Source organism: Gymnodraco acuticeps, unplaced genomic scaffold (assembly GCF_902827175.1).
Source record: "Gymnodraco acuticeps unplaced genomic scaffold, fGymAcu1.1, whole genome shotgun sequence".
NCBI classification, from domain to species: domain Eukaryota; kingdom Metazoa; phylum Chordata; class Actinopteri; order Perciformes; family Bathydraconidae; genus Gymnodraco; species Gymnodraco acuticeps.
Window position 1 is genome coordinate 1,228,862 of NW_022992149.1, and position 72,089 is coordinate 1,300,950.

General features: G+C 41.6%; 2 protein-coding genes across 4 annotated transcripts; one reads left to right on the forward strand and one right to left on the reverse strand.

Moving 5' to 3' along the window:
* The first annotated feature begins 668 nt into the window (after positions 1 to 668).
* Positions 669 to 36,593, forward strand: bard1 (BRCA1 associated RING domain 1). The gene is given in 12 exon segments (XM_034204012.1): positions 669 to 845; positions 9,724 to 9,780; positions 10,599 to 10,747; positions 11,221 to 12,248; positions 13,304 to 13,384; positions 14,552 to 14,724; positions 24,511 to 24,634; positions 25,238 to 25,370; positions 26,472 to 26,564; positions 32,824 to 32,921; positions 35,393 to 35,479; positions 35,481 to 36,593. Coding segments are annotated over 12 exon segments (2,370 nt in total). The 5' UTR covers positions 669 to 759; the 3' UTR covers positions 35,742 to 36,593.
* A 667-nt stretch (positions 36,594 to 37,260) lies between these two features.
* Positions 37,261 to 59,532, reverse strand: vwc2l (von Willebrand factor C domain containing 2 like). Of its 3 annotated transcripts, none has more exons than XM_034204014.1 (5): positions 59,167 to 59,532; positions 57,601 to 58,091; positions 53,402 to 53,482; positions 47,660 to 47,789; positions 37,261 to 40,835 (listed from the first exon to the last, which is right to left on the reverse strand). In XM_034204014.1, exons 2-5 carry the CDS (start codon positions 58,012 to 58,014, stop codon positions 40,684 to 40,686), a joined length of 777 nt encoding a protein of 258 aa, XP_034059905.1. In that variant the 5' UTR covers positions 58,015 to 58,091; positions 59,167 to 59,532; the 3' UTR covers positions 37,261 to 40,683. The 3 variants fall into 3 exon arrangements, with proteins under 3 accessions (XP_034059905.1, XP_034059904.1, XP_034059906.1); XM_034204013.1 differs by having other exon boundaries at positions 58,880 to 59,532; XM_034204015.1 differs by lacking the exon at positions 53,402 to 53,482 and having other exon boundaries at positions 58,880 to 59,532.
* Positions 59,533 to 72,089: the final 12,557 nt, after the last annotated feature.

Genomic DNA, 72,089 nt, shown 5'->3' on the forward strand with positions numbered 1-72,089 from the left:
AGCTAAGCAGCCAATATAAGACTTAGCAGTACAGGTAAATGTGGGCTCACTATTTGGCAAGCCAGTTCTTCAACCACAGTTGCCCTGTTTATCTCATGTCTTAAAAGCTTATTAATGATTTATTTCCAGCCGGCTCTTTCGGCTCCCAAACGGCTCTTCAGTTTACCACATATTATACCTTTTATAATTAAATTAAATGTAGCCCTGTTTTGACTAATGATTTATAGGCTATCTGTACACATCATGGTACACATATCACTTAAATTATTCAATACATCCTTTGTACTGAAGTATTATAACTGGAATCACAGGAAAACTGCCAATCAAACTGGTTGTAAGTTGATATTCCAAAAATATTTGACCTTACCTGTTCATAAACACATATAGCTTATTTCGTCAAACATTTGTGCTAACTAACACGTAGTCTTATTGTAAAGTGGTAGGCTACCCATACATCTGGTTTCACAATTGTACATTCAAGCTAATTCAAAAAGGCTACAAGAAAAAAATAAAACTGGTTAATACATTTTAAAAAATCCGACACTTGATACAAACGAACAAGGATTGTTTGATGTCATTAATATATATTTGCATTTTATATATTTTTATTGCAAACCGCACCGGAACTTGCGTCATCTGACTTCCGTAAATCTTTGGCGGGAGATGCAAGTATACAGGAAGCATACTCGGCTTGTTGTGCAAGCTTGAGTAGGTAGGTAGCAGAATAAAAACAAAGCAGACACATACAATCCTTTGATAATGGATAATGTCGTTCCTACACAGGATTGGAAGAACACTAAGGAGGCGGTTGCGAACTTTCGACAGCTTCTGCTTTGCTCCAAATGGTAAGTTTACGTTAAAGTTACTGTAACGTAGAAGTGATGTAACGCTACCTTCGGGAGGTAATGTAGCATCATTGTGTTGCCTAAAGGTAAACAAAGAATAAACACACGTTACAACTAGTCGATTAACCTACTGTAAAACCATAGAAGACGATGCCTACTCTATGCTCAGCACACGTTTAAGTTGTCAACGTCCTCACCTCATTGTAATAACTTTAATTGAAGCGTTTTCTATGGGCAGAGCACGGTGAATAACGTGCGCGTTTGTGTCTGCTAAATTAAAAACAAATTATAATGTATTATTCAGAGTAGGGTTGTACAAGCAAATTGCAGGTTAGATTTAAGTTATATGTTTGACATTACTCAATTCCCCCCTCTCAGTTTCATATTATAAAAAATGATAAACATGTTCATGTTATTAGGATATTTATGCTGCTGTTTATTGAAAAGGAAATATCTTATTTTTGGGAAATAGATGCATGATATTGTTACAACACTGGAAAGAAAAGTCACGCCTCTTTTTTTATTGGAATTTTAGTGCTACTTTTATTTAATCTGAATATTTAAATGAAAAATATCTCATTGTTTTCAAAGCCTACGGATATCTTTTTATGTAAAACAATGCTTTAAGTTATTAAAAAGTCGTGTTTTTTCCGAAAGGTTTCATGTTATGTGACCGAGTGACTACAAATGAATGCAGAACTAACATACATACACATGACAGCACTACACATAGCCTACTCATCGGTTTGGCCTGAGGAGTGAAAAGATGGCTTTTTGTGCAAACGAAACTGCACTTAAAATAAAATTGTGGATATTAGAATTGAATAGTTAGACTACAGTAAATACATGCAGAAAGGTCACAGTGTAAACAGTAAGGATTTGTGTGATTTGGAAATGGTGGGTTTATTTGGTTTGAGTGGTAAGATATAGCACCATGTTAATATGTCTGTGGAGGAAATGGACATGTAACAGTCGGGATGCTAGGATGCTTTATTACCTCCAGCCTGATGGAAAGAGTTTGAAAAGTCAGAATATCTGATGCAAGGTTAAGATCAGACTGTGGTGCCGCTCCTCAGGATGATCTCTTTAGAATAGGGGTGCCCACACTTTTTTGGCTGGTGAGCTACTTTTGAAATGACCAGCTCACCGAGGTCTACCAACCAAAAATAAAATCCCAAATTGCAAGGGTTGCTGAATAACACGTTTTATTTATACATGGGATAATAGGGCTGCAACAAACGACTAATTTGATAATCGATTAATCTATCGATTAATGAAACGATTAATCGACTATTCGGACTATTACTGTATGCCTTGCACAATTTCTCAAACGCTCTTATTTAGCCATCAACTTTTAGATTTAGCTTGAGGTTGTTTTAGGCTTGTGGAAACTAACAATGAAGACAATAAAGATGAATACTTGATTCAAAAATACATATATTATTAAATTAACAAATTGTTTACAAAATTAACATTGCTTTTTATTTAAATTAAATAAATAATATTTCACATCAAAAGAAACAACAATGTTTTAACAAATCGTATTAAATAATCTGATGACAGAACTGTGAACAGAATAGCTGAAACTTTAACAAAATAAATAACTCAGTTTCCTATAATCATTAACCCATGTTTGTATCATGGAGTTAACTCCGTGTGTTGCTGCTAGCATACATAACAACTGACGTGGAAACGTTACTCGTGGATGGGGCTACAGAGCTGCTAGAAAGACAGTGGAACCCGGTGCATTCCTCCGTCTGGATGTGGAGCACTTTTGCTAAATGTTTAGACAAATTGCTCCGCCCTTACATGCTGAACACTCTTGGCAACGAGCATTGTCCACCTCAAGACGGGTAACATTTAACCACACCATCCCCGCAGTGTGTTGCTGCATGTAGCAGCTGCGTGTGTGTAAACTTCCCCGCCCCCTCGCACACAGACGGGGGGGAGAGATCTCATCTCGATTGGAAAGATCAAAAATACACCGACCATAGACGCATTTTTTTGTCTTTTTGCATATTAGAGATGAGTTGGCGACACTAAGACTGTGAGATAATATTTGTGTAGCAATAATAATACATGACCTTTCTCTTTCTCAACTCGCTACTCGGAGGGAAGTCGCTGTCATATGCCTTGTGAACACTCCGATAATGCCTCTCCACGTTACCTTTCTTTGGCAGAGCGACGCTTGCTTTACAAATAAGGCAAATAACCTTTGAATGTGACATCACAAACAAATATTCTTCCTCCCATTCTGGGTGGAAGTGGTTTGTCTTTAGCTTCTTGCACAACTCATTTTGTTGTTTGTCTCTTGTTTGTCTCTTTAACTTAATTTGAGTTTTCCCGGCACTTGACTGATTTTGTATCGCTTTGCATTCTGGGTTAACAGACTGGAAAGCGATAGGTCGCTTTTTCTGTCAATCAAGTAAACTCCTGAATTAAGTGGCAGGGAGGCCAAGGGAGGAGGGATCAAAACCTGTTTTGTCTATTTTAACGGAGCTGGATTTTTTTTTTTGTATGAATGACTCGCAATCTACCAGCACTGCCCCCGGTCGACCGCGGTCGACGTACTGGGCACCTCTGCTTTAGAAGGATTGGTAGACAACCACCCTCCTTTGGAGTTGAGAATCTTCTTGGCTTTTTGTTTTTACAACATAGACTACACATTTCACAGTGGAGCTTTGTATTTCCAAAGTGAAGTGGTTACTAGGGTTGGGAACCGAAACTCGGTTCCAGATGAAAACCGATAACAAAATGCCGGGTACCGGGTACCCATACAAAATACACAATTTCGGTTCTGCTTAACGGTTCTGCTTAACGGTTCCTAAACGCGGTAGATCCTGTATTCCACCGTGTCCGTCTGCGCCGCGGTGACCCGGTGGAATACAGGGTGTTTGACGTTCTCATAAACGAGTCATGTTTGTTATAGAACTTGGTTTAATAACCTTGATAGTAACGGAGCAACATTACATACACCTGGTAGTTATCACCACACTACTCGCATGCCGGATGTAGATCCCTACATCCGGTACGGTGTCTGCAGAAGGACCAAAGAGACCAAATGCGAATACTCTACATCCCCTTTCTTTAGCTCTTTCTACAGTAGTGAACAAAACTGTTCATACAGAATGCTGCAAATGTACACATTATCAAACTATGTGTGCATTTAGTAACTGATGAACACAGAGGCTATCTCAAAGAAGGAGTGCAGCATTTAACTCAGTAATTACTACAGTAACAAGTAGATTACTAAAATAGAATACATTTGCACTGTGAAACAAAACTTTAGGCCTCAATATGGCATAACTGTGTGAACTAACAGTTTAGAGTCATTGTTCTCAGAGTGGTATGCTTATGCATACATGACGAAGCTTCAGTCTCTGTATTTGGGATTAGGCTTGATAGCACAGCCTGAGCGTGTCCTGTAGACACTCTCAGGAGTGTCTGACAGCAGTTTAGCTGTGGGAACATCAGCCCTCATGTGTTCACTGTTCAGTGATTCCTGTGTGTTACAATCTGTAAACTCAAGTCCTGTGTCCTGATGATCAGTGTCACTTGTGGAGGTATGTGACGGGACAGGCTCTGCTACAGGCAGAATGTGCCTACGATTCCTTCTGTACAGCTTCCCGTCTGAGTGGACGACGTATGACCGGGGTTCCTTGCAAATCTGTTGAATCATTCCAGTCCTGTTGTAACCTTGTGGGGTCTGCATCCTAACAACCTGTCCTTCCATCAAAGGTTGTAGTGGTCGGCTTAACTTATCATAGCACTGTTTTTTGATACAGCCTCTTGTTTAGAAGCTGGGCTTTTACCTCTTGTGGATGGCGCATGTCTGGCTCAAGCAGCTTCACCGAGACTGGGAGTGTTGTACGTGTTTGTCTCGACATCAGTCTCTGTGCAGGAGATCCTAATTTTGCGTCACGTGGTACATTCCTGATGTTTAATAGGTTGAGAAAAACATCAGTTCCATCTCTATGAGATTTCTCCATGAGCTGCTTAGCACTGCGCACAGCCCGTTCAGCTAGTCCGTTGGACTGGGGATACTCAGGGCTGCTGGTAATATGAGTGAAGTCCCACTGTGAAGCAAAGTCTTTAAAGCGCTGGCTAGTAAACTGCCTCCCATTGTCTGACATGAGGGTGTGAGGTGCTCCATGATCTGAGAAATGTCTTTTCAGTTTTGCAATGACTGTTGCTGCAGTGATATCACTAGGGATGCTCCGATCGATCGGTCACCGATCGAGATCGGCCGATACTCACTCTCTACCGATCGATCGGTGCTCTCTAAACATGCCGATCGCATGACGTAAAATACATGACACTTTTCTCTGTGTCCGGCAAAACAAGCTCGCCAAAATTGCTTCACCGGTCTGGCATTATTTTAAGGTGTCCGAAAAAGACAGTAAAATAGCGGTATGCAACGTGTGTGAAGCAGAAATCCTGCAACTCCGCCCGCCGGACCGGTAAGCGCAGCGAAACACACACACAGGGAGAACCAGACCGCAGTTCATTTCCTCATATTCCAAACGAGAAATTACGGTAGCAAATCACCCGGTTCTTTACGACCAGAACTATTAACGGGATACAAACCGGAGGAACCAGGCATGGAGGGAGGTGGCAGAGACAGTGGGTGAAACTGGTAGGTTTTCGCCTGTTTGGGGAGTTTATATATATATATATATATATATATATATATATATATTGCTCGCATAAAATCCCCGTTTTTTTTTGCTTTGTTTGTCGGGGGCGGGAGATTCATGTGATTGGTTGTTGGTCGCAAAAAATCCCCAAGCTTTCAGACACGCCCAGCTCCAAGATTTTCAAGATTTTTGAAAAGCTGCTGTGTGGACGTACCGTAAGAGTTAGACCTAACACAACTTAGCTATTTTATCTACCTCTGGAACAAGCTAAACTAGTTATTATAAATATATGTATTCTTCATTGTCGGGTCACTCATTACTGGATCAGTGAGCTGCATGAGATACTGACAGGCTGTCAGGAGAGAGAGAGAGAGGGAGAGAGGAAAAGAGAGTGCTTCCGCTCATTTCTCCCGTGTTATTATCCAAAGTGAATGTAAACTTGAATAATGTACATCATTTGAATGTAATAATTAAGTTGATTGTTGTTTGTGGAAGCTCCAGTGAATGAGCCCCATTAACTGAGTTTTAAACATCATTTTAAATGGAAGATTTAAAGTGATGTTTAAATCTTCCATTTAGGCCCCGCCCACTCGATCGGATCGGCGATCGGTATCGGCCGATACTGATTCCGGCGATCGGCCCCGAAATTGGCGATCGGAGCATCCCTAGATATCACGAAGCATGTCTATCTCATACCAGCCTGAATATGAGTCCACTAGCACTAAGTATTGCTGATTGTGCCACTCAAAGATGTCAGTTGCTACAGTTGACCACGGCAGGTCTGGAACTGGATGCAGATGGAGTGGTTCTTTCTGCTGGTGTAATTTTGTGCTGTTACACACTGAGCATGACTGTATTTCTGTGTGAATGTTGTCTGTCATAGTTGGCCAGAAAACAATGCCACGTGCTCTCCGCTTTGTAGCTTCTTCACCAGGATGTCCTCTGTGCATGATGCTGATGTATTCTTTCTGTAGTGACAGAGGAATAACTGCTTTGTGACCCTTCATTATGACTCCATTTTCAACAATCAGTTCGTCTCTGAAAGGGAAATACGGTCTAATGGCATGTGGAAGATTATGCTGTTTAGCGGGCCACCCGTGTCTGATAGTGGCGCTGAGTGTTTGCAGAGTCATGTCTTCAGCGGTGTGCCTCTCTAACTCTTCTAAGCGAGAAGAAGATATGTAGTTAACAGTCATCACGTCGAAGTTGTCCTCTTCTTCAGCTTGATGAACTGTGGAGCTGCGGGGAGCTCGCGACAAAGTGTCAGCCAGGAACATTTGCTTTCCACATTTGTACACAAGAGTGATGTCGTACTTTTGTAGTCGTAGCATCATTCTTTGTAGTCTTGCAGGTACTGTGTGTATGGGCTTTTTTAGTATGGTGACGAGGGGCTGGTGGTCTGTTTCAAAAGTGACTGGTTTACCATAGATATAGTCATTGAATTTTGAACATGCAAAGACCACTGCCAACAACTCTTTTTCGATTTGAGCATATCTGGTTTCTGTTTCAGTTAGTGTACGCGAAGCATACGCTACAGGTTTTCCTTCCTGCAAACACGCTGCACCGAGTCTGTACTGTGAAGCGTCACAGGTAAGTGTCACTGGCTTGTCAACGCCGTAGTATAGCAACACCGGTGGGCAAGACATGCGTTTCTTTAAATCTTCAAAAGCTTTCTGCTGCTGTTCATGCCATGTCCATTCCGTGTCTTTATGTGTGAGCAGCCGTAGTGGAGCTGACAGCTGGCTGAAGCTGGGTATGAACTTTCCAAGGTAGTTGACCATCCCCAGAAATCTGTGAAAGGCTGGGACGTCTGCTGGCACTGGCATCTCACTAATCTTCTGCTTTGAGTCCTTCACTGGTGAAAACATGGTCATAGCCGACTTGGCTTAGCCTGAACTTGCACTTGAGGGGGTTAAGCCTTAAGTTTACCTCCCTGACCCTGTTAAGCACTTTTCTCAGGTTGGCGTCGTGCTCTGCAACATCTTTACCTGCAATAATGATATCATCAACGATGATTTCACAGGGGTATCCGTCGAAAATCTGTTCCATGGAGCGCTGGAACACCTCGCTGGCAGAATTGATTCCAAATGGCATTCTTAGAAATCTGTAACGACCAAAAGGGGAGCTGAAAGTGGTTAACATGGAAGACTTATGGTCGAGTGGAATCTGCCAAAAAGATCTCTTTGCATCTAATACAGAAAACATAGTTGCTTTTGACATGTGTGTGGCGACTTCTTCCACAGTACGCATAGGATGGTGTGATCTTTTCAGAGCAGTGTTCAAGTCTCTTGGATTAATATCCTGATTTCTTGTTTGTCCTTTTTGCTAGTGGCTACCATAGAGGACACCCAATCAGTGGGCTCTGAGACAGGAATGATGACGCCCAGTTCCTGCATCTTGTCGAGTTCAGCTTTGACTTGTCTTTCATAGCCACAGGTATGCGATGTGCAGTACGAACGACTGGTTTTACATCTGGTTCGAGAGTCATGGAGTACGTCACAGGTAGCTTTCCAAGCTCATCAGAGAAGAGATCGCTGTATTCTGTTTGGATCTCAACTCACTCGTCAGTGGGGCTTAATTGATGAACTGCTTCACTGAATGAAACTAGTCCCATCCGTCTGCACGCTCGTAGCCCAAGCAGTGGCAGGACATCCTCTTCTACAATGTAGAATGGCAGTGTGTGGACTTTTCCCACTAGGTGGCACTGCAGTCTGACTACGCCCGCAGTTTTGATTTTGCTACCACCATATGCAACAAGATTAGTGGATTTAAAACACGTCTGTATTTTTTCATCTCCTTTTATCACATTGAATGACATTTTTGACATAACATTGCACTTCGCACCAGTGTCTACTTTCATCTCGACTACATTGTCATTGATGTGCACAGTGACAAAAGCCTCATCATTTGTATCTATCTGTGCATCAGTTGCGTCAACACTTACTTGCAGTGTTACGCCGTCAACATAGAATGTTTCATCTGTAGTTGTATCAGCTTGATCAGGTTCTAGTTGATGAACTATCCTCCTGGGCCCTTGCTTGTTATATGCTTGTTGTATGGAATTGCAACACTTCTTGAAATGATTCCACTTTTTGCAGGTATGACACTGTTGACCATTTGCTGGACAGTTGTCCCTCTTTGCTGCATGACTACCTCCACAGTTGTAGCAGTTGGAAATAGAGCTAACTCCATTTGCCTGAGGTTTCCTTTTGTTGTCGTATTTTCGTGTTCCTCTCTGGTAAGTCTGAACTGAATCCACATTTGTGGCAGAGTGCCGCATAGACGAAAGACCTCTCGTGCTCGATGGCCTCTGGTCCCGCTATATTGAGGAGAATGTATACTCGTGTGCGTGCTGGCTTGTCATAGTGTGCCGCCGCGATGAAAATGTCATATTCCTGTTCGAATACTCGCCAGTTCTCTGCGATGTTACCGTCAAAGACGAGTGGGTCGGGTCTCCGGAATCCTTCCGCCATGTTAGCTTAGCTGCATGCGTCGTGGTGGAGCAGGCTTAGTTGTCCTCGCAAACGTCACCCAGACGTGAAAAATCCGCAGAGAAAAAAAACTCCGGAGACTTGACTTCTGACACCATGTTTGACGTTCTCATAAACGAGTCATGTTTGTTATAGAACTTGGTTTAATAACCTTGATAGTAACGGAGCAACATTACATACACCTGGTAGTTATCACCACACTACTCGCATGCCGGATGTAGATCCCTACATCCGTTACGGTGTCTGCAGAAGGACCAAAGAGACCAAATGCGAATACTCTACACAGGGTAAGGGCAGACTGGCCATCTAATCTGTGTGTTCTGGAGAATCACAGAGCGGCCGGTCGTCAGCGGGCCGTTAATAGTGTAATGCCTGTTAATAGCTTGCCACAGGCATAGCTCAGTTAAAATAAAGCACAGCTATTGCGTTTGACCTCTTTCTTTTACAATTTTGGAATCGAAACGGGGAATCGATAAGAACCGGAATCGATAAGCAGAATCGGAATCGATACATTTCAAACGATACCCATCCCTAGTAGTTATGGAACAAAACATCTCTATAACTCTTTTGACATTCATAGTCCGCAGTGGATGAATTCTAACAACTTGACCTCTTACCTAGCACTATTATCCAGTCAAAGTACAACCTCTCTGCTACAAGTATAGACCATTCATCTTTTTACAGACCAAAATATTGGTATTGCCTACTCTGACTGTACTGACCACTTTAAAATGTTTTCTCCTCTTCCAGCTCAAATGTAATGACGGAGCCTGTGTGTCTAGGAATGTGCGAGCATATGCTGTGCAGGTAATGCAACCTCAACTAAATATATTTTACCGTAACATGCTCACTGATATTAGATGTGTCTTATGGTGGACAGTTTTCAGACACGGGTTTAACTAAAAGCGTATATTATGGCTCCAGCCTAAGGCACACCTGTGCAATAAGCATGCTGTCTAATCAGCATCTTGATATGCCACACCTGTGAGGTGGGATGGATTATCTCGGCAAAGGAGAAGTGCTCACTATCACAGATTTTTTTCAGATTTGTGAACAATATTTGAGAGAAATGGTTATTTTTATGTATATAGAAAATGTTTTAGATCTTTGAGTTCATCTCATGAAAAATGGGAGCAAAAACAAAAGTGTTGCATTTATATTTTTGTTCAGTGTATTACCTATCAACACAGATATCGGCAAAGCTACAGACAGGCAGGGCCCTGGCATGTCCTTGAAAGAGTTGAGAGTGCCATACGCCCTTGAGCCTGGACCCAGCAAATATCAGTTTGCAGCGTTTTGTACACATACATCCCTATCAGGCTTTGAAGGGGAGGGAGGACCGACCACCCTTAACATTTGTTTTGTTATGAGGCTCATTCATTTTGCAGATGAAGTGCTGGATTTCCATGGCATTAGCGTGGTTTGTTGGCAATGCATGCATGGTTGGCAGTGTTGAAAGTCTTAAGGGAATTAATGTCCCTATTAGGCACAAACTTTAGCCTCAATTTATTCCTTCTCTTCATGACTGAATAGTCTTAAAAGGTGAATCAATAAGCTCATTGTGTTTCTTCTTACTGAACCGGGTAGTGATTGAACTCCTAATCCAAACTTTGTTTATTGCTCAGGTCCTGTGCGGGCCCCGGGGCCGGAGATGGCTGCGTAGTGTGTCAGAGTCCTGCGTGGGTGAAGGACATTCAAACCAACAAGGAGCTCAGCAGAATCATACATCTCTTCAGCGGGTTGGAGTCCCTGCTCAATCCCACAGAACAACCAGGTAGACGGAAGCCATTACACAGCAGCTTCATTCGATGACTGAAACATTTAACATTTTCCTCCGCCAATCTAATCTCTGAATGAAAGTATTAGCGGCTTTTTCCTGTGCTTTATTATCTTCTTATCGCCCATCCAGCACCCTGGTAATGACAGTAATTATATGATTCAATTAACTATTGCAGTGTCTAGTTTTGCAAGTAGGTCTCAGTTTTGAGAAGATAACTACAAGGCAACTTTATAAGCCGTGTAATAGAAATGTTAAGAAATAGCTATGGGATTAACCACTACTTATGTCAAATGTCTTTATTATTAGTTTGCATCATTTTCAGGTTTGATATTATTCCCTTGTCATCTCAACAGATTCTAGGTTATTAAAAATACAAGGAGCCTTTTTGAAATATATTTTTTTCTATAGTTGCTGCAGTAAAGGAACTTTTGTTGAACCCGTTTTTCTTTTTCCTCCCACCTCTCGAGCAGAGACGTCTCTAGCTGAGATCCAAACTCCACCTCATAGTCCTGTCCTCAAACACAAGAAAAACATCAAGATCTGGTTCAGCCCCCGAAGCCGCAAGGTCCGCTGCTCCATGGAGAAGCCTTCAGAGGTCACCGTAGCGGAGAGCACGTCTTCTGGAGAAACAGTCGCAGCACAGCCAGACGCCCTTACTGCTCCACCTCAGGACTTGTCAGTTTTCAATTTCACCTCGTCCTCCCAAGACTCAGGCTCTTCCTCTCCTGAACGAAGCAAAAATGAAGAAGGGAAGAAGAGAACTAAGCGAAATTCTTCGAACTGGGAGGTGATGGCGCGTGTGCCCATGAGGGCCCCACGGATACTAAGCAGGCATCAGATAAAGAAGAACAGGCTGGAGGCTATAAACCATAAATGGGGGATTACAGAGGAGATGGATGCTTTTGAGGAAAATGAGCTGTCCCGCGATGAAGGGCCAAGAAAGTCCAGCAAAAGAGTTACCTTCCTAAGCCCCGTTGTCATGTCTGACGAGACTCTGACTGAAGTGCCACAGGGGAGCACTGATGAACTCGGCACCACGAGGGAGAGTCTCTCAGGAGGCAGCAGCCCTGTACTGAATGACCAAACACCGCCTGGTCAGGAAATGACAGACAGTGTCGACAAGCCTGACACTCAGATTCCTGAAAAACGTCCTGACGAATCTCCCCTAAAGCATTCACCAAAGAGATCCAGACTGGAGGAGGAGGGTGCCACTTTGGAGACCACACCAAAACGGCCAAGGGCTTCCCCAGGCAGGCGGGGGAGATCCCAGATGTCTCCAGCTGTCCTGAGCCCTGTTTCGACTAGCCCCAAAGGTGATAAAAGTGTCAAAAACTCAAGAAAAGTGAAAGGCGCCAGCCCGATTGTCTCATCCCCAGCTGGAAGAAGGTCTCCCCGTTCTCCCAGTGCGTCTGTTGGACGGCCCCCCTCGGGGATTCCTGCGGTCATGAAGAGGAACCACAAGGGAGAATCTCCGCTCCATCTAGCTGCTATAAAGGTGGGGAGGTTTCAAGATCCTTTCCTTAAAGGTCTCCTATTATGCTATTTTTAGGCATATGTTATGGATCACAGATATATGAAAGCATGTCTATGATGTGTTCTGCTCAAAATACCAAACAGATCATGCATTTTAGACATCCCGCATATCCCTCTATTTCAGGCCTCTTAGAGAACTGCAGGTTCAGGGTCCTTAGCTTGAAAAAAAGAGGGGGAGCGTGTCAGAATTATACCCCGATTAAATGCCATATCATGTTCCAAACCACATCAAAGATTATTTCTGAAACAGTATGGAGCTCAAATGCTTTTTCTCTTGCCGGTTTTCCACAAGGTGAGTTCCTTTTTTTATTTCCTGCTTCTTGTACATACTCTCTCCAGTCGAGGTTAGCTCTGAGTGTTAGCGATGCTTGCTAATGTAAACAAAGACCATATTACTTCCAAAACAGTCGAGCATTGTTTCTGATAGCAACGTCTCTGATAGGGCCGTGGGTCCACTTTTCCGATATTACATTATATCGGACACAAATCTGGATCAGCTCCGTTGTAGCCCCGTTTTTAGAGATTTGGGTACGGAGGAAAAGAGGGTTTTGTTTTCTGACACTTTGTGAGTTCCCTTACACACCGGGCGGGGACACATGTTTATGTATACAAGACATCTGAAAGTGCATTTTGCATGATAGGTCCCCTTTTTAAATCAATTTCAACGTTTATGCAGCTAAGTGACAGCAATAAAACAAAAGTACATGTATATGATTGATCTGATGGTTAAAGTGTGTCCTCCTCCTGTAGGGTTTGTTCCGCTTAGTTGAACATATTAGTCTTCAGATGATCAGACAGCCGTGTTCCGGTCTGTGGAGAATTAACTGTCTTGCAGTAATCCTTGTAAACATAGCCGTAATCCCCCTCTGGATCCCAGACAAGATAATCAATGGCCCACTGTGGAGTGTGATAAACCGCGGAGCTTTGGTACACCGGGATCAGCCGCCATGTTTGAAAGGTTGCGTTTACGGGTCTGCAATTCTCACCTGAGGTTTGTGTCCTCTCTGGGTTCTGCAGGGCGACATGGAGGCTGTCAAGGAATTCCTGGAGCAGGGCGCTGACCCCAACCTGAAGGATAATGCTGGGTGGACCCCTCTGGTAAGTCCTATAAACCTAGTGATGCATCCGGAAGCTTTATTTGTTTTTTTCTTTTTGTCGCTGCTTTTAATTGAACTATTCATATCTTAGACTGCACTGTAACTTTTATCCATGTACTTTTTTCTTTTAATGTTTAATTGACAGCACTGTAACTTTTATCCATGTATTTTTTCTTTTAATGTTTATTTTATTAGCTTTTCTTTTTAATGACTGATTTTAAATGCCATTTTCTTAATCTCTTTCATTTTTTGTAAAGCACTTTGAATTTTCTTGTGTTGAAAAGTTCTATATAAATAAACTTGCCTTGCCTTGCCTTGTTGTCTGGAAAACCTCAGTCACATAAATAGTGATATTTGTAATTAACATTTCGACCCTGGTGGGTTCTTATTTTTCCTTTTTGAAAAGAGATTCATGGCGTTTATTGAGAATAACACTTAACAACGCTTTTTACATGCAGGTACCTCATGGATTGTTAGACTCTAATAGCGAAATTTCCCACACAAAGGCCCATTTAGTGCAGCTTTTCATTCTGCCTTACATTTACATTTGTTATTTATCTTCTCCAGTAAACCAACATGCTAAGTTGTAATGCAAAATGTTGTTGCTAAATACCTCTATTTATTAATGATTATTTTCCCTTTTAGACCTTTCTAATTAACATTTTCTTCCACCCCTGCACTTCCATAATACTTTTTCGTGATGTGGTTTACGGCTCAGCTAATGTTAGGATTTCAAAGTTTAAAAAACTTCCGAGACTTGAATACAGTACAGTTGCTTAAATGGCTTCAATGTTATTACTGGAAAAAAAAAAAACCTCTTTTAGTTTGCTACTTCCTTCAAGTTCATGTAGCAAACATAACCTTTTAAAACATTCACTTTTACTAAGCGGCTTCTCTCTTTCATGTTAATTTTAGAACTGCAGGTCAGGATATTATTGAAGTTTGCTTCTTAGAAAGTTTTCTCTTTATGAGTTGAATTCTACAAAACGATTGAAGTGTGATTGAGCTGTAACATCTGATATATTTTCAAAATACCCCATGAAAGAACTGCAAACCCCGTCTAAAATATTCCCATAAAAAGATTCAAGCTCATGTCTGTATTTAAACGATTCAAACTCTTTGAAAGCACAGCAGGATGACTTCTGAGCATTTCTACTCTTTGTTCCAGCATGAGGCGTGTAACCTGGGTCACCTGCCGGTTGTGGAGGTGTTGGTCTCAGGGGGGGCCTTGTTGAATACTCCCGGCTACAAAAATGACTCTCCACTCCACGATGCTGTGAGGAACCGACACCCAGCCATCGTCAAACTGCTGCTGCAGCAAGGCGCCTCGCAGAACGTACTGTGAGTCACCTCAAGGGTTGTTTTCTTATACCAGGAGTTTAGTGGGTCCTCATGTAAAACGATTCACACAGATGGCGTGTTTTGCTTTGCACCGGCCTTTGAGTTGTCCCTATCAATGATCCCAGACAGTCATTTGTAAGAACGTTTGAGTGTTTCAGGTCAGATGAGAGTCAGACCTAAAAACAAGATTTTCGATTTGATATTTTACAAATGGAGCCTTTAAACTAATACTTGCCTCGAAGTGTGTGGCCTCGAAGTGTGTGGCCTCGAAGTGTGTGGCCTCGATTAGACTCCTTTGTTTACTTATGTAACATAACATGGCTATATCACAATCAACCTTCTATTAGCTGGCAGTCCAACACATTGCACGTTATAGGCTAAGATGTGGGACAACTCTAAGCAGTTGACCAATCACAACAGAGCCTGCCAGCTAACCAATCAGAGCAGACTGGGCTCTGGTTTCAGACAGAGGGTGAAAAGAGGTGCTTCAGCACTGGCAGTATGAGAAAAAACAAAGTATATATTTTTAACATTTAAAGCATGTAAATATACAAATATGAACCTGAAAATTAGCATTTGAGGTTATTCATTTTGTATCAAAACTTATTTCATGAAAATACCATTTTATTATATTTGAAGAGGCTATTGCAACAGACAAACAAACAACCCTGAATCCAGTACAACAATATTGCATGAAATACTTCCTTTAAGAGAATTGGTAAAAGTTTAAATTATTGTTGGGTGATGTGAAGCTGACAATTGAGCGGCCCGACCAAGCAAGGAGGCAGTGGCAGAAAGTCCAAAAATACAACCCGGTGTGGGAATTTATTAACTCATACACAAATGATATGACACAGCCTCAATCTGCTGCTCCTGTGCGCACACTCACCAGCCACCACACTACCAGCCCCCAAACAGACAGGGCAACAGAGCCTAAATACACACCCACACTAATCAAACCAACAGGACACAGGTGAGGGGGGAGGAGACAACTCAGGGCACCAGGTGCACACTATCAGCAACAGACATGGGGATAGGGGAACACTTTTCAACATAAAACCAGGAAACAGAGACAGACCAATTAAAACACAGACAGATGCACAAACTACATACACTTTGCCTCCAATGAAGCTACAGAGGCCGAGATCTATGGCCCCAGAGATCACCTCCGTTACAGGTGAAAACGTTTGTTTGATGTATTGGATGCCAATCATTTGTCACATATAAATAAATGAGGTGGACAGAATATAAAACCTTTAAACTGAGTTTGACGACTTGAGCAGAAATCCCAACAAAGACTAAACACTTGATGTAGTTTCATATCTATTGCACCCCTATTGTATTACCTTGCATCACATCGTAAAGGCTCTTTTGTTATTCCGGACCAGTGCGTATTCTCCCCGTCTTAAATAAATCTTCAAGTGCCTGTTTTCCCGTCAGTGTACCAAGCATTCAGCTCTTTATTATCAAGGACAGGCATGTGCTAGGGCAGTGCGTAGGTGGATGGAGCTAAGGAAATCGAATGACGCGGATAAGTCGTTGGTCAATCAGTTAATGCTGTATCAGCGTTTCCTGCCTGCGGAGGTGGGGTAGCACAATATCGATAATGAGGGAGAGGATGCTGGTTAATAAATGCGATCAATAGATTAGATGATCAGGGCGGCCATGTTGGTCAGTAAGTGCTCTTTTTGCATCTATTGCGTACCAATCATCCTCTGTCTTGTCCCTTCTTCGTTTCTTTGTGTTTTACTTCGACGGTTCACCAGGTCTTAGATTTCTTAACTCTCTAACTTGTTACTCGTTTGCCTTTATTTTGCATTGCAGTGTTAGGGCATTGCAATACATATGCAATCCTTGCCTCAAGCCTCACACACACACACACACACACACACACACACACACACACACACACACACACACACACACACACACACACACACACACACACACACAATAGACATCTGCCAATGCAATCCCAAATGGAATGATTGGCACGCAGCTCAGAGTTTTTGGAAATACAGGTTTTGCAGATTTTCATTGTTGCTCTTCGATATTTGTGTATGCACATTTTAGATTTGAATTGTTGGACTGCATATATTTATTGTCCTCAAACATGCGCACCTCCGCCAAAAAAAGAGCACCGGGTCATTTGAAAAAAGGCGTATTTGCGCACCAACATTGAAAGAGAGAAAGATATTTGCGAGTTGCATATGAACTCAGGGCCGGCCCGTAGCACTGGCGCTATAGATGTTCGCCTCAGGCGCCAGATCTGTGGAGGCGCTGCGCTGGCAGTTCTGGGAGGGAAAAAAACTTTTTTGACTGTTGGGGCTCATCCTAATTTTCGGCTTTGATGTAACAACATTCATAATTAAGTAAATGTAACACCCTTTTCACCCCGGTTCCACCTTTCATTTGCCCTGTACGATGGGCGCTGTAAGTGATGAAAATGGGGGATGTTGGCTTATCTGGCGCCCGCAGCTCACAGCCAAAGTGCGAGTGAGTGTGGGAGCGAGGGAGGGTGCAGCGGTTCCGGCGCTGTTGTTATTAGAATCTGGTGCCGTGCTAGCTGCTCTAACGGATATAAGAAGAAGATGTTTCTACAATAATGTGGAGGGAGAGTCCTCTCCAGTCAGACTGAGAGGCTGATACTACAGCTCAGTGAGGTAAGGAGTGTTTAGATAGTTCACTTTAGTCTAAGTTCAAACGTTTTGATCACAATTTATGTAAACACATATTTCCAAGGCACTCCTTTATAATTATTGGGATAAACAGGTGTGAAATCATTCCAATGTATACTATAGGACAGTAACCAAAAATATCCTTTAAAACTGGAGAGATAAAAAAAAAGCATAAATAAATGTTAAGGTAAAATAAGATATGTATGAACAACACAAATAAAATAAGTTACATTCATTTGTTATTGGCTATGGTAGGTTATTGGTTATGTTCACATACTTATTTGATTACATCCACTTGTCTAAGATGACAACAGAGACTTTCGACCCAAAACCAGCTGTTGACTTGTGGATGCAAGCAGCTAATCACAGACTCAACCAGAGAGAAAGTAGTAGGCCTACATCATCAGCTACCATGTCTGACAGAGAGGAAGACAGTGAGGAGAACAGTCAGGAGAACAGAGAGGAAGACAGAGAGGAAGACAGTGAGGAGAACAGTCAGGAGAACAGAGAGGAAGACAGAGAGGAAGACAGTGAGGAGAACAGTCAGGAGGGTAGTGATGACAGCTTGTAGTCGTGCTAATGTTGTCTTGTGTTCACCTCTGCATGTGTGTTCTGTGTTCACCTCTGCATGTGTGTTCAGTACCGTGTGTCTGGCAAATAAAGTCAAGACCCCCTCAAAAGTTACGGTTTATTTCATTTTAAGGATGAGCACCAAGCAACATCTCCAGGTGCTCCTTTGAGAACCAGGGCAAAAAAGTTATGTGCACCCCTGGTTATAAAGTTCAGACGGAAGTCTTAAAGAGCCTGTGACAGCATCCCAACAACTGTTGTGCAATGAAATATTGGGCTACTAGTCATCTCGAACCGTTAGTTTAAAAAAGAAGTTGCGATACTGTTCCGTTAAATATCAATAACTTCGAACATCGCGGGGAAATTCCTTCGACTCATTTTGAAGTTTTGGGGGAAGCCGGAAGTGACGTCAATGCGGGAACGCTTCACTGTGCGGCGAGAGAGCCAAACACGGACAAAGTGTGTTGTCATGCGTAGAAATGGTGAATTACTGAGTTTAGGCACGTTAATAACGTTTTAATGAAGTTGACTACAGTATATTCATATTTGTCAGTGCTTTCATGTCAATTCGGCGAACATAAACATAAATGATCGTGGTGAAGATGATGATTACATTAGGATTAAAAATCGGTAGTGAGAGCTACTGAATTTCCTCCCGTAGGATGTGATATAAAAACAAATCGATTACTTTTGTAGTTGTAAACTCAAGTGGATGAAACTACATGTATTAGTGCTTTCATGTCAATTCGGCGAACATATGATACATTAAATGATCGTGAGGATGATGATTTAAAAAATCGTTTGTTTGTGCCGGTCTGCATTTCCTGATGAGAAAACAAACCGATGCTTTTTGTAGTTGTAGTACACCAACATGGATTAAATGTGTGTTTTTTTTACCACAATGTTGGGGAAATTAATGGATAAAATGCACGGATTATTATTATTATTATTATTATTATTATTATTATTATTATTATTCCCACTCCGATCGGGACACTAGGTCCACCGTTTCCCCGCAGCGAGGCTCCCCCCGTTGACAGTTTACGTGGGCTGGGCTGGGTGCAGTAGCGGACTGGCCATCGGGACGAATCCTGATGGGCCGGTACCGAAGTGGGCCGGTCGGATAAGTCACTAGCACATCCCCTACTCCCCCTGTTGACAATTTACTAGCGGTACCGAAGTGGGCCGGTCGAGAGTCTCGGGATGATTTTTTAGTCCCATTCCACCATTGGCTACATGACCGTATTATCGCCCATATTGACGCACCTAATTCCTAAACTTCTAACAGATACAACATAAACCGATCCTTCAGCCTCATATGAGCTCTCACACGTTCAAAATTAAACGGTCATCGCTGTCTGAGCTTGCTGCTGTGTGCGCCATCGTGCGTTTACATGCAGATGCTGGGGATCCGGAACGGTGCAGCTGGAGCGCTGTGCCCGTAATGACGTCACACATAATTTGGCGGGACTTGAAGAATCCCCGAGAAGATCCAGAAAATTGTCAACATTGAAGGGCAGATTAATGGTTATCAAAGTACAAATATCCAAAATCAGTTCAGTAACGGGTTTCAAGCGGACAATATTTACTCAAATTGATGGGTTTGGATGATGGGGGAAACCCGTGTCACAGGCTCTTTAAGTGAATCCTAATGTGTTTTTAACAGTCCACGATTACCTGCTATCTCCAAAACAACAGGTGTAAGCATTTTCTAAGAAGCTGCTCAGCATGCACAGCAGGGCTCCGGACCATGAGTCTCAGTCCTTTAAGCATTAACATCAACATCAATGCAGCACATTAGGACAGCCAGGGAGAGGTCTGCAAGATGTTAGCTGGTAGCATTTGTTCACAAACTCAAAGGACAATGCTGAAATTAGTATTGTTTTTCATTTATTACTGTTTTTGTTTTGTTTGCCCCACACACTATAGGTTTTAAGATTGTCACCATTTGGTTATTCTAAGTGCAGTACGACATGAAAATGAACTAACAAGCCATATTTCAATTGGTTCGGTACTAATGACCATTCAAAGCCTGAAGCACTGAATCCATACAGACGTTAATTAACATCACCTGTGTGCCTCGCACTGGCACGCCAATACACTGGATCGGTTTAATTATACTGCACACAGTCAAACGATAAACAAGCAATGACAGTCTCCAAAAGTTAGCAATGAATGTTTACTGCGATTGGCAATTAGCTAACGGATTTCCATCACTACATACAATACTGATTACAGTATGTGTGACAGGCTTCTAACATCTAAATAGACAGTCTACTTTGATCCAGACATTATGTTATGGATGGCTATTTCCTGCTCGAATGACAATGTGTGTGGGTATTTCTAGAAAGCATGAACCAAAGCCTACTCTTGATTATTTGTGATTTTTCATTTGGCCATCATAGAAAGGCCTGTGCATAACAATTACAATACACAGTGCTGTTACAGGGTTAAATGGAGGCGTTGGGTGAGTCATCCTCTGCATCACAGGATATAAACTGTAACACCCAGCTGATCCAACCGTCAGGACACATTCAGAGTGGATTGTTTAAGAAGGAAATGTAACTAATGAACCTTTTGATTAAAAATGCATTCAGGCCTCGCCCTCTGCCTCATCAGTTGCTCCCGACGCCTTTCCGTCATTAGATATATGACTTCTTTCAAGACACACTGCTGAGCGGACACAGTGCAAAAGCTTTGTCGGCTGTTGGGTGTGCATGAGCTCATAAAAGTCATACAATCTTAATAATAGCTAATAGCTTCTCTTTAACGACCGGTGCATTTGAAACAGAAATGTAGATTTTAATATAATAAAATCCATATAGATAAAGGGAAATATGTTCAAAGCCTTAGCCTATAGATCACATACAGTAGCAGGTATGGAAGAATAATCAGTATTGGCGTTCAGATGTTTCTGCTATTGTTTCACTGAACTGTGTATTTGTGTTCAGCCTGAAATTAATATTTAAATGTCCTCCTCCCGTTTAGTATAAGAGTCATGCTTTGAGTGGGTATCCTCTACCTCCACCGCCTTCCTCCCACTTGTGTACTTAATGCCGAGGCTTGTGGGAGAGTGTTTATGATTTTACCTCCAGCACAATTTTCCACGCTTTATTATTTTTCTCCAGATATTCTTCTCGCGTGCGGCTGCACGAACCAGCTTGCGAGTGTGCATATGTATAAGTGTCGGGGACATTTTATGTTTGTTTGTGTGTGTATCGGGTTAGGGGTATGAATCCAAATGAAATATGTTATGGACCAGTGGACCTATTAATTGTCCCCCAGGTGTTATCTTTGCTGACGCCTAATCTTTTAGAGAAGACCTGCTGGGCTTGGATCTCCTCTCAGTCTCCTCTCTTCCTCTGTCGGCTTTTCTTCATTCTTTTCTCCTCCTCTCCCTCTTAGCTCAAGGTGACCTCAGTCTTGTCTCATGCCGCTCTTTTAAACTTAAAGACACATTCTTTAAAGTTTCTTTATTGTATCTTTTGTAACCTGGGGATAGTTGCAGTTTCCTCTCTTTGAGTCTCTTGCATAATGCTGCTTTCATGATAATGCTTATGAGCCTCCATTACACACACTTTATACTGAGGGGATATTGTGCATCACAGTTAAATGGCTATACTAAATCAATAAAGGAAATGTGCTTCTCACCAGATACATGTATTTAATTGAGAAGGCTTTAAAAAGTCAGCACTCGTCAGTAGTGTTACGCCCAGTTTCCACCGGGTCCGTCTGCGCCACGGTTTTGGTCCGACCTCCTCTAGCGCCATAACCCACCGGGCGCGTTTCAGAAGCATTTCAGAAGCGGAGCGTCTTGCCTGCCGGCTCGCAGTTTTTGTTGTTTTGGGCATATTTCCTGGACAGGCTACTTTGTACAGACAAAGATAATAATAATAATAATATTCCAGTTATAAACGACATGAATCAAAGATGTGTTGCTGTATTTTAGTGGGAAAAAAATGCATTCATCATCATAATTATTCTATATATAATTTACACGGTGCCTGTAAACCATGCCCGGTGCTCCCCCAATAAACACGTTTTTTATTATTTATATATAAAAAAAAAATTAAATATTTTTTTTATTATAAATAAACTGAACTTTTATTCCATGATGTCAGATAGTAAAAAAAAAAAAAAAATCGCAGTCTACGTCAAATGTGTCTGTTGTGATTCGTCCACATTTAGACCAATCACAGCGTCACACTCTGCTGCCTATTCTGGATTTGTTTATTGTGCATTCTGTAGACTCCCATTTCTGTTTGAATGACAAAATGGACATCAGAAATTGGCTCAAAAGGTCTAAGGATTTATTAAAACGAAATAGCGATGAAAGAACTGCAGCCGATGGTGCTGCTGGCGACCCTGCACCTGCCGTTGCAGCAGCACGCCTTAATGTCACAAGCTTGACCTCGGCAAACCCCGGGGCTGAGTTAGCGAGCCCAATCCTTGACTCATCAAGGTGGCCGCCACCAACGCTGTCCTCCGAGGCACAACTCCTTGTGCCCTACCACACCCTGTACCACACCCGCCAGCATCCTCCTCCTCCTCCGTGCCGGTGCCTCCACTACAGACGCTACCTTGCAGCACATCAACAGGTACAATAGAGACAGATACGTGAGGAAACAAATAAGGAAATTAGTACTTTGGTGCAGATCAGCTGGCACGGAACCGTTATTACGTGTCAGCTGTCGTTGATATTATAGCTTTTTTAGCTGTGAACCAACTCCCTCTCAGAGGTGACCACGATTCACTCCACAGCATGTCCGAGTCAGGCAGTGGGCTCTTCCTATCGCTGAGTATACGCTGCACAAAGATGCAGAGTTGGCCAAAATAATGTGAAAATCATATGCCCTCCCTTTAGATTTGTTCTGGCGCCGGGTCTGCTGTAAACCGGAGGAGAACGCTGGCATTTCTCCTCCTACTTGAAAGACTACGGAGGGATAGGGTCTGCAAAATTAGTTTGTGTGTGTATATAAATGTGCTCTGTACGTTCCACTTCCTGCCTGCCCGACATTACCTTACGGCTGCGTCGCGTAAAAAAATAGGAGTCATCCTAATTTTAGAGTTGCCCTGCGCCGAGACGCTTCTGGGACGCCTCTGAGCCGTAACGCGCCGCGTGTGGTGGAATAGCACCCATTGACTAGAGTGGCCGCGATCTTTGCGAACGGCGCGGCCGTAACGCGACGCAGACAGACCAGGTGGAAATTAGGGGTTATGCAGTCATGAGTTGTTTTTTTGCATGCTATGGGTCTGTATTGGTTGGTCACATGACATAGGAGTGAAGAAGAACACAGATTTCAGGTCGCCCTCATATCAAACAATTACGCTCAAACAAGTGAATACCACACATGGGTGCACAGTTTCATAGAACAAGCGGAGTGTGACATCACCAAAGTGCTTTCCTTAGAGCTCTGGAATGGCAAATATTGATTTTATTTTTTGTGTCCTGCTTGGCCAGTGATTTATAAAAAAAGAACCTAAATGTTCCAATGGTTGAAGTGATGAAATGATACGAGGAAATGTTTAGCTTGTTGGACAAGACTATGCTTTAAAAGCTATCGCAAGATAACATTGATGCTGTGTTAGTGTCTCTGAAAGATTTGTAAAATTGTGAATCACTCAGGACAGCAATATCATTTTGGTTCTAATAATAACTATAGTTAGTTAATTGATTTAGCAGCAAAGCATGTAAGTATATTTGTTGTTACCAAGAGACAGGAACATGTGGATGGCATTTGAAAATGAACATGCTCAGAGAAGTGTGCTGTGGCAGATTATTATGTGGTTAAAGGCATTGTATTTTCAATATTTTGTGTAAAAACAATGTTTGAGATTTTTTCGCAGAGACTATTTTGTTGCTTCTAGAATCCAAAGTTGTTAACATATGAGGGTTTGCTGTCAGTGCCCCAAGACTCTGAAACAACCTCCCCAAGAAATAAGGCCTGAGTCGATAAAACCTAAAAAAAGAACCCTCCTATTATATTTTATTTTAATCTGGTCCAGTTGACATTTTTTCTATACCATCATTCAATATAGCTTGTGGTATAATTTCACATTGTACATTCATACATTTCTAATTGTTTGAACTGTAATGTTGTCCATCAGTTCAAACAGTTCATGTTAATTAACGGATATTTTCTGTGTTTAAGGAAATGGCATTACGTTTTATCAACAGTATCATATCCTTATGTTATGCAGATTCACTGGACCTACAGTATCTTTTGATATTAGATAAAGTACCCACACATTTGAAAACCACTAACAATTTGAAGAGGAAAACTACCGTGGCTTATCACAGCTGCCATGAGTAATTACCATACAACATATGTGCAGCTACACTACAAAACCCACATGCTCTAAGTGTGTGCTGATGTAAATTGTGGTTAACAAATCAAGTAAATTAAATATTTCTGCAATGTAATGCTACAATGTATTGTTCACCAGATGGTATGTGTTGCCGCAAATGCATAAATCAACAAGTGTATGCGTCCTGCGAGACACTGACGTAATAACTTTGTAATGTTCTTCTTCACAGTAATCAGTGTGGAAAGCGGCCCGCAGATTACGCAGCGAGTCCAGAGATGCTGGAGATTTTCCAGGAAGCCTCAGAAGGGAACCAATGTGCAAAGACATCTCTCAGCCCCTCTGCTCTCTCTATGGTGAGTCCACCTGGAGATGTGGTTATGTTTATCTTAATTCCATTTCAACTCTTAAATAAGGTTGTCACAATCTTATTTCTAAATTGAATATCGAACAAAATGAGCTTTTGATTTTCATCATTAGAATCCAAAGCAGGGTTTGCAATTCCCTTTTTGGTCTTTTTTTTCTCTCCTAACCTTTCGCTCCTCACAAAATAAACAACAATTTACCGGTAGCTCGCAATTAAAGTCAACGGTGGGGAATAAGTTACATTTTAAATAAATAACTTAAAGTTGACTATTTGGCCTTAGTGTTGTACATTCCCAAAAGTATTTAGTGGATATATTAGCTTGCAATCTATATTTTTAAAACAAAACAACAGTTGTCAGGGCATAAAAACACAAAATCCGTTGATCACAACATGCAGAATCGAACGATGGATGTGGCATCAGTGCTGGAAAATAAATGTTAAAATCGAAGAAGTGAATCAAATTGTGACCTTAAAATCTAAAGTAAAATCAAGTTGCCGATTTGGAGAATGATGTCACTTACTTTTAACCCTAGAGTTCTATTACACAAGCATTATAGGTCAAGATTGTTTAACTAACCGTGTCCTCTCTCAGGTGAGCGATTCTGTGAGGAGGAATGAAATGGCCGTGTTTCTGACCTCTAAGCTGTCACAGGCAGAACAGCTCCAAGTGGCCAAACTGGGAGAGTTACTGGAAGGGAGGATGGCCAACACCTTCTCTGGCTCAGGTAATGTTTGTTCGGTACAGAAACCCCTCCTTAAACGTCCTCAATGCTCCTGGGGGACACCTTTTTAAAATAACATCACACACGATTGCTTTTTGATATGTTTTTGAGACACATGGGCTCCCCGCAACACTGCCATTCACTCGGGATGCCCTGTTCAACTGAAGGATGTATTATGGGTAAATTGCAGTCTCGAGTACCAAAGGAGTTTGTATTCATGGGGTAATGTCTTCCCCTGGTCATGATGTTTGTTGTGAAGATGATATGCCGAACTTGAACCACCAAAGAGATGGGATTTTTATCTGACTGATTCTCTTGCTACAAGGCAAGCTTTACAGGCCTCACTTTACACACAGCTCTTGTATTGTAACCTCTAGAATTATCGCTCATGAAGGTTCAACAGTAACTAACAAGTGCTTTTAGAGCTGAATACATCATTGTGATGCAGCAGCTCCTTCACTGTTGCATTGTAATGGCTGGCAGAACACCACAGAGCAAAAGTAATTGAAATCATCCCTCATAAAATGTTTGGAGGTACCGCCAGAGTGATGAATAAGCACTAATGAAAAACAGAAGTGTGTCTCACAACTCTCCCTCCTCTGACCGTAGGGGGGAACGTTTGTGCTTCCAGAAAATGTGTCTTTATCCACATTTTGAACTTGAGGATACAAATCCTCGGTCAATGAGCAATGCAATATGGATTTGCCCTGGAGAAATAATTATGCTCATGTTGTACTTGTCAACCCTACTCACTTGTTGAATAAGAGCCAATGAGCTTGTGCTTACATTTTAATTAAGCTATAATTATCGTCTAAAGCATCTTTTGAAAGAAGCCGTGGCATGGCCTTTTGTCGCCTTGAATTGCTTTCCACTCAATGTCTAAAATATAGACGGAATTTCAAATTAAGGCACTTAGTAATGTTATAAATGTTTAATCTTGGCGCACTTGATCTATCTAGCTCATGTAATGTGCACTAATAACATGCATACACACTCTGTTTAGCCTCAAATCTTGGAGGACAGCAGCAGGAACCATCCTGTGTAGCACAACTTATTTGCACCTTTTTATAGATTTGGCTGTTGTGTGTTTGTGTCTTCCTCCAGTGAGCCATGTCGTGGTGCCAGAAGGACACATGCCCACCACCAGCTCCAGCCTCATGGGTCTTCTTGCTGGCTGCTGGGTTGTCAAATGCAGCTGTGAGTATAGAGAGAGATGGAGAGGCTATTTTTGGATGTCATGTGTAACAACGTTCCAGTTGGCACCTGTGTGACTTCCTACCGCAGTGACACAGCAGCTGATTTCATCCAACATATCCTTAATGTGGACTCAGATTGGCCTGTCGCTCTCCTTTAAACTCTGATGAAAGAGTTGAGCCCAGACTTTGGATTATTGTATTCATGTACTGATCTTCATATTCGTCAAAACAGAAATGTAACTCTAAATAATGTTCAGTAACTCATTCTCTCCTACATTAACGGAGAGATTCGAATTCACCATGTCCATGACTGACAATTATGTTTGGATATCAGCTCCTGATTCATTAAGAGCACATGGTTTTAACATTCTCTTCACTCACTGCAGCCCACGATCACACGCCATGAGTCAATGACATCGTGACTTTGGGTAAACGTCTGGCTCAATTCAACCTTTTTGAGCTTTTATTCAAGCATTTTTCACTGTTGGTAACAGTTTGAAGTGTTTTTGAAGTGCCTTGGTTATTTATAATGTATTTTATCATTAGACAAAGGAGCACAAATGTCAGTTGTTAATTTATTTTCCATACTCACTGTAGACTACTTAACAAACCTACTTATGTATTGCCTTCTGGGAATAGTTTGGCATTTTAGGAAATATGCTTATTTGACTCATTGTCTGAGAAGATTGATCCCCCTCTCATGCTAGTTGTGAGACTTCTGCAGAGCTGTTGGTTAGCGTAGCTTAGCATAAAGAATGAGCTCAGCGACACGGCAAGCCTGGCAGTGACCGGCATTAAAAGGGTAATTGCTACCAATACATACACATACAACTCGCTTGTTCATATAAAAGCAAAATTGTTAAAACAACTACACAACATTTTACGTGGGTTTGTGTGGTAAACTATATATGTTTTGGGGGGGGGGCAGCTGACTAGTATGTGATTTATTGTCTGGCATAAAACGGTAAATGCAGCATTTGATTCGTCTATGAATCAAAACATCATCCTCCTGTGAGAACACATTTATAATAGGTGGAAGAGTTGAAAAGATTAAGATGTATTTATGGTACCTAACACTAGTGTATCATCTTAGACATGGAATTATTCTGCAGATTCTATTGTTTAAAATGAGACTTTTCTCTTTCAGATTTTAAATTAGCTCAAAGACCAAAATGTGTTCCTCAACAGACATGGCAACGTTTGTTTTTAGCAAAGTTAATTGCTGGAAAAACATTTGGTCTCTCCCTTGAGAGGTCCTTGAAAGAACGGTCATAAATACGAACAAAAAACCTTAGAACACACACACACACACACACACACACACACACACACTATCAATCACATGCCTGAGATAATTAGGTTGGACAACTCCGCAAAGTGAGCTACTTGATAACCAGCTTACATTTTCAACAGTTGTATTATTTATCTCTTTTTATGCTAATCTTGTTTTGTGTGCTACCTACAAGGTCACATTTGTATTTCAAAGAGGGCGCTTGCCTAAGGATTTCCATCTCTATTTGATATGTTTGTTATTTTTGTTGCAATAAGATAAATGAAGGTCGCATTCACACCTAATAGTCCGCTCTCTGGCACCAGACCACAGTTTGTTACATCGTTTCATTTTTCAGAAGGTTCGGTTTGCGTTGGGCAAAACTCAAACGGACTATAAACTTTAAACACAAGTCATGTGCTCGGAAATGCTGTTCAACCATTGGTCAGACATTAAGGGGGTAAAAATGCAAATCCCGGCAATTTCTACCGGAGCCTCCGCCATGGAGCATCGGCAGGTTATTTGCATGCTGTTGTCAATCTGGAGAGCATATCAACAGATTCTAGCAACGTGCGATAAAAAACATTGTAACACATATGAGACGTTCTGCAGTCAGGAGGGGGTTTCACCGACGGCAGGTGGCTCTGACTTTTATCTATAGTTTTTTGTTTGATTTTTACTTTACACGACACTGTTCAACACATCATTCTGCTTGACTCTTTCGCTAATGATTTTGAAGACACCCGCGTTCTTGTGACACGTAAATACTACGCTTCCTATGTTTTGGTGCCGACTGCGTTCACACCAGCAATGAACCGCTCCAGAGTTCACAAGCAAGCGCTCCGAGACCACCTATTTTAGCGGACCAGAGTCCGGTTGTTCAGTTCACTTCAGAGGTCTCGGATTGTGTTCACACCGACCCAAACGAACCGCACCAAGCGGCTAAACGCAACCGGACTATACAAGGCAGGTGTGAATGCAACCTGAACATCTATGAGGTTATATTGGGAGCACAGCACAGGACTATTGGATGTGCTGCACAACAGTATGGATACACTTTATGTGTTTGTGCTCTTTCTGAATCCCAAACAACATTTTACCTGCATGTCTGTCTCTGGAAGGAGTTTGGTGCAATTGTGTTGGATAATATGCAGTTTGGCACCAACATTTCAGCGGAAACATAATACTATTTTATAATATGGTTTAGATCTATATATGCTGCTGTCTTAATTCCTCCTTTACACCAAACTAGTGGGACACGTGTGCATTTGACCTTTGACCAACCTCTTCTCTGAAACCTTTCATGTGAAATCAGGCTGTTTTTGGAATAAGAACCCTAATGCAATAGTATTTTCTGCAACACCTGGAATGTCCTGAAAAAACCTCTTGCAATTTTCATGTAAATTGGTGTGTGCCTTCTGTTGGCGTGAGCACACCTGCTTACATGTCTGACAGCCACACTGAGTGGGAGGGTGACTGGAGGAAGCAATCTCAGAATCAATGGGCCTGAAGGCTTTAATATTACCTGCGACAGGAAGATTGGTAACTCTTTTTTTTCCCTTCGTTGGATTTATACCAAGATGAATACTTGGAAATAATGTTTGCTATTCCCAGCCCGTCTCCCTGGCATACTTGAACCAAGTCAACAAGCACGCATTCAGAAGAAGTCGGCTTTAGTGGAAGCGAAAAGAGACTTGCTGTCAAAGAGTTTTCTGGCACCTTGGTGTGCCCTTCACGTGTGTGTGTGTGTGTGTGTGTGTGTGTGTGTGTGTGTGTGTGTGTGTGTGTGTGTGTGTGTGTGTGTGTGTGTGTGTGTGTGTGTGTGTGTGTGTGTGTGTGTGTGTGTGTGTGTGTGTGTGTGTGTGTGTGTGTGTGTGTCCTTGTCTCTTTCAGTACGCGATTTAAACGTTTTAACATGTGTTTAGGTGTGTGGTTGTGTCACTGTATAGGATGTTGTGTGTTTAGACCATATTCAGCCCCCCCCCCTTCTATTTTCCACACGCAGGCCGAGCTCCTGACACAGCCTGTCTCCCTCATGACAATCACTGTGGCATCTTATCTGTGTCTGTCCTTGTTTTCTATGCATGCAGTGGAGTTCTCACTGTCACCTACTTTACAGAATGTGCCTCTGCTGTCAATTAGGCCGAGCCCAAGCCTTCCCCTGTTTGGGTTTATGTTTCCTTGAAACACTTTTTCTTTTGTTAAGCATCTTATCTTCAGTGTTGCATCAAGAAAAACAACTTAATCTGCCTAACAATGATCCAGTCCAACTTAGTCTTTACTCTGGGGATGAACAAATGGTTTAGATCCTTTAGTCCATCATGCACCTGTCACTAAAATAAATGCTTCAACATTTTGGGAAATACACTTACTTAAGATGAAATAAGGATTTTAATCTCAATGCCCAACTGTCTAGACTTCATACCACTCGAAGGGTTTTCACTCTACATGCCAACATTTACCCATTCACACACACATACACTGGTCGTATGGCCAAAACACACACACACACACACACACACACACACACACACACACACACACACACACACACACGGCTTTGCCTCCGGGAGCAATTTGCGGTTCCGTAACATGCCAAAGGGCACTCCGATATGTGGACTGGAGAAGCTGGAAATCGAAAGCTGATCTTTCGATTAGTGGACAACCTGCTCCTGAGCCACAGCTGCCCTAAAGCTAACTTATTAATATGTTGTCTGCCTAGCCCTATTTAAATTATTTCTTGTTTACAGCCTATGCAAATATACAGCTCTAGAAAAAACGAGGAGACCACTTCAGATTTCTTAAATCTCTACATGTTACTTTCCAGTGTATGTTGAATTCCAGCACAGAGAAATGTTGTCAGTAGTTTATAGAATAAAATAATAATGTTACTCAACACATACCTATAAATAGTAAAACCAGATAAACTGATAATGCTGCAGTGGTCTGCAATGTTTTTCCAGAGCTGTATATACAATTAATGGCTTCAGGGGGAGCTAGGTAGTTACAGCTATTATTTTGAAATCTATTTTAAAACGTTTCCCTGTCGTTGAGTTCTTGCCACCCTGAGCTATAGATGGAAATGCGGCAAAACAGCAGCCATGGATTGACATTGTTTACATTTCTCTTTTGTTATGGGTGAAACAACACCATTGTGTTTATACGGATACTTAGGGGATGTTGTCAGGAATATGTAGTTTATTTTTCATACTGCCAAACCAACTGTTTTCCCCTTCCTCAGACTGCAGATCCACACACTAAATATGCAGGAAGTTCATCTCACTCTCAATAAACACTTAAAGCCCATATCCCAAAATGTTAATCTTTACCTCTTCTTATCTTTATTTCACTATTTTGACTAATTTCCCTAAACCTCTGTTCCTGCCACTGCTACTTTCAACCATTGCCAGGACGACATGAGCAACCATGTGCTATCTCTCTGTCCTCACCAGTTATTTTCTAGCAGGAGGCTGCTCTTGGGCACCTGTCCAATTACATACTTGCTTATTAATGGAGGCATTAATACTAGGCATTGAACCAAGGCCTCTACTGTGGGGTGATGTTTTGCTGCTATGCCGCATTTGCACACCTGCACACAGCAGTTGGTAATTAAGAGACTGATTATCGATAAAGAACGAGCTGTTGTACCCCACATGGAGTCGGTAGTGTCAGAATTGACCTTCAGAATTTCATAAAAGTCCAACTCTGGTATCCAGTTGGTTTCATGTATAACCAATGAAGTACGTTCATCTGGCTGTTCACTCATTCATTGACTCAGGAAGGAAGGGGTGTGAAATATTTTCTGCTCCAAGTCTTTGTGAACATAATTAGCAAATATGCTAATGGCTCCTCGGCTCTAAACGCCAGCGTCCGGAGCGATTAACCGCAGTATCTCCCCTCGTCTCTGCCCAAGTCTCTGGCACGTTCCCTGTGAAGGAAGGCTGTACAATTAAGGGGGATGAATAAATGTAATTACACTCGACCACAGGACTGCAGACTGTGTGTGTGTATTATATGTGTGTTATGTGCTGGTTCATGACACGGTGCTGTATCGTGACAAGATATAGACACACACACTTTACCCTCACCTGTTCATGCCACCACATCTTGCAGCTGGAAGCATTGTGTGAATCATAGACTGCAACAGTTGGAAGTGTTATTCATTACATTGCATTTAGCTGACGCTTTTATCCAAAGCGACTTACAATAAGTACATTCGACCAGGAAGACACAACCTTGAAGAAAAGAGAATCATATAAGTACATCAGGTTTCATAGAGCCAAACATTTCAAGTGCTACTCAACTGGCTTTAGGTAAGCCAGTCCTTTATTAGTATAAAAGTGCTTTGTTAGCAGTTCTTTGTTAGTAATTCTATCGCTCGAAGTGGAGGCTTAGCTTAATGCTCATATCTTTCACACCCTTTATACTCTTTTACAACAAGTGTAGTTTGTTTTAATATACAACTTTTTCTTATACCCCACCATGGTATTCAATAACAGAACATTTACAGAGATCTGCAGCACAGGGATCGGTGTTGTGTTAAAAAGCATTTCTTATCTGTGACAGTGGGGGGCTCATTCAAATATGTAACTTTTTTCCCTCCGATGCCTACACTCTTTTCAAATAAAATGTTTCTGTCTTTTAAGATGCTTTTTTTAAGGATTTAGAAATAAAGATGATTCTCTAACTGAAAAGATGCTGGGATGCTGGCTGTCACACGGCACTAGTTTGACTTTGTAAAACCTCCAGAGATGAAGAGAGCGAGAGATGATGCTCGAATTCTGCTTAAGCTGGAGATGCTTAAAACGAGGCTTGCATCATTAACTCCATCACGCTGTGGGCATCTCTCTCTGTCAACAACTGCAGCTCTGCCAATACTACAATCTTCCAACTCAACATGAGCTTTGTCTTTCTCCCCTCACAATTGCCTTGTCACACTCTTTTAAGTCAATATAATTAGCTGTAACTTTCTCTTTTTCTTTGATGCCAGGGGTGGAGGCATGTCTGCAGGCAGGCGAGTGGATCCCCGAAAATGAGCACGAAGCGGGAGAAGGCCCACAGCGAAGTCGCATCAACAGATGCAGCTTGGTAATTGAGACGCACACAAACAAACTCCTCTAATAGATGATTATAGATTGTCTAGACCAGGGGTGTCAAACTCAATTTCATTGCGGGCCACATCAGAATTATGGTTGCACTCAAAGGGCCGGTTGTTACGTTAAGACTATATAAATCTACATATATAAATATATCATATATTAAATAATGTATTACATTACATTATTGGCTCTGCATTGGATTATTATCAGTTCTGGTAATAACTTCATCAATAATTACGTCTGAAAGCAGAAGTCTAGGGCAAATAGTTTAAAGCAAATATTCAACAATTACACCAATTGTTATACTATATATTATTTGCAAGCTCTTGTGGGCCACATCAAAGGAGGTCACGGGCCGGATTTGGCCCGCGGGCCTTGAGTTTGACACCCCTGGTCTAGACTCTGTCTTGCCTTTCCAGACGGTGACGCATTGTTCTTCCTCATCAGCATGGAGTAGCATGACAAGTACTTCCTTTAATTCTTTCCTTGGATTTTTGAAACTCCAATTTGTAATTTTGTTTTTTTCTTTTAATTGCACCAAAAGAAAAAACTTCAAATGTTTCAGATCTGATCATATTAGGTTAACTATAGACATAACTTGTAATAATAGTAGATAGAAACATTGATAACATCAGCATTCAACCCTTTGCGATAACACAAATATACCTCTGATCAGCGTTTTTCAGAACAATGGACACAAACTCGTGCAGGATGACGAGTGAGTCATCAATTAGGGAGGGCAGGGTTAGACGATATCAAAGGCTGTTTTTGGTGTTAAATAAATACCATACACCAGCAGGAACACACTAACCCCACCTCAAAGCCCCGTGTTAAAGGATGATGCAGTGGGGAAGCTTCTTTGCAAGAGGCCTTGTAAGGTTTATAAGGGTGGAGAGTAAACTTAATGCAGCAAAATACTAGCACAGTCCTGGAGGAAGCCTTGTTGCTGTGAGAGAGAGAGCTGTAATTTGGGAGAGGATTTATTTCCCATAGCAGCAACTACTCCAAACAAAGTCAAGGCTGTACTGGAGAGCCTACCAAATATCAACAACATTAATGTCCCGCTGTGGGCGAGTCAGAGTCCTGACCTCAGTGCAAACGAGGACTGCAGCTTCCATTCCGAGCCCTATGAAAGTTGACAGAGCTTTTGTCATTTTAGAAAGAACAGGGACACCCTGCCTCTTCTAGATGGCAACGCGTATACAGACACCCTCAAGGCTGAAATAAGTAAAATAATGAAATATGAAAAAGTCAGATGGTAGTAACTTCTAATAAACATTGTCTGTATTAAATTGTAAGAGATATATATTTTTAAGGATCGGCACTTGTGTAGTCTATACAGGGCTTGTTATATTGATGCTTGTGCAGTCAGGCATGGTTATAAACACATGCTCTCGTAGATCTAGGCTATCCGTATTGTCAGATTCTCTTTCTGTCTGTCTTGCAAATTTAACATTTCCATTTCCAAGTGAAAGTGAAACCCAACCAAAATAGTCAAATATTGTTCTCACTAGAAACTCTTGAGGGAACCGGTTTACTCCCCAAAAACAGTCGAGTTCATTGGTGCAGAGAACAGAAGAGTCTCCAGTGGCCTAATTCACTGCTGCTTTGAACACCAATGCTAAATGGTTCTGAGGTCTGCATGGAGAACGGTGCTGATAAATGCTCTCCTGGCTCTACTGCAAAGAAGTAAATACAAAGCCTCCACACAGACACTTAGAAATATGAGAGCCCTAGATTTATTGGCAAAGAAATGATTCAGAGTTTAACTCCGTCATGGACAAAAGGAGAGACTTTAATCCTTGTGCCACTGTTCTTCCAAGAACTGAGGTTTTTATTCTGGTGTTGGCTGGAGTGTCTAACATGTTTTTTTATAAAGAAGATAATGTTGTGTTTTAGATTTTAAAGGTCACCTATTATGCAAAATCCACATTTTCAAGTCTTTTATACATCAACATGTGTCCCCTCTGTTTAAAGAGATTCTGGAAGTTTCAGGGAAAAAAAGATTAGCTCTCTTTTTGTCCTGATCCATTTATATAAAAACCCGTCTGAAAATGAGCTGATCAGATTTTGGCCATTTTATGTCATAATGATTTTTTGGGTTGTGTAACCATTAGCCAATCAGCAACCAAGGTAACCCCCCCCCCCCCCCTCCTTAGCACCTGAATCTCCTCTTAGAGCACCTTTGTGTTCTTTCTAACCAAATATCTCTGAGGGGCGTGGGGAGGGGCTCCTTATTTTCATCTAAAGTAACAGACCCAGAATCAGCACTTTTGAAACATGGCTGAAACAGAGGGGATTATGGGTAATGCTGCAATGATCTGTTTGGTGTTTGGAGCCAAACACTTCAGAGACATGTTTTGTATATATCTGAGACCTATAATATATTGATGAAAAACAGTATAATAGGGGACCTTTAATAAAAGCCCCCCCACTAATGCTTGAATTAATATGTTGTAGCTCCCACCGCTCTTCGATGGCTGTTTCTTCTTCCTCCTTGGCTCCTTCAAAGCGCCGTCCAAAGACGAGCTCACCAAGCTGCTCAGGGGGGGGGGGGGGTCAGCTCCTGATCCGGCAGCCCAAGCCCGACAGCGACGTGACGCAGACCCTGAGAGCTGCGGCCTACCACGCTCTGCCGGGCTCCGACCAGGCCCTCTGCACCCAGTACATCATCTTTGACCGCCAGGGCCCCCACAAGCCACCAGCGGTGAGGAGGGGTAAGGTGTGGTCCGCTCCCTCCAACTGGATCATCGACTGCATCGCTGCCTTCCGACTCCTCCCCGTGTCTCACCCTCAAACATCGGTTTAAACAGGTTTTCATATATTCAATAACAATTTTGCTCTTTTATAACGTGTCCTTAAGCATGGTCATCATGTTCTCTCTTTGTCTTTTTGATATGCAATGATTAAGTTGACAGTTATCACCAAAACATTTTAATGTTGCTTAAAATAATAAAGTGCCAATGTGCCCAATTTGCTGGTTGTTCATTTTTCGCGGGTGAAATATGTCTCACTATGATGCACACTATAAACAAGTGCTTATACTGTTGTGATGAACACGCCTGGAACAAACCCTTCACCTGGAAGCTTGCAGTACCCTGTCAGATGCCCTGAGGCACCTTAACTGACTTCCTGCATCGTGAAGAAGCAGAAACATTACTTGGGATCAATCCAGATGTTCAGACTCCTCGCTCTTTCTAAAGGTGAGCACATCCACACTGTGAAGGAAACCCACTCCAGCTGCTTGTGTCCTCACTCTGATTCCTCAGGTTATTACCCCGAGCTCTTGGCCATAGATGAAGTAGATCTACTGGTAAATTGCTCCCTCTTCACCACACCAACAATTCCTGCATCGCTGTTGGTCCTTCTCCACTATCACTAGCACATGTATGCAGTTGTATCTGTTGTGTTTGTGTCGCACTCAAATCAATGTCTAGCCTGCCGCTGTATTTACTGTGGTTTTAGAGTGCGATTGCATTCCATAATCTGCACTAGTTTACCACACAATGATACATATCTAATTGATAATGCGTGTTTGATACAAATGCAGTGAGTAGGTCCCTGAAAAGATCAACAAAGATTCAACAAAAAGTGTATAGTAGGAAAAACAAAGCAATTAAAGTTCCGTCACAGCATTGGCACTTGCTGTGTCCACCTAAAATGTGTGCGTGTGTGTGTGTGTTCCCCACTGCCAACACTGGCCTGAAGGTATGTGTGCTTTAAGAGGTCGCCTACTGGCCATCTCCCAAGATGCCATTTTCAATGGGATTAGTCTGGGATGCGCCTAATTGCTATTGATTTCGATGTGCTGCATAAAATTGCTTTCCTTTTCTTGTCCACGGCGGGAGGCGCTGGAAAGCAATTAGTAGTGCGGACGAGATAGAAGCCCAGTCGGACTTGTAATGAAATGGAAGCAGGAATGAACCTGTGAGTAATGCCCTTGAACGCACTGAGCATTTCACAAGCATTAAGCACTGGTATTTTATATTTAGTCTTTCTCACATAGCCCCAGGAAAATACTGCACCTTTTTATTTATCCTGCAATGTTTAGCGTCGGAAAAATGGCCCGGAGTTTGGCTGTGTCGTGGGTAAACACATTGTTTCTTGTTTTTTGCATCTTGTGTTTGTGCCGAGAAAATCTGTTCTTTTGGCCGACTTATATTACACATGTTCCCTTAGTTGTTCATCTTGAATTGTGTCCAGAAGCATCAGCATGTTTACAAAAAAGAAATCCACACTCACTTTTGCTGAATAACACTTCTTTTCATGTCTATTTAATAAAATAGTTTTTGCCTCCATGAATAATACACATTTTTCACATTTCTTACGTCTTTTTTTTTTTTTTACTCCACCTCAGAATTCAGAATACACATTATATACGTTTTAAAGATATTTACATATGAACAACATGGGGACACCAAGGGTTCTTTAACTTTTTTAAATGTGGTTTTGTTGTTTCTTGTACAGCGTGAACCTGCAAGCATGTGGTCATTTACAATCAAAGATGCTGTTCATTTTAAACATGAATCTTAATGTCCTTATAGAAATGATACTATCCCACCTTTGAATGAACAGACCCTTGGTGCCCCCAAATCTACAATTGATTGTATAATAACAGTGTTTCTCTCCGTTTTCCACATAGTACTGTGTTGGTTTTCAGGCACACTTTATGTAACAGTTTTGTTGCTAAAAAAACAAACAAAAACGACCAGAAAAAAAATCATTCATGGTTTCCAGCTACAGTTAGTCGGTGTCTCATGGAAAGAGCGGATGGTGTACCGATTACAAAATGCACATGTACAAGCCTGCAGTGTGAACAATGAGACGATGGGGGGGAGGTTGGAATAGACATTTATAGACGGACATACAGACTCACAATCTCCTGGCAGAAAACAAATGACAGACTGCTGTCCTTGAAACTGCAGCTTCACATATCTGCAATGAGAAATGTAATGTCCCTCGGTTTGCCCGGGCAGAGCCTCTGAAATGCCTTTTTTCTTATTGTGTTCTTAAATGCAGCCCATTTCAAACGACACACAAAGGAATCTACTGCATGTTAATCTACACGGATCCTAAACGCTCCTCTTTAGTTGTAAATGACAGCTTTAAAAGTCATTTCCATGACAACTGTTTATGCTCAACCATTTTGCAGTGCAGAGCGACATATGCACCAGTCTGCTGGGGTGAACACATATTCCACCGTTTTCCTCATCTGTCTGTTTTGAATATATGAATTGCTTTTTGATTGGATTTTTATTATTTTTTGCTTTCCACAAGCAGACTAAATCACAACTCTTGGAGGAACAATTCCATTATCTTTTTCTTGATGCTTTGACCTTCACCCTCTACGCTCATACCTTGTTGACAGCTTGCAAATGAATGAGAAGAGCAGTAATGGAATCCCAAGTCAGAAGGAAATTAAATCACAACAATAAAACTCACATTGACATTTGAATCTATCTTTGCGATACTTGTTTCGGCCATTTTGTCTTCTTCCACACTTACTTAAACCAAAAACAGTGTATTTCCCAATCTATCTGTTAATTATGATCGGATTTTCCACCCGTTATTGAATAAATGTCCTAGCACTTGTAGCCCCAATACTCCCGCTAATTCACCCCTTCTGGCAGTTACAGGAATTGCTCGTTTTGGGCATTACATAACTTTACACCGCAAACAAAGCCGTGCTTAAATCAGCCTGAGCTGTTCACACTGTATAAAGCCAAAGGCCATGCTAAGTAAATCTAATCTGGAATAGTAATAAGGCATCGGTGGTGGCAGCCATGCCTCTGAGCCCTGGAACACTCACTCTGCTCTTTGCTACCCAGTAAAGGTATTCAATATATTTGCTGAATAATGATTTGGCATCTAAAGTAATTAAGAATAATGACGCTCTTTTATTCATTTGAAAATGTCTGGATCACTGACGCTGTGATTGATAAACTGTAGATGTCAGTTTTGTTTTATGAGTCTGCGGACCTCAATCCAGATAGATGAGGAATGTCTTTTCATATTAAGAGACACTAAATCACTGTAGCTTAATGATCAAATGCCCCTAGCCTTGTTGTTGCACCTTATATTGAAATGCACCCACGCTTCTTTCCTTTCTTTCCTCCAACAACCATGTGCTGCAGCCTTATGCTGCATACTTTTAAAATGAGTTTTAGTGCCTTTTAGGTAATGTACCTCTTTAGTCATTGGGCTGTATCCTATGTTCATGTCTGGCTCATTACAGAGTGCTGTGAGCTGCTATTAAGCAACCCATCCATCACCACCCTGGAATAGTGTCTAAAAGGTTAAAAGGAACGGATTTTCTGGAAATGGAAAAATATTCTGTTGATGAATGGCATGAGTTTACTGGAATTCACCTTTGAATTAATGACTATTATTTATCATTTCCTCAAAAAATGGTGTTTGGGGCTTTAATTGGGTGTTTTTCTTCAGACTTGACCACTTAAGGACCACTCTGGTCTGGAAAATATCAAGGCAATACATTAGCTTGTCTCTTATCGTATTGCCACATCGGGAGAGCTATTCTAACATATGGGGAACGGGTGGAACTGAAAATATATTACATTATGTTAGAGATTTGTATTTGACCAAGCCTTATGGTCTTCACTGGGTGCAGATCAACACACTGTGGCTTTGAGATTGCCGATGAATGGTGTGATTGTGAATGCTCTCATGGACAATGTGCATGTGAATGCTGCCTAAAAAGCATTTAGACAAATGCAGATGCCCTCCTTTTGTCTGCTGGTTCTGGAGCGGGCTCAGCATGCAGGCTGCGGCAGCGCCAAGCACCCAGCTGGATGATCTATCACAGAATACTCCTTGATTAAAGGAAATTAAAGCAGGCTGCTTTTGGCTCACTAATTGCTTTAATAACAAGTTCAAGCAGTTAGTTAGCGGGAATATTTTCGAGAATATGGACCACTGAGAGAAAACAATAACGACAATTAAGCCAGCAGAGGCTGCCCAGACTTGTTGTTGTGATGCAGAGTTCTCATAGTTGCTCTCTACCAACTTTCCTTTCTTTCCATCTTCCCCTGGCTGTGCTGCTTCTATACAGAGACATGATTCAAAACCATAGTATGCACACAAATCAGTGTTCTGGGGTTTTACAGCAGTTTATAAAATGGACAGTAGCATCATCTAAGTGTTAGAGGTGAGTTCCTGCCATAGTGATACAAAGTCTTATGAAGACACAAACAGTAATGTGTGATGTGCATCTTGTAAACAAGCTCTTAGAGTGAAGTTGTGAAACACCTACGTATGCAGTGCTTTTACCGGTGTTGATCCTGTTATGACAAAAACAGAAAAAGCGCTGTTAAGTGTGCTTACGGTTTGTTTTGCCTGCTGTTGGAATAATACAACACCTGCGTGATTGTGACAGACACGTACAACAAGCAGATGGCATACATACAGAAATCCACATGAGCAATTCAACATTGCCAATGGTTAGGAAAAAGTTCAAAGAGCTTAGAAACTTTTTTGTGTGAGAGCAGCAAGTCAACATCTGAAAATATATATATAGGACGATTCAAACCGGAGGGTGGAAACGGCCTTGAGACAAGTTCCGTCTTCTTCTCGGTGGCAACATTTGTGTTTGTGTGAAGCTTGTGAGCGCATCTCTTCGATGCTATGCTGTCTCAGGTTGCTTAGGAATTGTGCTCCTGCCCTGTCAATCATACAAAATGGTGCAGTAGGCAGGGCCTTGCCTGAGCTTTTCCACCATCCCCGGTGGAGTCTCTCTATGACAACGTCTGGCCGTTGAGGCACTCCCTCCGCAGGCATTGAGCCGGCTTCCACCAATCTCCGTTGTGGCAGCGGCAGATGGTGCAGTCGTCCACCTTCACTTCAATTCCGGCTGGGATGATCGTCGTTCCAGCAAAGCAATTTGGACCTGCCGCATGGGAAGGGAGGAAAGGGGGGGGGAGAGAGAGACAAGAGTGAGAACGACAAGAAATGGATGTGGTTCTCCTGAGGGCTTCTCCTTTTCTGAGGTGTGGTGGAGTGATGCGGAGAGCTGCGGGGAGTTAAAGGAGTCAGAGCAGACGTACAGATCTTTTCACGGGCATGCACTGATGGGCTTGTTTTTGCAACACTAAAGCGCTTTTGTTAGTCTCCCCTTCTCCCTCAACATGGAGCGCTTTGCATCCTAATGCGCTGCAAGAGGAGAAGCCTGCCAGGAGCTGGCTTGGCAGTACAGAGAGGCTGGAGTACAGGGAGTGAGAGACGGAGCCAAAGAGGGAGAGAGAGAGAGCGCTGCTTTGAGAGGCAGGATGGTGTTAATCACTTCAGTCTGTATGAAAAGGCCACAGAACTCCTTAGCAATTCCTTACATGCTTTCTCCCCACACTACTTCTGTGCTGACTTCTAAAACAATAAAGAACTCAGATTAATTTTGACATCTGATTGATTTCATTTCAAACCTTTATTTACCCAGGTGTATCCCATTGAGATCATTGATCTCTTTTTCAAGGGAGACCTGCTGATCCCTAACACACTGTAGGATTTGCTTGTGCGGATCCTTTCTGTTGATATCTTTAATTCTAAAAGGTGTTTGACTATATACCACTGGAACACCTCATACCCATATCTGATCATTTCGGTCTATTGAGACAGATTTTGCCTGGGTACATTTTAAGATCTGTACTCGAGGAAGCCATAAACACTGTAGCATTTGTGGAAATGCATTTATTATTGGTAAATACCACATTAAATTATTAAATCTAAGTCGTCTCACTCCTTTACTTTTTGAGACAGCACGGCAGAGGGAGAATGTGCTATGCATTTTTCCTGGTTTTAATCATTTAGATGAAGCAATCAACAGCTCAATTGGTGTGACGGGGACTTTGGAATGCTCTCAGCATTCGGCACTAGAAAATCTGCTAGACCCCAGACTCCACGAGTCTTAAAAGTCATAAAAAAGTCATACGTCTCATAACTCTTGAAGACAAAGTAGCTTTCACGGCAAACTTTTATGGACATCTTTGTGAACTAGCTAATTTGATATAGTACAGGCAAATGAAATGGTGGCATTGTAAGTGTGTAACTGTATGGTACATCTGAAGAGCCGAGTTACACAGGGTACATTTGGGGACACGGCCAGATGTGTGCAAATCTGCACAATTACTCAACTTGAGCACAACATAGGATCGTTTCATGGAGGACATTATGACATGTCCCATGTATAACTATCGAAATTTATAATGGTTGTATTCCATTCATCTGCTTTGATTTCAGGGTCCTGGTATTGTGTTAGCTCACTGTCACACCTTCACAGATAACTGAGCCATTGTCGATGTTATAGTAACTATGATTGTCAAACTATACACTGTAAAATAGGCCTATTACTGTTTTCTGTGGTGATAATGAGGCAACTCAAAGCACACATTCAGGTAATGTAAAGACCATGGTCTTCGATAAAAATTGAAAGTCACACGGACAAGTCAAATGGGTCAGATTGACTTCTTCAATATATAAGCAGCGGCATGACATTGAATGTACTAATTTCCTAAAACAGAGGGGAAATAATCCTTCAGATTCTTTAAAAATAAAAGTAGCAGTACCAAACTGTGAACATACTCCACTAAATGTGAAAGTACTTCAACATGTTAAGTAAAAATAGGTCAAACCTAGCTGCATGGCTGTTATTGTGTACTGTATGTTACTAGTTTCATTACTTAAAGGTGGGGTAGGTAAGAATGGAGAAACCAGCTCGAGTGCGCTAGAATTTGAAAGTACGCAACCGAAAAAAATCTGCCCCTTCCTTCAGACTTCCTTACAGAGCCCCTCCTCCAACACACACGCAAGCGCACATGACCAAGGAGGGCACGAGATAAGTTTGTGCACGAGATAAGTTTGTGCACGAGATGGAAGGCTGACAGGCAGGTAGGCCATCCAGTTATTTTAGCCGGGCCGGCTCAAATAATTGATCTTGCTTTTTACAGTGCCACGTCTTCCACAGATGACATTTTTTAATGTATTTATTGTCAAAGTATTTAATGTATTCATTTCATTTTGAAGTTAATTACCTACCCTACCTTTTAAATTGTTCAAGGTTCTTTATTTGTCATACGAACATAGCTATGAGTAGTTATGTCGATGCAAATCTTAGGTCACAGGCTTCTCCAACAGTGCAACACAATAATACAGAAAAACAGAAAAATATAGTACAAGTAAATATTAAAAAGTAAATACAAAAAGAAAAATAGTTTAAAAAAAGTTAAATAAGAGTCTATATGCAAGCTATTGGAATGATATATTAGATAAATAGATAAATAATTACTAAGTAGCAGATGAATGTTATGGATGTTGTTTCAACAGTTCAGGTGTTTAACAGTCTTATTGCCTGTGGGATGAAACTGTCTCTGAATCTGGTGGTTTTGGTCCGGATGCTGCGGTAACGCCCGCCAGACTGTATATGGTTGTTTAACTAAAGAGGTAGGAGAACTTTCCAAACTGACAAAGGAACACTTTATGCTTTATGTTGTCAAATTTAGCCTAACGTTAGTCAACTAGGGTTGGCCAGTAACTCGCAATGTTTCACAAGCTTTTGGTTCAGATGTTTGTCGGCCTAGTTTTAATCTTCTGCAGTGTTTATGAGCGAAAACAAGCTTCAGAGGGGCAAAAACATCCATGTGACACCTGCAAAAGGAGGTGTTGGCTACTTAGTACCCCCAACCTTTGCCTTAGCACAGATGAGTCCCTTTATCTATCCGGATCTGATAAAAGCTCTTTGATCTGAGCTTAGAGGAGACATTGTGAACGCTTGCCAAGTCTTAACTCTCATTGATCCACCTCTGGACAGCTGGCACAGGTTACAGGACAAACTCAGTGGAGGTTGATGAGGGAAGAGGGTCACTGGTTCTGGCTGCCAAGTGTGATTGTTTATAGCCGGATAGACTTGGAGCCACAAGGACAGAGTTTCCGCTACCTGTCACTGTCCGAAGGACACACTGTCACACTGTCACCCGTCCGAGCCTGTGATCGATTCATGGCAAATCAAATGTAGTGAAGTCAGAAAATGTTTGTCCTGTGTCAAACTGTCACTGCATATTACACTTTCCCTGACTGCAGCTTAAGGAGTGAATACGCATTAAGGCTCATTACAGTCGATTTGGCTCAAATATAATCATAGCTATTGCCTAGAGGTGGGAAATGATTCCATTCAAAACCACCTGCCAAAAACTTCTAATTCACAACAAAATTGCTGCGTGTCCATATAAATGTCAGTCTGAATGTGTTACCTCATTGCAGTCAGCTCTATGGCTCTGCTACTGCATGATACGTCTGTTAAAAATCCACAGTGACAGTTTCCAGAGAGATCTATACATGGTTTAATCCTATCTTAGTGACAGAACGCTGGCCAATTCACTACTTCTCATTATAAATATCTTCATGAGAATTATATAATTACATGTATCCCCTGATAAATTTATAATTACATGTATCCCCTGATAAATGTACAGTATAACTCCTGATAAATATTAGAGCTGAATCAGTCGGACTCAATGAACATGGTTCTGGGAGATAAGCCCTCCCCTGGCTGACTATTCCATTGTGCGGCTTTCTGCTTTCTGCTGCTGTTTTCAGGGTGAAACACCAAGAAGCAGATGAGCAAAAAAGCCACATCCTATTTATGGAAAGTTTCAACAAAAGGGCGGCAGGCGGCCAATGCAGAAGCATTGTTAGTCAAAAGACATCCGAATATCACGGCTGTAACCAGAACACATTTAGTTAAAAAGCGTTAAGATTCTGACCTGCTTTAAATTTAATTATGGTAAGTAATCTGGAAAAAAAGATCACTAATCAACCAAATGTGTCCTCATTTCAACCCAAGTATTAAAACACATTTTACTTTCCAAATCAATAACTAAATTATCAGTGTGTTTTTAACAACAATTACGTTTTAAACATTCAATAACATTTCAGACCTAAGCAAACAGGCCACCCTTCGACGATTCTGATTGGTTTTGACATTAAAAGAAGCCAAAAATGTTCTTTATCTTTCTCAAAGTGAGTGGGTTGAGCTGAACAGTGCTAATGCAGAGTATAGATATGATTTCAGAACTTCTTATATGCTGCAGTTTTTGTCTGCAGAAGCTACAGCCCCTTTAACCACAACGCTGTCTAATGTAATAAGTAACCAATCAGATCTCTGTATATTACGCTTCTTCAGCTCTGGAACTAGTGAGGCACATACCATTTTGTGATAATATCCCTAAATATATTATTTTGTGATTTCGACATGTGTCTCCAAAGGATTGTGTGAAGCTAAACACTTTCATACTTCACAAAAAAAATAAGGATGCAGACACTCACTATGACTCGCGCGTGCACGGTTGTGGCATGACCACCAAAACAGAAAGATATGGACACAAGATGTATGCAACTGTATTTAGTTTCCTATCCATTTGAACATGATTTAAGTGGGGGGGGGGACCTCACCTCCTCTAGAGGGGTCTGGGGGCATGCACCCCTGGGAAGACTTTTTTTTTTTAATATTAAAGTTAAAAGCATCAATCTGGTGAACTTTGAGAGCAACATTAGGAGATCTATGGATACATCTCTCAACACCCATATGAAACTGTAAGCAGATTTTCTTTTTATTTATGGATATTTTACAAATCGCTCCCCTTTCAAACTGTATTGTTGTTTATTAATAACAACTTTTTTGTACTGTCATATAGTATTTTATACCTGTTTTTCACCTATTCTCTGTGCCTTTACCTCACGGAGCTGAGGTTATCAGAGCCTTTCAGTCTTTCAGGAGAGAGCGCTCTAAAGCTCCAATGTTAATAAAAGCACACAGAAGCTGTGTACGTTTTTTGGGAGTTTGATTTATTTTAAATGAATACAAACACAAAATTAAAATCTATAATTGCACACTAAAACCATTATTTCAAAAAAAGAACAATTTCACATAAACCTGTTTTTTGCTGGGGCAGTTCAACTTGATTTTGGGGGGGGGTGTGTGACATAGTTTATGGGCGCTGTACGCAATATAGGCGTAGTTCTGTTAGTATAAGATAATAAGATGTACTTTGTTGATCCAAAATCGGGAAATTGTGTTTTTTTCTTTCTTTTTGTTTCTCCCTAATTTTCGGCGCCCCCTATGGGTTGATGCGCCCTTAGCATTCGCCTATACTGCCTATGCCGAGGGCCGGCCCTGATGTTAGCATTTAGCTGAAACCCGTGCTGTACTGTTAGCATTAGTCTTTTTTAATTAAAAAACACTTGTCACTGAAAATGAACACCTTTTAATAAACTTGTAATAGGTGATTGTGTTGGTCTGGGGTTGGACACCAACATCACTACACTCAAGTATGAACTGCTCGTGGTTTTCTCTAGGAGTCTTGTTGTTACCTTGTAAAGAAAATGTTTTGGCTTTTTGAAAGAGTTGTGCTTATTTCACATATGTATTTGAAACCAACTGCTTGTAGCAGGTAAAGAAAAGACACCTCTCTTCCACTGATTGCATGTCTAACCGGAGCACACAAGTGGATGTCTTCCTTTCACAGCCCTCTGTACCTTGGCAGGAAATGGGAGCTAAACAGCATTCTTCATTGTCCTCTCCCCAGCCCCTCAGCTTCCATAGGGATAACTGGCTGCCAGAGCCTGACCAGGCACCCTTTAGAGAGCCTGACCAGGCACCCTTTAGGGAGCCTGGAAACGGCAGGCCTACCCTGAAATGCCAAAGGTGTCACTGTGTCCTGTCAGCCTGGATTAGCTCTCTCCTAGCAGCTTCTGCAGCCTTGTTAGTGTGGGTGTTTGTGTGTGCTCGTGTGTTGAAAATAAAGGAAAGATGGCAAGGTGGATAAAGTGGAAATGAGAAAATAGTGTGAAAGAAAATCTGAGTGGTTGTGATGGAATAGCCATTTAGCTACCGCCTTAAACCAAATTCCTCCCATCACATTTATAGGTCAAGCGCTGCTTTAAAAAATAAGGGGGAAAAAAACATTTGTTTGTATGTTTTGCCTATTTTCAGCAGGGTTACTCATACTTTTGCCTCAACATAATGAGAAAATGAAATACAATAACAAGGCACATAATCATGGGAGAACATGTATTTGTTTATCAGTTTCAGAAACACTTTTTTGTGCTAGGTCTTGTAGCTCTTAAATGATCAAAAGCACACATATGAACTGTGTAAAAGGACACAATAGGAATCCATGATTAAACATTGCAACTTTGTGTTGTGCATTTAGTATTACCCACAGGCACTATGTGTTGTTGAGCATTCCAGCCAGGATCACATTGCAGGCAAACAGTTACTGTACTTCAGTCATAAAGCTCCATCTATCCCTCAGGATTGGTGCTGGCAAAGGGAAATGTCCCACTTCGCCTTGTAAATAGCCAATGAACCATTGGAATCCTATAATTCTAATTTAGCGATTGGCTGTGTGTGACAAGGGCGTCAGGGCACTGGGAGTTAAAAGGCTCTCAGAGGACCCATTAGACCTTCCTACTGTGCCTTTAATCAATGGGCTAATGTTTACTCTGCTTAGTGTGTCATTTATAATTAAAACTAGTACTACTCATTATTGTCCATCGGGCCCAAGGTAATCATTTTAATTCATAACACATCAATTACATCCTGATCGTCTAAAGGCACGACCGTCAAATGGTGATACCACAGATAAACTTGCCGTCATTGGTTTAATGAAAATGTAATGACTTCTGAGAAGTGTGTGTGGAATTCCAGAAGAGATGGGTATTTACCGTTTTTACAGATGGGGCAGCATTGCTCCGGCTCGTACACAGGGTTGACACACTCTGGGACGGCGCAGTCGGACACCACGCAGTGCACCTCATTATTTGGTTCGCAGCGGCACCATTCACAGGCCGACGGCTGTGGGCAGAAAGAGGTGAGGGGGGATTTGGGTTAGCTGAGTCAGAAGATCTTACCTTCATCATGTGCATGCGCTACATGGTTACCTGGTCAGATGAGCAGTCTGCTCCTCTGCTGTTATATCGCAATTAATAGGATCTAATGATATGAGTCTCATGAAGAAACAAGTTCATAAATTATTCACAACGCCCATTTATTAGGCCTCTTGCATCTTACAAACAAGCGTGTAGCAGACTTTAAATGTTATCCCCAACTAATAAGGGAGTCTGTAAAGTAGGGTTCATGATATTTAGTATTTTGCTGCATTCTTCTGTGGAATGCCTCAGGAAACTGCATATCATACCACCTCTGCAACATGTAAATCAGTGCTATGCAGCTCTCTGTGCTGCTCCCACTCACTTGACTATCTTTACAAAGTCTCTTGACCGGAAAATGAACTGTAATGCAATTACATGGAGTGGAAAAATACAAACTTTTTCCAACTCACGAAAGGTCAACTGCTCATCATATAAAATGTCTGTTCTGCTCATCATAGTAAACAGACTTTTTTTGGCACCTCTGCTCAGGATCTTCCAGCACTTTGTTCTGGGCTTAGAGGGCACAAATGTTTCATATCTAAGAACCATTTTGCAGTTTACATCCGATAAAATATTGTTTTTTGGACCAATGAGTGCAGGAACCAACAATTAGTACAGATGATTCATACTAAACTGGGTGAGTTATTTGTTTGAAGTCCCACATTTATGTAATTTGCTGCAGTCAATATTCTAATGCTTGGCATTTTGTTTTCAAAACCAGTGACTTTGTCAGCAAATGTTGACTATTGAATGACATTGAGATGACTACTATTATGCTTAGCTTTTGCGTGTTTAATATTCATATAATCAGAATAACCTTTAAAGCCATAGATGTTTTTGGAGTCTATGCTTATTATCTCTCTGGGAGTTAAATGATGCCATTGCCAAGTCTTGGTGCTAGTAAAACCAGTGAACGCTGCAGGAATTCAGTAGTACTAAACAAGAAATTGTTTTTGTTCAGGCTGCATGCCTGCCATTTTGTTTCACACAGTTTTATAATAAACCCACGGAGAGTAGGAAGGAAAATAAGAATAGGAAACAAATGCACAAACCCTTATTAGTGTGGCGTCTTAACCCAAAACTATTATTACTACTGTTTGTGGTGAATAAAATAACCAAGCATCAGAGCAGAGACTTACACATTAATGTTTTTCCTCCTGTCATTCCATTTTCCCTCATTGAGTTAGAAAACATATGCATGTCTGAACTGTAATGTTTACTTCCTGAAAGTCAGATGGAATAAAAAGTTTGGACAACTATCTCTCAGATATGATTATCAAAGCCTGTTCCAAGGCAATGAATAAGTGACAGAACAGTGACTGCATTTGTTTGTCTGCATTTGTTTGTCTGTAACTTGTTAGTGTGCTCCTGGTATAAAATGTATTGTGTATCTTCGCTTTAAAATATTCACACTTAGTGATGTTAATGAAGATAGATTTCATCTGCTCGTATATTGTGCCTGTTGCATATTTTAGAGCTGTTGCTCCCTGATGTAAAGCACGCCTTTCCTTTTCTCGTGAAGCTGCACTGAAATAATAAAAGCTTCTAAGACATCTATCACTTCACTCTCCTCTCATTAGAAATTCCTCTCATGTCTTACCAAGTGCGTTCATGTAAATAAACCATTTAAAAAATATTACCTTTCGAGTTAAGCACCCCTCCAGTTATCTTCCCCTCTTTCAGTTCCAGCGCTCATACAGAAATATACCAATTACATACACAGCAAGATGTTGTCTCATACATATGGAAGGTTTTGCCAGCCTGACAGACTTTAAGTGTGGGGGCTGGAAGGTAAGATCCAGGGTCAGCTCTGCAGAATGTACGGGGCGGTGTCTGTCATGTACAGTCTTGATTCAGGATGTCATGCTGCATAACAGCTTTCTGATTCTCCAACAGGAATATTTGACTTTGTCTTGGCACCCGTCATTTAATATATAAGGCTCACTCATGAGCTTCCATCGTAGAGAGAAGATGATTCACCTTAAACCGGGGCAGCATATCAAATCCATTACACCTTATTTTAAATTGACATTAATAATATCCTTATTGTTCAGGGCCTCCTTTACAATTACAGACCTTTACTAATATAGACATGCTAGGCTAATGTAGACAACAAGAGGGTGCTGTAGCAATCGTGCAATGGACCAAGCTGAAGACCCACTTAAGATAGGGTAGCTTCTTTTAAGCTTGCGATATGAGCTACTAGCAATTATGTTAAATATGGTTCTTGATAATAACAAGTAATGTTATGAATGGTTACAACAACAGAGAAAGAGCTGAGGGAGTAAGATAAGTGGCAAGTATTATTATAGAAAGATTGATTGATTTAATGGAAATGTTCACAGTATCACATATTTTCTCTTTTTATAACTTGAAAGTAGGCCAATAACTAACTAGACAAACAATATCTCAATCTACATTAAAAACATAGAATATTATATTTGTTCTAAGTATTGGGAATGAGGTCTCATCTCTTTAGGTTATATCAACAGCCCCTCACAATTCCTGCGCACATCCCATGTTAAAAGAAAGAAGCCACCTTCTAGAAACCCTAGGGCGGAGGATAAACTGTTGTACTTTTGTCCTTTATTACTTCTGATAAGATGAAGAAACTAGAACCAGAATGCAGCAGTCCTCGCAGCCAGAAACAGAAATGGGCTCATTCTCAAATGCTATAGAGCTCAGACAGTATAGAAAGCTGGGTCTATATGGGGAAGGCAGACATTAAGAAGCCTGGATATCACTGAAATAATATACAAAAGGCTTTGAATCAGATTAATGCTACTTTCTGTCTATTCACATTCTTGAATATGATCAATTTCAGGATGCTAGTGTCTATGTGAATGGAACTTTTAGGACACAAGCAGCTACAAAAGCAATCCGTGCATGTAATAGTTCTTATATTTAAAAAAAGCAACAGCCTAACAAGATTACTCCCCCTAAAATAGCATTTACTTAGCAGGATGGTCAATTACATGTTAGTCTGAAGTATCTAATTATTAGTAAAAGCCCAGCACAATCACGTACTCCCTCTAGGAGTGGGACAATTAGTTAAGTGCATGGTAAGGATCCAGCTTACACCAGTTTCGATTAATTTTTGATCAGCTGCCAAAACATAGGGCAAGGAAATTACACTAAAACATAACAATGGACACAATTAGACGCAGTTTCACTGGAGTCTGAATCTGGCACAAATACAGTTTTCCTTTCAAGGCATATTACTATCTTTAGAGGATAGCGAGGGAGATGATTATACATCATATAGTAGTCTTTCAAAATCTGCCAAACCTTTCATTTGTGTTTTTGTCTCGAATTGTGGCTGCTGGTAAAATTGTATGGATGAATTGGAATTAGACTCGACATGAGAGTTAACATATAATTCATGTGGTTCGAGGCGATGGAATCACTATTTCTTTAGCCAGAAACAACAAAACAGTGATTTGGATTAATTGTTTATGGCTCACATACATTTTGTATGTTGTCAGACTGATGAGAAATGGGCAGCTGGCTCTCTCGACTTGCATGCAATGTCGAGTGTCTTGATCTCAAGGTGCCACTTCCTCCATTTTGTATCACAGTGTTTGTTTTTTTAGTTGGTTAAACACAGTTCTTATTTCTTCGTTTTGATGTGGTCTATACTTTATACTGAATTATTTATCCAGAATAACCTATATACACACAATAGTTTAACCTTTAAGTTTAGGGGCAAAAGTACACAATGTACCACTTAATTTACTATACTGCAATTTTCTACATTCTCAGACATCTTGAAAACATTTATTCTAAAGATACTCTTTAGTGACAATCTTATATTGCGTTAATTACTCTAGTTTATTATTGTCTTAATACCAAAAAGTTAAAATATATAAAGCATATTGTGAATGAATGAATATTTCTGATTCATTTCTGGGACGTATACTGTGAGGAATTCAAAATGTAACTTAAATAGAAATACATAACAACAATAACACATTGGAATATATTCATGCTGCTTTTGCAACATCTGAATGCACAGGTATAGCTAATATTCACAACTGTATACCATTGGGTAGTTTTACCTACAAGGCATATTTTTCATTGAAGAGTATAACTAACAACTTAAATACTCAAGTAAAGTACATGTAAAGGTTGTACTGTACGGTATTAGAGTAAATTATAAAAACAGATTGAAGTACTTTGGTTGCATAATTGCATTTTCCATTGCATGTAAGGTAATTGTCGTTCTGCTTGTCAGTAGAGAACAGTTTGAACAATAATGAAAAAAGCAATAGTCAGTAGAGTTAACATTTTTCTCTATAAATATATTGTTTTGAACAAATATGTAAAACAAGAGCTCCTCAATTGTACATTCCTTCAATGTATTCAGCTGCACACAGTGCTTTCAGTGCATCCTTTTGTGTGAGGTCTAGCGTGAAGAGGATCAGTCATGCCTAAGCCCAGCCTCACAAAAGAAAACACCAACATCTTAGACGTGCTGCCAGATGTTTCGGTGAAGAAAAGTCTCCTGTTGTCCTTTTCTTATTCGCTGGGTTTTAGAGTGAAGCGGCTGAAATAGTTTTTATTCCCACTCTGAGACAAATGTAGACAGGGCCAGGTAGCAATGAGTAGTTAAATAACCTTCAATGGGGATTCTGCTAGGGTAAAATACCCAAAGACTAGACAACTGGGTCACATAAATTCAAGGGATGGGAGTGGGTTGTCACACTGCATGCTGCTGTTGTCAAGTCAAAACAATATTCCACCAGCAGTCAGAAAAAACAGACACAGAAGGAAGACTTGTTTATTGCTGGCAGTTTTGAAAAACACCCTTGATACCTAGGGAATAGTTACTGCTAAAAATAAAAATAAATATTAGGTGGCATAGTTTTTATGTTTTCCTTAATAATGTCTTCTAATTGGGTCCTTTGCTACCTCTGGCAAATTGGATAGGAAAAGCCAATTTGAGCAATCATTTATACAGCTTTTATGGCTGTGTTGTCTCATAGGTGTCTGCTGAAAAGCAGAGTCACACATTTCTGCGTTTGTGTGTTCATGCTTTTCAAATGCCTTGTTTTGATTGTTTGTGCACATTTCTATGATCACGCATTGAGTTTAGCAAAGGCTTGTTGTGTTGACAGAAGTCACGAGAAACAGACAAGTCGCAAAGACAAAGGCATTTTCACTTGCATCTATTGTCAGTGCAGAATGGTAAAATGTTGTGTTGATGTGAAAATGATAATGCCTCGATATTCAAGCCCCACAGGCGTTAACTACAGTATATTAGTAGCTGCCTCGTGGGGATCCTAGGACATATATTAACATTGCATTTTTTATCAGTTATATTTATTTCAAATGAATGAATTAACATGACTTGCCTCTAAATGAAGAATTATTCAAGATAGTCTGAAATGTTCTGTATGTGCCTCTGACACAGCAAATGTTGGAGCCCTCCCCCCTTTTCCCACACTGCATCCCTTCTCTAGGGGGATCGTAGGAAGCACGGACAGGATTGTTCACATCCCAGCCCTAGCCTGACGATCTGGGATCTGAACTCACCCTATAGCTCCTGGTTCTTGATTGAAGCTGCGCTGGAGCCATGCTGGACAGACTGGACCCCTCCTCATCTGATGGGGAACCCTGGAGGTGAAATACCTACTAAGGTTGAGTGGCACGACTCTCTCACAGGGCAACAAAACAAAAGAGTAGAAAATACACCCACTGGTGGTAAATCTACAAATATCTACATTATATCAACCATTTGATACAATGTACCAGTAAATACTTTGATGGTGGAGTACTGTATTTTAGGCTTATTATCAGGTTGCTGAGGCATGAGTTATACCAGCATTAGATTCAACAAATGACAGGCTGACATTGCACCACAGTCAGCTGATTTATGTTGAATGAATGCCCAAAACCACTTGCATGAGAATGACTGCATATTCAACTTACATTGGACTTAAAGACTGAGCTCTAGCATGATGACATTTTCAGCAAAATGTGTAAAAATGTGGCTGATGCCACGCTATGTATACCAAGTCATTCTTCATTAATTCTCCGAGCAACCCAGAGGCTTCAAACTGACTCCATGTCTCTGTTATCAATCTCACATTGCTGTGTCTTTGCGTTTCATCTCCATCATCTGCAACTGAATATAAATGCAAATGTCTGCACAATGTAGCACGAGCACTGCCAAGGAAATGCCAATGAGGGCCACACCAAAGGTTAACCTGTCTGCATCTCTAAACTGGGCTCTGAACACCAGATACTGACGGCCTTTGATTTACTTGAACACTGCATGGTCCGAAGCTTTCATGCACTCACTGCAGAGACCCAGCCCCTCACTCAGGATGTAGACCAAGACACCGGAGCTACTTGTGCAGTCTAAGATACGGACTCCCCCCCCTTATTTCTGTCATGGCACTTTCCCTGAGATGATCAATAAGAACAAATTAATGCATGTTTCTCCATCAAGTGTGAAGAGATGCCCTTCCCTCTCTGGGCTCTCCAGTCAAGGTTAGCATGAGGGTGAGCTGCACTATTGATGGACTTGATCTCACATCAAAGTGCGAGGCTTATGCACTCACAACTGCCCTCACAGAAATCTGTGGGCTTGCATCTAAATGCAGGACTTTGCTTGTATCTGTGTGATGTGCAAACCAATGAGTACAGATTAGGAACATGATCCTGCTCATCCCTTATTAACAGCAACACTGTGTCACTGTCATTGTGTTGTGCGAGTGCATAATGTATGTACACAAGTAGCAATAACATTAAATAGAGCACCCCATTACTAAGGCCGAGTACCCCATGCAGGTTTGAATCTGACCAATGGTCCTTTGCTCCATATTAGCCACCCTTTCAATTGTGTCAGCATTAGCATAATGGCCCCTACGGCAGAAAACACTATGCTTTATACTGAATTACCAGAATACTGACTCGTCACTCATTCATCTGAATTAAAAAGGTTGTATAAATAAAGGTTTTAAATTGAAAACTGATGGACAATTCCTTACCACAGTTTTTTCCTTCCAGTTTTGCCCTTAGCATTTCCACAGACATAATTATTAATAAAAATGCTTGTCTACATTGTATGTGGCTAACCTCACTGTGTAGCCCCCCTGCCTGCTTCAACTTGTTTCAGTGACATGACATGCTAATATTCACAGGTGCAACATGTTCTAACATCTCCCAGCAGAGGTGTCTTTGCTTTGCCTTGGAGTCATTATGTTAACTAACTGAAACAAACAAAGACCTGCCACAGATAACAAAACAGTCTGATGAAGCCTTGCATGGCAGTACACCTCTGAAAGGTTTCAATAATAACCCTTTGTGTAAATGTTTACTTGCTGCAAATGATGTTGAAATGCAGCTATTCCGAACAAGTGATTTCAGTTTGTCAACAGGTGGTATCGGCATTTGTCTTCAGCACAGACAGCCCAGCTTCATACTCCTCTGATAATAACAGCTTTTCAACCATGATTGTTATCTTCAGCGTATTTATGTTTTATGAATAATGGGTCAATAAATGTTTGTATCGTTCAAAAAAGGTTTGCTTGAGGTGGCAGACCTACAGAAAATGATCACAGATGCACAGCCTGTCCTTTCAACGCTACAAAATAACACCCTTCAGCTAATTTCAGTTTTACGGCTTGCAACTCAAATGTGTTGGTTAATTGATCACCTGATTATAGCAAAAAACTCGGCTAAATAAACTGCATACTTCTTGTGCAAGAACGTAAAGCACAGGCAGACACAGAAAGCAGCAAGCTAGTAAACGTAGTTGAACAGTTAAAGAGCCAGATATTCTCAAGAGATGGTGGAGACCAAAACCAAAGCTAAAATAAAGTGAATAATGGACTTACATTCTTCAGCTGGCTTAATGAGCAACTGTTTGCTAACACCTTTAAAAGATAAACTTTCAAATGTAATAATAGTTCAATGTTGAATTTACAGCTTGTTCTGCTGCCTCCAAGTTCACTTGTAGTTGTATACTTATTTGGCTAATAATGTAGGTTATTCAGTAGTCCTTTTCTTTCAAAGCTAATTTTATAGCATTTTAGTGCTAAAAGCTGTGATGCTTTCAGTTGTGTGGTTACAAACACTGCTGAATTCCCAGCTAATCTTCCTCTGACAATGCTCGTTAATGTTGAAGATGCTTTTGCAAGCTTATTTTCAAGTATTCATTTAGTTCTGGAGTGCTTATTATCTTTGAATTGTATGCACAAAATAGACTGAAAAGTGCTGTTCTTCACTGAAATATAAACATAAATCATGTGTGCAACTGGATAATCCATTAGTCGCAGAGCTGTTGTTGGTTTGTGTGTCTCCCATTTTCTTGTAATGGAAAAAACTGTTGGCTGTTTTTGTGGATAAATCTTAGGTAACAAATAGGCAAAAGTTTCGAAAAATCCAATCCATTTGGCCATGTCCTCATGCTACTCTACATGCTACATGCTACATGTTGGGTTAACTAGATCTAGCTTTTCTTTCTCTAACATTAGGTCATAATATGTAATTTTTGGAACCAGAAAGGGATAAATGCAGGTGATAAAGTGTCTTCAAGCTTACTTTAGACCTGAATACTCTTGATCAAATCAGTACATCCAAAATATTATAAAGTTGTCCATTGGAATTGTAGCATTTGGCTGACCAACTATATTTGACACATACCAACCAGTTAATAATATATTTTCACGGACATGCGCATATGCCTTGATTAACTATAGCTATACCATTGTTTAGGCTGCATTATGTCATATTATATTTCCATCACTTACAGCGCCAATCCACTTGTGAGGAATATGAATGAGGAGGTTTCCTCATGGGCAACAGTTTAAACACAGACTTAAGTTGTCAAGCTAATGTTGCTATTTCTATTTCAGGTAGCACTGTCAAGCTCTAAAACAACAGCTGAGACACTGGTCTGGTGGGTAGAAGCAGTCACAGGAGACATGGAGGAACTGAATCGGCCTGCAATGACTCAGTATATCAAAGCATTCAAATACTCTAAGAGCATGTCGGTTTAGTAATGCCGGGTGCATTTTCACTAAATGGCACATGGATGACATCACTCTGAAAGGCAGCCATCTTTGTGCCCTTATTGGCCAATAAACACATTTTCATGATACTTTTACAGTCTGCCAAGCGGTGATATATTCTCACACAAAGAGGAAGCCTCACTAACCCAGACCCTTATAACCTCCCACCAATGTTGAGCTGTTCCTAGTAAATGTTAAATATCATCAGACCTATACCATTGTGTGGGTGCACTGCACGTAATATTCATCCTCTACAGTGGCTTCATCATGACATTAGATTTAATTTTGTGTTTCAATTGATTGGTAGCTGTCATTTTACATGAACATGCAAGTCTATGTAAATGTTTGTATATGACATTTACAGACTGCCATGTAAGATGTGTGCTTCAGTGGCATACAGACGTTGAACAAGACATCCTGAAACAAACTGGCAAGATGGAACCAACTCATGAGCATCAGTTGGGAACTCTTATAGAAGTTTAGATGTGACCTCATAGCATATCAACTACTGTGAATATTCTGGAAGACATATATCAAATGGAAGGCCAATAATTAGATTGCAAATTGTATTTTTTTTTTTTTTGTACACATGAATGTTCCCTCTTATATGAGAGAGAAACATAATATAATTGAAACGTTTGATGGCAACCAACCAGCTAGAAATCACCTTTCATATTACAAGATCTCTGTTGAATTCTAGAAATCAGATCTTACCTTGAATTCTTGAAGTATTTTATACGTTTTCCCCCGGTACTCGCAAAAGTTTTTAACCTCCTTGCATTCGGGGCAGCATCCATTGTGCTCCACTTTTGTGCACTTGGGGTGCAGTTTTGGGCACTCGGGCTGGTCGCACACAGGCCCGTCCTCCGTGCACTGGCACGGACAGTTCGAGTGTCCCGGGTAAAAGCGCTCCCCGAGTTTGTAGACAAAACCACTGTCATCCACGCACCCTTTACCCCGGTAGTCATCGAATACAATGTTTTCAGTGGCCGTCCGCTCCGCCTCGTCCGCGGTGTAATCCTCGGGGTTTCCCACCGAGGCCGGGGACACGGCGCTCAGGGCCAGCAGGAACAGGAAGGCGGTCAAGAGGAGAGGGCCCATCCTTCGCCGCGGCATCGATGTCCACATTCAACAAGATGTTGTGGATGTCATCGCTACGCTCCCCGTATCCTCATTACTCTCGTCAGCATCATCATCACTTGAGGCTGCAGTGGGGACAAATAAGAGATGATAGCCTATGATGGACGATGACTCCACGGCTGTTGTTTTGGCACATCCTCATTAGCACCTCACATCCTGTGCATTTGTACGCTAACAGCCATTATAGAGATCATCATACAAGTTATTATTGTATCTCCTGACCCCCCCATGCAGGTCACTCAACAGGCTAATGTCATTATTCCCGAAGGAAAACAAATCTTTGTTGACAAACGAAGCGTGTAGTGCTCTATATGTGCGCTCGTGACGGGATGTGGGGGGTGTGCAGATTCAAATTATCTTCATGCAAAATTGCAGCAGTGGGGACGTTTAACTTCAGAGAAAAATGTTTAAATCATTCACTATCTGAGGTGGGTGGAGTGGGTCCTCGCAGTATTCTTCTCATATATAATACAACACAACCTACCTTTGTTTAATTCAAACTCTATGAGAGCGATTAGAGACAACAAGTAGCTGGTTTATTTTTATTTGAAGCCAACGATTATAGACATTAGTCTAAAGACTGCTCAGACTCTGAACTAACCTGTTCTTAAATTTAGCAATGTAACATGCTAATGTCCTGAATCATGCGCAATGATTTAATCCCAAATGCATCACTCACTGTGAAAGGGAAAACCACAGCATCAATAAACACAGTAAAGCAAGAATAACAGCAGAAAATACATATTTTCCCTCGGCTTGAAGTCAATTTGTTTCTAATTGCTGCATGTCTTGACAGATCAATCGAAATGCCAGTGACAACAGGGATATGTAGTGCAGGATAGGGCAAACTCACCGCGTTAAAATAGCTTGATATCCACTTAGTGTGTGAAGCGAGCGCCCAACACAGAGGGCTACAGCAGATTAAAGACAGTCCCCTATAGCCTATTGGAAACTTCACTTTATCCACAGGGTAAATTCAACAGACTCCAAATACTATAATCCTCCCTTCTGTTCGTGATGATGGATTTAAAAGCAATTAAACACCAGCCTTTTGGAGATATGATTCTCCTTTTCCAGTGAAAAGAAAGCGATATCCACGTAAAAGTAGGTCTGCTTCATGATAATCCTCCCCGGACTCACCTTTTGGAGACAAACAGTTCACGTCCAGAGGCATGCGGCACAGACAGAGAGACAGAGACAGAGAAAAGAGCAGCTAGAGAAATCCTCTAGCGTTCCCCGAGAATCCGGAGTCTTTTCAATATTTCCCCACACGCAGGTGAATGTTAGAGAGCTGCAGTCAGTCTTGTTGCGTGCGTGTATACATCCAGCGGTTTCATGGCAAATACAAATCCAGAAGGGTAGAAGTAAGACACATTAAACCAAATGTCATTGTTTGTTTTTCGATTTTTCGGCAGAGGTCGCATTAACCGTCAGCAGGCGAGACTGAGGCGGGAGCGCTCCGACTTTCAGCACGGTGGAGAGCGACTGTCTCCTGCGTCCTGCGCTGAGCTGAGCTGAGCTGAGCTGAGCTGAGCTGAGCAGAGCAGAGCAGAGCAGAGCAGAGCAGAGCAGAGCAGAGCAGAGCAGAGCAGAGCAGAGCAGAGCAGAGCAGAGCAGAGCAGAGCAGAGCAGAGCAGAGCAGAGCAGAGCCAGCAGCAGAGCAGAGCAGAGCAGCAGAGCAGAGCAGAGCAGAGCAGAGCAGAGCAGAGCAGAGCAGAGCAGAGCAGAGCAGAGCAGAGCAGAGCAGAGCAGAGCAGAGCAGAGCAGAGCAGAGCAGAGCAGAGCAGAGCAGAGCAGAGCAGAGCAGAGCAGAGCAGAGCAGAGCAGAGCAGAGCAGAGCAGGAGCAGAGCAGAGCAGAGCAGAGCAGAGCAGAGCAGAGCAGAGCAGAGCAGAGCAGAGCAGAGCAGAGCAGAGCAGAGCAGAGCAGAGCAGAGCAGAGCAGAGCAGAGCAGAGCAGAGCAGAGCAGAGCAGAGCAGACCTGTGTGTGTGTGTGTGTGTGTGCGTGCGTGCGCATGTGCGAGTGTCTATTCACACATGACCTGCAGCATGTTTCCCTGACTCACTCATTATGTGCAGCACAGTATACTGACACCCGCATTTGTATTTTGCCGTGCAACGCAAAGACTTGTCAAGCTCCTACAACAAGAGAAAAAAGACAGTAAGGCTTTGCACAACAGCATCGGCTTTGCTTTACAGATGGTAGCCCATAGGGGCCACTGCATGACTACATTCAGTCTGAGAACAGATGACTGAGTGAGACCCAAAAGACCACCACTTAATTAGCTCTTCCCATGAGTAACCACACACATCTTATAACCTCAACCTTATGGCCTGTCATGTTCACATATGTGTTCACAGACTTTATTTTTAAGGAATAAAACCTTGTATTTAGAGCTCTTTTAATCAAAACGCATGCAGTACCCAAGGCAACTCAGTCGAAAACTCATTTCTAGAGAGTATTGCAAATGATACAGTAACATCTGCTGTCTATTGACCTATCATGGAAGGTCAAATCTAACTCAAACAGCCCAATTAAAAGAATATATTCATGAATAAAGGCATGAATCCTCAGTTTTAACTGCAGTATTTTATACCTGCTTTAGAAATGATTGATATAGCTACATGTACACAGATATATATTCAGAACCTCTTTGCAGTGCAGCCTTTGTACAACATCTCATTTATGTACATATGTTGTAAAATATACGAGGGGCGTTTCATCTGCACTTGACGTGACCAGAGTTAAACCCACCATCCCATGTTGATTTCCCTCATTAAATCTTCACTTATCACACAGAGGAGGAGTTGGACATAAAGAGAAGCTGACAATTTAGAGACCTTAATTGTCAGATACAGCCAAGATGTGGATTGTGAAAATAGGGCTACCTCTCAACATCATAAGATGTCCTTAATATAGCAAGTGTGTATGCTCATTAATGCATGGGCATATCTTGTGCCTCGTCTCCTCTGAATATGATTCTGTGCTGCAAACAGCGAAGCCTGCTCTCAGCTAACATTTGTCAAGCAAATTCAGCATCAAGCTCAGGCTGGATGACTTTCAACCTCCGTAACCTAAACTCTAACTCCAAAGAGCAATGTGTTAGCGGCTCCTGTCAGATACACCCCACTAATTATTTCCCTAAGAAAATCTAAATGCGCAAAACTTTGAATGATATGATCTATATCATAACACTAAGGCTGTGAGACAGTGCAGCCAGTGCCTTTGGCAGGGCTCATGCAGGGTTTAGTTATCTATAAAAGGTGGCAGGTGTTTGAAATGCAGATGCCTGCAAAGCTGCAATCACAACAACACCAATGGCAAGCGGGGGTTTGTCAGATTCATGGTAATATGTGCAAAGTGCATAATTACTGTGTCAGCTGAAACATTTAGCAGGCAATCGCAGGGCAAACTGAGGTTACACTGTTAACTTTTCTCCCTGACTGGATACAAAAGTGTGGAAATCATATTCCCGTTACATTTTTTATCCTAAGCTCCTGTAATACGTGTTGCTGTTCCTCACAATTTAAGATCTGTATTTAACTCCAAGTTGCATGTGGGCTGCATTTCCCCCCTCACTCTAACAGGACTTTTGTTTCCCCTTCAAGTTACGCCTCCTCCACAAACAGATGCGCTTTGTGACTGATTAGGAAACTGTTAATGACATCGAATCATCCCTTGTGGTTTGAACAGGCCCGTCTTTCTCAGAAAGCCTTTCGTCTCCGACTCTGTCCATTACAGTACATGCATGTTTTTCTGGGATAAAAACATGCTTTTTCCATCCTATACTACTACTCTGTGTTTAACTATTCACTACAACCCCCATTACTCACATCCCTTCCCCTACTCCCTGTACAGAAATATCTTGGCCGTTGACCTGGTTACAAAGAAAAGAAACACTTATGGGTTGTCAAGCCTCTCATATTCCTCCAACATCTCACCGCACTCTCCGCAACAAAGCCATATCACGAATATATATATATATATATATTTATATAATTTCTTAAATCACTTCTACACTTGGGTAAATGTTGGATCCTAATGTGAGATGTGTAGTGTCAGACAGCCGGCCAGCCACTCCAGCATGCCATGGTCCATTAGGCCTTCACTGTGGCTCAGGAAGAACATGGGGTGGATGTTATAACACATTAGACTACCTGTGTGTTACTGCTGGGTGGTGAAGTAGGTCTTGTACGTGTTACAATACTTTCATATGCCATTTTTCTGAGCCCACCAAGTGTTTACATCTCATTTTCTGTTGAGGTGAGGCAAACAATTCCCAGCCCACATAACTGGTTTCCTATTCAATCAGCTAATGGAGAAGGAGCTCCTCATCCCCCTGCGTCCTGCTGCGGAGTCTGTACCTAATGTTATAATGGTTCAGCCATTAGGGCTACATTTACAGCCTGCTAGCAGGTCTTAGGCATTATATTCGGTCACGGCTATTCACGCTAACTTATTAAGCTGAATGCCAGAGAGGGAGAGAGCAGAGTGAGCTGAAGAAAGTGAGAGAGGAAACGGATAGTAGGAGTGGAGGTGGGCCTCGGGCGACTTAAGGCTTTTGTGTTAGTGAGGCATTCATTTCTCCTCTTCCATGGAAGTATGGTTGATAAAGCAAAGGCTTTATGCTAATGTCTCGTGAAGTGAAACTCACATTGAAGTTATGGCTCTCACTTGCTATGTATTCTGTCGGTGCCTTCGTATAAACACTACTGGTACACTTTTACTGTGACAAATGTAATCCTTGGCTTGAACTCCTGCAGTCCCTTGCTGATTTGACCCTGTAACAATGGAAATGAATCTCTCTCTGGCTGATCCAAACGCTACTAAAATCTAGTAAAGCCTATAATGATGAATGCATTGACAGTTAAATCATCTTTATTTTATAGCTACATTTAAAACATCATTCTGAACAAGGTACATTAAAGTATGGTATCAACAGATTGAGACATTTGTTACAGTACATCATTTCCTGATCCAACAATTACAAATATAACCAATAGGTAAGTTGAAATTGTAAGACATATTTATACAATCATTTTCAATAGATAAAAAATATAGGTTTAAATCACAATATTCTATATAATACCACAAAAGAGTGACATATAAGATACATTTACCAACCTTAAAGATATGTAATGGGAAACTAAGGGATACTATGTGTGTGCTAAGTGGTTAAAGAAAGTACAAAGGGTGATACATTTAAAATGAACGTTTGTGTAGTCCTTGCGTGTATTTCAAGTGTTTTGATTAAAGCTTGCATTCCAGAGAATAGCTAGCCCCACACTGCTTCACCCCATCCACTTTCCCCTGTGGTCCTATACACTACATCCCGTATTACATGGCACACTGGCTCCAACATTCTAAAGCCCTCCTAAAGCTAGGGGGAAGGCGTTCCATTGGCTTTTTAGGATGAGCTCATTTGGGGGCAATGGTGAATAGGGAAGAAATCCATGCTTTGGTGTCAGTTTGCTGGTGCCGGGTCTCCCTGTGATACTTATTATTATCCCAGCTGTGTGTAACGGTGCCCCTGTAGGTACAGGCATTTTCCACCGAGGTAGAATAAGAGCTCTCTTCTCCTCCCATAGGGGACCTGTAGAGACTCTCTGATTTGCTTTCTCTAAAGGCTGACAGTGCTCCAGCAGCTCTAGGGAGGCACTGAGCACTGACACTGTGTCGCTGTGGTTGGTTGCCTCTTCATGACTCTACGGCTTTAGACATGCAAATACATTTGAAGTGGAGAGAGGAGGCCTGGAGGGACACTTTGGCGCATGAGTCACATACAATATACTGGATTTTACAGCGTTATCTGTGACTAAGTTATATCTGTATTAATTAATTAATGGATTAACAGTGTGCATATGGTTATGAGAGATGTGTCAGCATACACTGTGAGTATCCACCTTCTTGAATGTCAGTTACAGGATAGTAATAAAAGGCTAACATAATGTAACAAAAGCGTATATAGAAAAAACTCATAAAATTGGTGCTAGTGATCGAAAACAATTAGATATTTAAGGGAATATTCTCTGGGTCCTTATTTATGGGTGCAATTACTCACCTTATGTTCCAGCATCCACAATTCAGTGTGTTGGTTGTCCCTGTTTTTGTTGTAGAATTACAGCAGAATCATAACAAGTGTTGCTTTTGCTCTAGTCCTCTCCTACAGTACATGTTGTTATTCTTGAGCATGCATTTGTTCCCCTCCTCAGAAAACACTAATGCTGCGCTTCCATTACAGTTTAGGAACTGGGACAGTTACTATAGTAACGCAGTGTAGGCGGAGCCGTGACGTCATCTTCAATGAGCGCCCCAGAAAAACAACACAGCCGTTAGCTCTTAGCACTCAGAGCTCACAGCTCTTCATATCTGTTCAGAAACTAGACAAAAGTTAAACAAGTACAAACCACAGACTGCCTGTCATGGCGAATACAGCCGCTGGTTTATTTATGTCTGTATAGGCCGTTGTTGTGACTGAGTGTGGACGGTCGCAGGGTTGCCAACTTTGGGTACCTGGCTGGAGTGAGATTTTGATATCATGGGTTTAATTACACATTTGCTCACGAAATGACTGCTATCGTGTCAGTAGCGGGACCTTAGCATATAGGATATACAATATATACAAATACACAATATTGGACACAGACTGCAAAGGTCACACAGTTTCATTCACTAATCAAAGTCAAACACATCTTTGTTTCCACTGTTTTATTATGTGCCTGTCGCGATAAGCAATTAATTGATTTATCGGCTCCGGAGTATTTGTGTTGGGTAATCTATGGTAAGGCTAACCCATACAGTGGTGGGGCTCAAGTCAGTATTTGCAATGTAATTACATACACGCTATATCGCCTCCTTGACAGTGAAACGCCACGCGTGAGGTTTAGATTATTTCCCTGTCTCAATCCAAATTAAACTGTATGAAATAAAAAGGCACATTTGTCTTGTAGTAAATACAAAGGGCGACCTGGAGCCAATCCTGCAATTTCCCCACAGGTGAAAGAGTTGACATGCTGAAAGCCCAACCCCTGCAGGGGGGTCTGGGTGGATTCTCCCCCAGGAGATTTTTTGAAATACTAACATAAAATACACATTCTGGTACTCTCTTGAGAAGAAAAATAAATAAATCTATTACTACACGACATATTTAAATGAAGCTGAACCTGCTGAACCTTCTCTCCTCACAAAGAGAAGAGGCTGTGTGAATGACTTTACATTGTGGATAATGGTGGCAGCCCCCATTGTTCTGTGTGTCAAAATGGAAGACAGCCCACACACCTATCAATCATCAAACCGTGGGGTCTTATTTCATGTTGTATCGATGTATAGAGATGTACTACAGCAAAAGTATTCTCCGTCGGGACTTCCTGCAACAACACCACGCCGTTATCTTGATTCTGATTGGCCAGAAGACATTATCAAAGATGTTCTATTGAGAAGACGATCACTACGTGACAACAGTTTTCAAAACCGTTTCTAGTCTTCGGTATTCTTGTTTTGGCGTGAGAATAGTTTGGGCAGCGTGAGAGCGTGAGATTGAGAGTGAAAGCGTGTGTCACACGCCAGATGCGTGAGAGTTGGCAACCCTGGATATATAACGTTAGCTTAGCCAAGCTCCATTTAGAAAACACGCATTTTAAAAGGGTTTTTCGCCTGCCTGCAGACTTGTCAAAGCATTAATTCATGGTTTTTACTAACCGGTATCAGTATGTTGTTACTTCGGCATCATTTTGAAACGTGTATTACAATTAAATCACGGTCAAATATGTTCATCTTGTTGTAGTTGTACCCCCCTTGCCAGCGATTCTCTCTCTCTAGTTTAGCATACTCAGCCCGACTCAGCCTGGTTGTTCCTGGCCCTAGAACCACGATTTTATGGGGCCAGAAAAACTGTGAATTAGGACCCGCTAGCCGGTACTAGGCCAAGTGGAAACGCAACCAAAAACGGGCCCCGCACGGGTCGGCACGCTTAAAGCGAGCTCCCCGCTGCAGTGGAAACGCGCCATTACAGAACAAGAAGCAACAAGGTTGTGTTGATCTTCCCTTCTTTTCCAGCTTAAAAAAAACAAACAGTGGTTTTGTCTACTCTTTTGTAGCAAGGCAACTATTGAAATGTTATCAGTCAATGCTTTATGGCTCAACACCATACAATTAAAAGTAAATGAAAGCAATTGCTTTATCATCAACTTCCAGGACTTACATTGCCATTGTCACCATACAAGTTTGACAGGAATCTTAATGCTGTAAAATATGTGTCTGGGACTCGAGTTGATGTGACAAAACATTTACTAAATGTCACAGTCATTTGTTCCACTTTGAATACTTTTAACATGATAATTACATGCAAGCAGTGTGGGTGTAGCCTCATTCTAATCGTAAGTGACAATCATTCAAATTCATTCGCATAGGTGACGCCCATTTCCCCTCACCACTCCTGCTGCTCAGGGATCATACTGAGGGCCCTTCTGACTTCTCTTATTTTTCATTTCCTCGCTCCTCGGTCTCTGTCTCACCGGAAGTTGATTTATCTGCGCCATCTTGAGTAGCGTCCCAATGGCCTTATTTTTGTCGGAGGAGCGAGGAGCGATAATGGAAGAGCTATAACAGTATGGCGTTATATTTGTGCCTCTATCCTGAGCACGCAATGAAACATGTTGAGCATAGAAAATGCTATTTAGTGCGCACTTGAACATTTTTGAGCACAGAGAAATATATTTTCTCTCATAAAACTCCTGCTCCGTGCGCAAGCAGACCGCTGCACCGCGCTCTCTCTCCCTCGCTCGCGGCTCGACCTCTCCAGCCTGTGCGCGCTCAGTTTTGCCTGCGCTCGCTCAAGTTGTCACAGCGTTACAAATGTGCAACAAAACCAACCAATCGGTGAACTCGAGAAGGTCAATTCTGATTGGCTGGTCCAGCGCCATGTAGAGAGAAGAGTTGCGACAGCGGAAGTCCAAAATGCTTGATCGTCACGTGGTTCAGAGAGACTCAGAAAGTTCCCGGAAGTTCGTGGCGGGCCATTTGAATCACGATTTTAATGCATTAATAACAGGATAGAAATGCAATTTTTGGTAATTAGTGGTCAATAAAGGTTTTGATTTGGAATATGTATACAACATATCGATATGTGTATGTGGTTACATTAATGTGTTTTTTTTAAAGTAAAATGTGCTAATATTTGAGGATTAAGATAAAATAAGAAGTAGGCCTACTTTATTGATACCAATTGGGGAAATGTTTACGCTGCAGCAGCAAAAGACAAGGCATTGTACATAAGACAGTTAAAAGACTAGAATTAAACAATCGAAAATGTAAACATCTTAAATAGAAATAACATAGCATTACAACGTAGAAAGTAGAAAATATATATAGTGTGAACAGCTATCTTACCTGTTAACACATACATGTTAGGCTAACGTTGCCTTGGTTAGAGCCTGTTGCTGTTGTTTATTGCTTTGAATTCTTTAAAACAAATATTATCTTCTTAAACTTATATGGTAGTCAGGAGCATCACATCCTAATGTTTATTGATATATTTAGAGGGAGGGAAGGAAGGTTTCAAAATTCAGATTAGAATAATTTCTACCATTTCTTTAATTCATGGTGGTTTCAGTAATCCCCTGGTAATTGAGGACATAAGTAATCTAAATGACTAATGTAATCTTTATGACTTTCAGAAAGGACAGGAGACCCACAGGTGCCTATCAATGATTGTCAACTGACAGCACAATGAGTCAAAGGGCTAGCAGCAGCATGATGATGATGTTACATGTGTTGTTTTAGGAACATCCATTGTAAATAAATGGAATTCAATACACATTGAATAGCATGTCATGCAGTTTGTCTGTGCTTTTTCCTCTGTTGTCCTGGCATATAGTCTCCCCCATGGTTTGCTGTGCTGCCTGGGGATGCTCCAAGCGCTCAGAGAAAGGAGTATGAATGTAAGGTTTCCCCACTGACAGAGAGGAGGAAAGAATGGCTGGCTCAAGTCAGCAGGAGCAATTTAACTATCACAAAAAACAACAACAGCAACACAACATGTGATGTAATCATATTTTTCACTAAACAAAGACCACACCATTGGGAAGCTTAACGGATGTTTAATCAAAAATAAGGAACAGGGAGAGGCTTGCAAAGCTCTGAGAGCTGAGACTCAGGGTCAGGGTGAGGGTCTCAGTGGGTATTCAGGCTCCATTGAATCCCCCTGGGGTTCTTGTGCTGAAAGAGGGAGACAAAGGCAGAAGAAAGGGTTAGATACATCTAGCAACCTATAGGATGGGAAATTGCTGACCTATTTTAAACTTACCTTGTGTTTTCAATCTCACTTAAGTCCCTCTCCCTTTGCCATCAATCCAAAATCAGCTGAGCTGCAACATAATACAGACAGGTAATAATCAACAGAATCACAAGGACAATATGGCTGTGATAAAAACACTCACCCATAAATTACGTTTTTGTTTACTGTTTAGAAGTCTCAAATATCCACTCTAAATCCACTACAATCACACGCCCCAATGTTATATTTAACCAGTGGCGTTTCTAGGTGTACAAAACTGGGGGGGCAGAAAGAGGTCGGGGGAGAGAGAGAGAGAGAGAGAGGGGGGGGGGACAGAGAGAGGGAGGAGAGAGAGAGGGGGGACAGAGAGAGGGGGGGAGGAGAGAGAGAGAGAGGGGGAGTGTCAAATTACATACTGAAGACCACAGGAGCAACACTGTGAGCGATACATTTACGTACACAGCGTGGGGATGTCATAGTAATGCACCTTCATACATGGAGTAAAGGTCACCATCACAAAGTAATTCTTAACAATAACAACAACCGTAATGCTTTAGCATTAAAACACCATAGACTGTAAATATAAGGAAAACACAGACACTCATCATCGAGGTCACAATATCAATCGATCCAGCAGAGGCAAAACACAGAAGATCAACAAAATATATGACATAAATGAACTTACCAAAGCTGAAGGCTCACTTGAAAAGAAAAGCGGCACGGCGGTCCTTCCTCTGACAGAATGTGTCTATCACTTTGGGGATGAAGTCCTGTAGTTGCTGGATCAACTGGCTTTCAATTGAAAGCATGGCCAATGCGTTAAGTCGCGGCTGTCCCATGGTGTTGCGAGTGAAAGTCGTTATCCTTTTGAGGGTGGAAAAGTTCCTCTCTGACTCGGATGTCGTCATCGGAGTTGTCACTATTATTTTGACCAAAATAACAGTCTCAGCAAACGTTTCCTCCAAGTTGTTCTCGTGAATGGATTTCAACAGAGACAGGGCAGTGTTTCCAGTGTGAAGCTCACTGTGGCGGTAGAGCGTGGTCAGCTCAGACTTCAACTTCTCCTTGTTTCCCAACGCAGGCCACAGTTTCACGGCGCAGTCAAGCTCAGGTGTAGGAAATGACAGGACATGCTGTGGGAAGAATGAGCTGTCAACAAGCTTTGCAGCGATCAAATGGTCACTCTGTGAGAACCTCTGTTCCACCTGTGAGATGACTGTGTCACAAGCCTCCTTCATCACCGGCGCTGTGCTGCTGACTCGTCGGCCTGGCTCGTCTGTTCCATCATGAGCAGTGGCGGCCAATGCATCAGTTTTCTGCCCTCATTTTCTGAACATTTTCCTTGAAACGGCAGAGCGCGCTGTTGATCCCAGGTGCATCGATGCTTCGTTTTTGCAGAGTGTTGTATAGAACATCCACTTCTGGCATAAGCAACGAAAAAAACTCCAGGAGCTGCATAAATGCTCGGTCCCGCAGTTTCTTTGACAGGCCGTATGCCTCACTTATGGTGACCGCATCCCATCCTGGTTGTGCGCGTATATGCTTCATACACTGAAGTAGTGCATCTCGGGTCTCCCAAACCGCGTTCACAGTTCTGCTTTTAAAGTTCCATCTCACAGCCGGTGGCCGTGGGATGCGTCTCTGTGTTGCCTCTGCAAGAGCTGCAACACGTTTTGGAGCACCGGAGAAAAAAAGTGGAAAAAGCAGTTAGATCTGCAAAAAAACACCTTCAGGATGCTCATCCTTGCTGAACACAGTTGCTGCAGGGTCAGGTTCAGTTGGTGGGCGTAGCAGTGAACAAACTGAGCGTTTGGGTACGTCTCCTTCATCACCGTCTGTACCCCGCGCACGTTACCGCTCATGACGGCCCGCCCCGTCATAGGTCTGAGCGATTAGCTTTTCTTTCAGCTTCAGGTGTTCCAGAACAGCCTTGATGCTGTTAGAGAGACCTACACCAGTTTTGTCCTTTACTTCCACAAACTCCAAAAAACGCTCTGTAACTGTGAGGTCAGGCATAATGTATCGCAGCACAATCACCATTTGCGATTTACAGGAGACATCGGTTGTCTCGTCGGCCTGAACGGCAACAAATGATGCGTTGTCCACTTGCTTGGCTATTTCCTCCCTGTACACATCATACATGCAGTCCAAGAGTTCATTCTGTATGGTGCTTGATGTCCCTTTGAAAACAAGCTGAGCTTCGTAGTGCCGTTGAAGCCTGGAATCGCCCTCACACATTGTCTCGAAAATTGACCTGAATATCCCTGGATTCAGAGAGTCCGCCGACTCGTTGTGGCCCCGCAGTGCTGTCTCACATTTCCCACACAGTTTAATACAGGTGATGATCCGACCAAGCACGTACCTGTTTTCTTCCACCTTCCTATTATGAGAATCAATGCCGCGTCTGTAGGCGCTGTCAATCTGAGCTGCAACATTCACCCTTCCAAGTAATCCCAATTTTACGGCATTTTCCAAATGACTGTTGCTGCTCTCATGCTTCATTGTCCTCTCCGAAAGATGCTTTAAGTCCTTGTAACCTGTCCTCGACCAAGTACCTTGATCTTCACCAAAAAGCAGGCAAGGAAAGCAAAAGAGGGAATTCTTCTGGATGCTCGCCGTTAGCCATTTCTTTTTAGCAAACCACTCAGCGTTAAACCCACGTTTAACTTTGCCCGCAGTCTGGACCATTTGGAAATCCGGTGGATGGTGGGCACCGAGGCGCTTTACCTCCAGTTTCTCTCCGAGACTAAGTGTCTCAAATGTGTGCTCCAGTAAATGGTCAACTTCATTCATTTTCTTTCAGTTTTTTACTTCTTTTAATCGCTGGTGATGTTAGCTATATGCTGCTCTCTCGTCTCCTCTTCAAACTACACGTGACGTTTCGCAGCACTGCACACGTGAGTACTTACAGCCAATCAATTCTGAATTATGTGAGATGACGTATGGTGGGGATGGGAGCACTATGCCCCTACGGTCATTATTTTTTTGCCACACACATTAAATAGAAAAATACTCTGAGCATGCGCAGTGTAGTTTTTACAATCACCGTTCACTTAGACTGTGAGAGGGAGGGGCAGGATCGGGTTTTGTCCCACATGGCTCTAAACAGCTCAAAACGGCACTCTAGACACTAATTAGAAGAACACAGACTAAAACAGAAATGTACAGACGAATCAGATTATTAAACATGACCTTAAAATATATTTTATATGTTTTTTTATTTATTTTTTAGTATTTTTTTGTAATCATTATTTGTAATACTTTCTTCTGACACTAGGTGGGGCTGTGCCCCACCTGCCCCTAATGACTCTTCTGACAGCCCAGCAGCTGATCTCAGAGCACGCTCCCCTCTCCTGCAGGGGGGCGTGGTCAGCTGCAGCTCACAGAATCAGCCCTCTGCAAAAACAGCGCTGGAAAGAGCAAATAGAGGCATGGCTAAAATGCAGGATCTTTTTTGGTATTTTGAAAAAAAAACAATATTTATATACTTTATATAGGTCGATACAGTAGCCCCTTTTTTAAAAATTGTTTTTATAGGTGTTGCTATCTGTTTTGTGTAGCGAGGTTCTACAAGCAAGTCAATACATTCATTGGGTGGTATCAGAGAGTTACATGGGTCTGTAAATGCAATGAAAACAATTGGCCACAGCAAATGATTTATACAAACAAATACAAATGATTTTTAAACATGTAATTTTTACTTTTGAATACTTCAGTACAAAGGTTGTATTGAATAATTTAAGTGATATATGTGTACACATATAATTAGTCAAAATAGGGCTACATTTGA

Excerpts from the sequence above, each read along its gene's own strand:
- vwc2l (XM_034204014.1), bottom strand. The coding sequence starts at position 58,014 with ATGTGGACATCGATGCCGCGGCGAAGGATGGGCCCTCTCCTCTTGACC. Across the intron at positions 47,790-53,401 it reads CAAGAACCAGGAGCTATAGG|CCGTCGGCCTGTGAATGGTG; the intron begins GTGAGTTCAGAT and ends TTCTGCCCACAG. Across the intron at positions 40,836-47,659 it reads CTGCCCCATCTGTAAAAACG|GTCCAAATTGCTTTGCTGGA; the intron begins GTAAATACCCAT and ends CCCATGCGGCAG.